The sequence below is a fragment of the Stomoxys calcitrans genome, chromosome 3 (assembly GCF_963082655.1).
Source record: "Stomoxys calcitrans chromosome 3, idStoCalc2.1, whole genome shotgun sequence".
In the NCBI taxonomy this organism is placed as follows: domain Eukaryota; kingdom Metazoa; phylum Arthropoda; class Insecta; order Diptera; family Muscidae; genus Stomoxys; species Stomoxys calcitrans.
In genome coordinates this window covers 122,996,642-123,053,553 of record NC_081554.1, presented here as the reverse complement: position 1 = coordinate 123,053,553, position 56,912 = coordinate 122,996,642, and the positions used below count along the sequence as shown (strand labels likewise).

Genomic DNA, 56,912 nt, shown 5'->3' with positions numbered 1-56,912 from the left:
TGCTTTATGTCTGAGAAAAAAGGGGTTGAAATTTGAAGCACTAACACTCATTGAGAGTTAAAGCTACTGCGAAGCTACAAACTTTATTTGCTTTGTTTACAAAATGTGAAAGAGCCCTGCAAACATTTTCTATCGTGCGAGTCACTAAATCTGCACTCAGGGAAGTTGAAAACAATCTCAGGCGATATCATTTTTTACTCTAATTAGTGTCTCGGTACGGGAGAAAACGTTCTACTTGGCGATATATACCCATGAGTGACTAAATAGGGACTAAAAAAGTGTAAAAGTCGATTATCAACGTCATTAACAAAAATACATTTTTATTTGCCTAATATTTTTTTTACCTTTTCGAGTGAGGCTTTTTTATTTCTCTTCCTTATTTATTTCTTTTCCAAATTAAGACTAATAATCGAAGATTTTGTTTGCAATGATTTTCCCTGACTGGGATTTGAACAGCCAACCTTACGATTGTGAGGCGTACGCTATCCCTCTGTGCTACCGGCCTTTCTTAATTTCAGAAGCCTAAGTAAACATACATTCTCTTGTGTGGGGTTTTTTAAGTTAGTATCCAAAACAACAACAAAGAATCTATTTTTAAATTTGTAGCAAAAACAGTTGATTATGAGAAACTAATTAGCGAAACATGAATGATAGAATTCCGACAGTAATGTATTTTGTTGTTGTAAATTTTGAAATCTCTACAAACTATCATACAAAAGGACCTAAAAAGTGACTATTCTGGGAGGGAGTGAGAAAGTCCCTTCCAAATGTTTGGAGGGAGATAGTTTCAGATAGATAGTGGTGTGTGTGTGTATAAGTTTTTGCTTAACACATGCGGTCTCACAACATTTTTCGGCGACAGTCCATGGCACACTAAACAGGTAGAAAAAATTAACTTATTTGCAATATCTTGTTGGCGTACTTAAAAATGATTGTAGACGTTGCGCATTTTATTTGCCGGTAGATAGCGCTAGTTAGTTAAATTATTTTAAATTTTTGTTTCAATTCGCTAAAATAACAAGTTCATAAAACAAAACAATGTTTATGTTTCAGTTTTTTATTTTGTCGGAGCGGAGCGTATTTTGCGATTGGAAACCGCTCCGCTCCGTGTTCTAAAAATGTCGCTCCCGCTCCGGCAAAAATAGGCTTGCTCCGCTCCGCTCCGCTCCGAATCCCTGGTTAAGACAACATTAAACAGACACGGTAGCAGATGCGGTAAATAGCAACCGTGTGAATAAAGTCCTCGGAGAACGGCCGCCTCCCACTGCACCTGAAAAAATTGACCTTCCCCGGCAAAGTAGAGTAGTTCGTTCTGGCTCAATTACGATCCGGCAGATGCAGCCACTCCTACAGAGCAAGGATTAATGCCGACACCTGTTTAACTGCCACGCCAGACTCACTCGACTCAGACCCAGATCCGTCTGGAAGCACCCCATTTTAGTCGCAGAGTTCATAGATTTGGATACGTAACATAATTAAGCAGACGAAAGATAGAACACAACAAACTGCTACAACAACAACAATTCGATTGGGTGGGTCGTTCCCCGTGTTGAATGACCACTCAGTTTTGTAACAAATTGTTGTGTTTTTGTTAATTTCAAAGTGCAAACTAAATTTCATTTAAATCGATGGACCAAACTGCGAAACCAAGGACCAAAAACAACGTCGCACACTAGGATAGAATCGAAAGAAACGTTTAAAATATATGGTATTGGAGAACGGATAGAGATAACTCTTTGAAATTGGAAATGGTTAGAGCCGAGGTGTTGTCGAGATCATGTGCTTGACAGGACCCTTAAGTTGGTCACCTCGGGATTTCGAAAAATCGTTCGGGTTGCCAAATCTTTATTTGAAGTCCGACTTTTTTGCTGGATAGTGCTTAAAAATGCCTACCGCGTGAAGTATATCGTATTTTGTGATTTACAAAGGCTTTTGTGGTTCGATATCCATTTTCATGTATGATTTGGGTTGGTGACAAAATTTACAATGACTTTGCTGTAGTATGAGTAAACATCCGATAATTCAGCTAAAGGTTATACAGTTTGAAAAAAAAAATAAATAAAAAAGTGGATAAACTTCAGGAAGGTTTATGTACGACAGTGAATGGGGGGGGGGGGGGGGGGCGAATGTGGTCTGGGTGTCAATGTGTATAAGACGAAAGATGTTCTTTCAGCAGGAGATACAAGGTACACACGGCGCCAACTGTCTACATTAGATAAGAGACTGCTCCATTTACTAAAAGCGCAAAAGTCAGGCTTTTTGTTGGACAGAAATTTTAACTTCAAATCTGTCATTTTGGAAGGTACTATATTCCTGCAAAAGGGCCAATGGAAAAGGTTGGCTTAAACATCGTTACATGCTATATGGTGTTGTAGTTGAGTGGATGGCGCAAAGTGGTCCAAGTTCGTCAAAAATCTTTAACTTTTGAACCGATAGATATTTTTTAATCATTTTCTTATTCGACAGATAACACATTAAGCTTTATTTTAGTTTCTAATCATTTTAATCGATTCAGTAGTTATTGAAAAATTTTAGGTTAAAATTTAAGTTTTGATTTTTTTACAAAACGCATGTAAAAGATGTTTTGTTTTGCTTTTTTCATAGTCCACATTTAATAAAAGAGATTATATAGTTTGCGCGAACTCGTAATTTCATTCTGCACAAAAATTCAAATGTAATAATGTTTTTAAAGTATCATAAAAAGTTTTATTTCAACGGCACACCATGCCTACACTAACAAATACTTTTATCTCACGGCATGGGATAGCTTTAAGCACCACACAGAATGGAATATTGGCGTCAGATCTGTGTGGTGGGGGCGCCACAGGTTGCGGATAGTAGAATGTTCCATACTGAGTAGCTGCAACGGTAGTCGCGGACAATCAGCGGTATCTAGCGGAGAGTCTCAGTGAGAACCCGGGCCAAAAGTTTGACATTGCGTATATGGCCAGCCGGGAATGGAACTTTAAAAGTAGCCCAATTTTTTAAACGTTGCAATAATTTCATATTTTTTAACACGTTTTACTGTAAATTCGAAAGCTTAGATTCTTGTTTAATTTGAAAAGCTCATTCAAAAATTTGTGTGTTTTGTTAATCTAAATGTTGCAGAGATTACACGCTTTCAACTTAAACCAGCGTACAAATCTTGACAATAGCTTTAATTTTTCTGAAAGTTATTGTCAACTCAGTTTGGGATCTTCTAATGGTTTGTAATCCATTAGAAGATCGCAAACTGATCCGATTTCTAGTTTGAAAGTTAAAAAGTTTTACCATTACAAATTAAATGCTAAAATAGTCTAAGCCTAAAAATTTGGATCTAAGGACTTTGAGTGTTGCTCTTTGACTTTTTAATATATATTTGTTTTCATATATCCAGTTCGGGGTGGAGTGTCCTCCAGACACTTGGCTCAGAAATAACTATCCAATTCGTAATCTACTTTCAAATGTATTTCCTTTGAGTTCATTTGGGGATGTTTGTAAGTTGGGAGACAACCAAAGATATGGCCCCGAAAGAACCAGAGTTGGTTTGTCGGTCCATGTTCTGATATAGCTCCCATAAAATCCAATTTCCCGATTTAACATCATGATTCTTTAAAAGGCGCAATTATTATCCTAATTGGTTGACATTTCGTAGTGTTTTGTTTTGACTCCAACAATAGTGCCATGTATGGTCCAAATCGCCTAATAAAGCTCCCATATTAAAAAAATCTCCTGATTTGATTTCTTGTGTCTCTAGATAATAATAATAAATATCCGATCTTAATGAAATTTGGAACATGGTGTTTTGTTACGACTTCCAACATCCATGATTAGTATGATCCAAATCCAGTCCAAGTATGGTCCATAACCTTATCCTTCAGTGGGCGCAATTATAATTCGTAATTTTTGGTCTACAACTTTATAAGGCTCCAATATACACCGATCTCCTTATTTTAAAAAATTCATTCAAAGAATTTGTAAAAAGGGTGATCCAATACTAATACAAAAATTGTAGCCAAGACAATAGTTAATAACTTTTTAGTACATCGCAATGTGTATTTTTTTAATGTGTTTTTTTGTTTTGTTCAATTTTTATTTTAAAATTATGAGAAAATCATTTAAATTACAAAGTAATTGTATTGGTTAAGACAAGGTATGAATCAAAAGTAAAGAAACTATTGTTTTAAGCGATTTCACATCAATAGTTCCACTTCAGTGTATCTTTCATTCAAAGATTGCTTCCACATCTTTTCGATATTCCATACGACGCGTTTTTTCCGGCTTTCAGATACAGATGCCATTATACCTTCTAGGCTTTTGTCGATTGAGGGCTTAGCAACAGTAGCTACTAGCTGGATATTACGCTCCGTACCATGAATATGATAAGGCATAACTAGGTTTGGAAATGGCGAATCTTAATCATCTACACATTCGAAGTATTGTTGTAAATGCTCATTCGGAATTTTCCTGGTAAATTGATATTTGGTTTGATATATTCGCGAAGCTCTGTTAAATCGCATACATTGTCACGAATATATAATATTACGGTATCAATACAATATCACGATAATTTTCAATAATCTGCCCAATTTCTTAATAAAATGTATATATTTTTTGATAACCTTGATATTTAATTTGTGGGGTGAATGTGTCTTATGAAAACATTGCGTTATTGCAACCAGCAGCCAAGAAAAACTTATATTTCAAAATGTCACTCGTAGTTCGAAGCGAAATATGGTAAAATTCAGCCTCTACACCGAATGCCAATACATTTTGCGAAGGTATATGTTCAAGATTTTATGATGACGCTGATGATTCTGACTGCGTCTCTATCGTCTCTCTGTATTATCAGAATCCACTGGATTATCCATATTTTGTATATCATAAAAAACATTTATTTCTAAACGAAACAATTATTTCTAAAACTTACATTTGAGCCAGATATTTTAAAATGCGTTTATAATAAACTAACAAAAATGCGTCAAATGATCTTTCTTACCGTTTTTAATTAATTGTTATCCAAAAGCGAAATGAAATATTTTTTCAATTTATTTCTTAAAACAACGACATAAATACACATAGTTTATGTATGACAAGGCCTTAGAAAGAAGTGGTGAATGAGTTTGTTTTTCGAATGTTAATACATAAATGCGATTTTTAATACCTAAAAGTCGTAGGAATTTCCTTCATCGTCCCCTTTACGTACTTTGAAAAATATTTTATATACAAACGCAGCCATTAAGCTTCCAATGATGGGTCCCACCCAGTATACCCAATGGTCCGTCCATGTGCTATGAACCACTGCAGGACCAAATGACCGTGCTGGGTTCATACTGGCTCCTGTTAATTTAATCTAAAAATACATAAAATTTAATGGTTAATTTAACAAATGAAAGCTTTAAATAAGATTGAATGGTTAATTTAAACTCGAATATAATCCATACCAAAAAAGAGGGATTTTATTTATAAATGAATGTTTCTCGGTGTTCATAGTTGCGAATTTGTTTAAATGCCTATTCCTTTTCGTATATCAAGAACTGTTAATTATAACATTATAACTTAATGCATTTGTTTGTAACACCCAGATGGAACAGAGATAAACCATTGATTTAGCTATGTCCGTCTGTCCATGTAAAGTACGGATCACAATTTTCAGCCGATCATCTTAAAAATTGGCACAGCTATTTTTTATGGCCTAAAGACAAAGCTTATTGAAATTGGAAGAAATCGTTTCAGATTTGAATGTAGTTTCCATACATATGTTCGTCCGATTTGGGCCAATATTGTAATAATGTGGTCAGTTGTTAACCATTCCTCACGAAATTTAGGACGAATGATTATATTACCTTTCACAACGTTAATCGGAAATTTCATATAAATCGGTTCGGATTTAGACATAGCTCCTAGATATATCGCCCGATTTCTACTTCTAGAGGCTATGTCCATTAACCAATTATAAGGCTATGCCCATTAAAATAATGTTCAAAAGGACAACAATATTAAGGCTATGTTCAGATTAGTCAAATATTTGACCCAACTTGTTTTATCATTTTTGTCGAAAATATGTCAAATTCGTACATTTTTGATTTTGTATTCATATTAGACACATTTTGTTTGTCCAAAAGTAAATGAAATAGTTTAACCATTAGGCCAAAATAAGCCGTCTTTTTGCAAACAAGGAAACACAAATTTTACATGCAATAGAATACAGGGCAAATAAAAAGTCTTTTTTGATCTAACGGTTAACGCTGTTTGTGAATACAAAATCAAGAATGTACGAATGTATATCTATATTTCATAGGTAAAGTTAGAAATAAAGAAAATCGACCATTTATTCCGAAAGTACCTGTCAAACAGTTGGTATTTATCGTAGGATTAAAATCGACACACAAAAAGTCTAATATATATTCATGATGTTATAATAAAAAAGTATTTTTTATTAACTTACCGCACATAAATGCCCAGCAGCTATTGCCAAACCTACTGCCAGTGGGGCTGATCCTTTAATATCCTGACGCTTGGGATCTGATACACCTTTGACAACTAAAATTAGGATAGCTGTGATTAAGGCTTCGATCAGAACGCATTGCCCTGTTGTAAGCGTCAATGATCGAGATGACACCCCCAGACCGATACCATTTAATTCCTCAGGAATTGCAATCTAAAAATTATACATGCATATGCAAATAGGAATGACAAATGAGCCTTAGTTAGAGTGAATGATTTTGAATTACACTTAATATAGCTGAACCGGCAATTGCTCCAATACATTGCACAGCAATATAGAAAGCCCCCTTCAAGAGGCTCATTTCGCCTACGGCCACAAATGATATGGTTACAGCTGGATTTATATGACATCCGCTTATATGACCAAAAGTCTGTAAGAAAAACGGAACATGATTGAAAAATTCTTGGTTAAATGTACAATTATTTTGAATTTTATTAAGCAAACCTGAGCCAATGTTGCCACAGTTAGACCAAATGTGAGGGCAATTTGTGGCACTGTAGGTGACCAATCTGCAGCGCTTACACAACTCCCAACGCCAATAACGACTAACAGAAATGTGCCAACCATCTCACCAAACAACATTCTCCATATTTTTTTATTTTCAGTTATATCTGAAACTCCCACAATTTTCGACATTTCTGCAAGTAGAATCAAAAGAACATATCTTTATAAGTAAGTAATACATGAACACTCGACAACAGTAACGTCTAAGTGACCTTCATCATTAACGTTGTTTTTACATTACTGAACCATTATGTATTACGTGACAGCGAGGGAACGTTTTATGCATAATTACAGACTAACGGGATAAACATTTTTTATTTCTTATGCTAACGTTTCCTGCTTTTGGAATGAAAATTGCCTTTGCGTCCCTCAATTCCTCAGGTATATACAACAAAATGGTATAAACAGAGTTTACTTTCCTAATGCAGACACCTGGACAATCTCCAAGAAATTCATGTCAGCGGAAACGTTTTACGACACACGAAGTCTGTTGGAGAGTATATACATTTTCTAGACACATATTCTTCCGCTGATACCTTTCAAACAAGTATAAAATCCCACAACGCCCGTTCCCGTAAATAGGAAATGGCTTTTTTGCTTTATTACAAATCACTAAATTCCAGGATATAACATATTCGATAAATATACCATTAGAAAAATTCTGCTGATAATAGCAAGCAATGTCTGCTCACTGTTTGTAGTTGATTTGCTGCTATTTCAGCAATGGTTATGCAATTATAACAAAATGTTTCCAATTTTGCGAAAATGTCTGCTGCTCCATTCATTGGTGGGATTGTAATTTGGATTAGATAAAGATCTTATTGAAAACTGTGCACATTTCTTCCATTTGAGGCATATTTGGGCTTACCAAAAAGTCACGAATTGCACAAAATATTGATATGAACGCCCATTTTTGTGAAAGGCTTAAACAATTTTAACGGGTTGTGCAACTTTCCAGTGTTAAATTTGTTATACACTGAAACAAAATTTTAAGTAAAAACATCTACTATTTTAAGGTCAAAAATTTATTTGTTGAAATAAAAACTATGTATGCTCTAAAAGCAGATTAATATGTTTATTATCGTGGCAAGAGTGATTTTTCGGTGCTGATTTTGTTAGTCCAAATAGCAAAGCGAAGGGATTACTTACTTACTTTTTAGGCTGCAGCGATGGGGTAGCGTTATTTCACCTAAAACAACAAATGTCATATCGTCCAATCGATGCCAATGTTAGTTCTTTTTGAATACTTTTGGGCGATGTGACCGTATTTTAGGCACAATGACATTTTATGATAATGATGAACCTTTAATTCTAACCAACCAAACAAAAAATGCCATAAAACCCAATGCCAGAAAACCCAAATGAATAAATGACATTAGGCCCAATATAATTTGGGCAATATGGCACATTTTTTCAATGTATTTTCTAAAAGAATTCAACAATAATTCGGGCTCAGACGACTATAAAATACCCTACACCAAGGAGTTTACCTACTACGCTCTGAAAAATGGCGCTTATATTTCAAATAAGTTAGCGAATTTTAATCTAATTCGATTACATTTTAATAAATACAAGGAAAAAGTGCAAATTTTTAGTAGGTTTTACTCATCTGTAATTAGTGGCAAATAGTTCATAAACTTGGGTTTGGAAAGGCATTTTACTTTACCAAGTTTCTTCTCAATAAGTTAAATATTCCTTTAGCAAACAATGTTTTTATTAACCCAATATTAAACATGTTGTTATGTTGAGTTCAACGCTTGCTACATAGCTATTTTCTTCAAATTGAATAAATATTCTTTCAAAATAGTTTACGAATTTCCCAAATTTGAGTATTATTGAACAAATTTAATTCAATTACAAGTTTTAACTTAAAATTTTGTTTAAAATTACTTAGGTTGACGTTTGATTTCTAACTTCACTTTGTACAGGACTATGGATCCATGCTAGAAATCCTAACTGACTAAACTAACAAGTTCTTATTTAAAAAGCAAAATGCGCTTTTTACATTTTCCTCTGTTTACCTGGACTGCGCTGGGCTATAAACCAATAAATGTAAAATAACGTGTGCTCTGTTGTTTTTCCTGTGCCTGTGGGCATAGGAATTTAAGTGCGGTTGTGGGTTGTTGCCCATCTATATTATATTTCTCTCTCAGTATTTTTAATTCCCTCAATATGTAAAAAAACATGTTTTTGACTGAATCATGAGTGTTTTCAAAAATAAACATAAAATAAGAATTTTTAAATTCTTTTTTATATCTTCCAAGCGTTTAATCAACAAAAATCATTGTTTTTAAAATAAAAACAGAGAAACTATGTGTATGCCCCTTCGCATGTTCATTCGTTGCTGTCTCAACAACGACTGAAATAAAGAATGCTCTTTGTTTCAGTGTTCAGAATACATATGACTTGCCATCAACGCTACCATAAGGGGCTGGGTATCACTGTTATAAACCATTCAGAGCTATACGCAGTTCTATGTGCCGCCGACACAGGTAACAGCTAAAAACCATTCACGTTTCGCACAAACAGTATTACATCGCTCAGTCTGGACGCTAACAAGAAAAAAATTAAAAAGTGCAAAAATATGAAATAAAATGATCGAGGTAAATTTGGTGAATCACGATAGCCATCTCTCTTTTCTGTTCAAGTAATGATTTGTTGTCTCGTCTCAGTTAGTTCTCATCGCTACTGCTTACAATAGCCCGAACATACAGCGTGACACGGCCTAAAATTTGGATAAGCATTAGAAATTAAAAAACTAAATAATTATTCTGTTGTTTCACTGGTCTTTTGTATTTTATATTTAACTTTGTTTGCAGGAACTTTCAAAATTGAAATGCGATTTATAGTTGACTCAGCGATGAAATATTTTAACGCAAATGATCTCGCAAAGGATTTATACTACTTATTACGGACGGACGTTCATCTTTTATGGTAAGTATTAGATTGAAAATTAAACTATGTATCTATACTGAGCACTTTTATGTGTTTTCTAACAGTCTATAAAATATTGTGGATATGGCGTAACGGAACTTCTTGAAAAATATGGTGCTTACTCCTATGTGACTTATTCACAATTGGACATTTTTCGAAAGCCATTGCAAACTAAAAGTGTGAAAACTTCTTTTAATATTTAACATACATATATGAAATTTATACTAGCAACGTGTAAATTTGAAATATATTATTAAAATAAAACCAAGGATTAATATGAGAATAAATAACACATCTAAAATTAAATGAATTAGTTCATGAGTATTGGTTAAAACTGAACAGATTAGAAGCAGAGATTTTGAAAAAAGTTTGTTCAGATGTATTGCCATACAGTACATATTTCGATTGTTTTATTCCATCAATTGTGTTGATTTCAGTTCAAAATATCTCTCACGATTGTTCATCATATACAGTGAATAAAGAAAAATTTAGTTCCGTTTATTTAACGTTGAATCATAATAAAGTTAATTTGATGTAATTATATTTTAGATCTATTGGGTTGCCCAAAAAGTACTTTCGGATTTTTTAAAAGAAAGTAAATGCATTTTTAATAAAACTTAGAATGAACTTTAATCAAATATACTTTTTTTACACTTTTTTTCTAAAGCAAGCTAAAAGTACCAGCTGATAACTGACAGAAGAAAGAATGCAATTACAGAGTCACAAGCTGTGAAAGAATTTGTCAACGCCGACTATATGAAAAATCCGCAATTACTTTTTGGGCAACATTAACTAAAAACGAATAAAAATGTATTTAACGCTATTTGAAGTTCAAGTCACTTTTTTTAGCGTACTTCTAATAAATAGAATCTATGTCTAAATCTTGTCACACTTTAATTTTGTAAACTTAATTAAATATCGAATAGAACAGCAAGATGTTTTTACAATAGGACCCAAATTCTGGCTACCGTAGTTTTAATGGCGAATGTCGACTAAATATACATATATATGGGAGCTATTTAAAAATCTGGACTGATTTTGATGAAATTTTGCAAGCATATTGGGACGTCAAATATAACAACTTATGCATAAATTTGTAAAGATCGGACCAAAATTGTGGTAAGTTTATAGGAGCTATATTCAAATCTAAACCAATTTAGATCAAACTTGGCATATATGTTAAAATCGGCAACAAAAGAATCCGTGCCAAACTTTGTGCAGATCGTTTGAAAATTGTAGAGCGACACATATAAATCGCAGCTATATCCAAATCTGAACCGATTTGTACCAAAATTAATAGTGTTCGTCCCTGGGCCACACAAATGACATGTGCCAAATATTGTGATGTTTGGACTTCAAAAACGGTCTAACCTTGATCACAAGAATACATGGACAGACAGACAGACATAGCTAAATCGAATCAGGAAGTGATTCTAAGCCAATCGGTATACTCATCAATGGGTCTAGCTCTTCTCCTTCATAGCGTCTCGACGTTATCGTTATAGTCATGTCCTTCCGCCCCACCGTCCTTCCGTCTGTCGAAATAACGATAGCGGTCGAACCCGTGAACCTAGCCGCTTGAAATTTTGTACAAATACTTAATATTGATGCAGGTCGTTAGGAATTGCAAATGGTCCATATCGGTTCAGATTTAGATATAGCACTCATATAAACCAATCTCCAGATTTGATTTCTTGAGCCCCTGGAAGCCTCAATTTTCTTCCGATTTGGCTGAAATTTTGCATGCAGTCCAACAACTGTGCCTTGTATGTTCCAAATCGATCTAAAACCTGATATAGCTTCCATATAAACCGATCTCCCGTTTTGACTTCTTGAGCCCTTACAAGACACAATTTTTGTCGGATTTGGCTGAAATTTTCCAACAACTGTGCCAAGTACGGTCCGAATCGATCTATAACCTGATATAACTCCCATATAAACCGATCTCCCGATTTGACTTCTGGATCCCTTACAAGCCGCAATTATTGTCCGATTTGGCTGAAATTGACCATGTAGTGTTTTGTTATGCATTTCAACAACTGTGCCATGTACGATTTGGCTGAAATTTTGCTTGCGGTGTTCTGTTACGACTTCAAACAACTGTGCCAAATACGGCCCAAATCATTCTATAACCTGATATAGCTCCCATGTAAACCGGTCTCTCGATCATCCTTGTTCAGTTCCTAGAAACTTTAATTTTTGCTGGTTTGACAGAAGTTTGGTATGTAGAATAAAATTATGTCCTTCAACTAAACTTATTTTGTATAAATTTTTGGCAGAAACCATGTTGGTGGGTTCCCAAGATACGGCCCGGCCGAACGCTTTTACTTGTTAAAGTTATTTTTTCGACCATAGATTACAACACACACACACTGCGTTGTTGATAAAGGAAAGCGTAGTAAGTGATGATGAAACTTTAACGGATATATTAGAACTACTTCTGTCATACAAAGGACATTGATTGACAAGATATTTTATTAAAACTCGTGAGCTTTCCCAAGAAAAATACTTAAGTGGTGTATTTGTGTGTATTTGAGTTTTTTGTTTATGGAAAAATTGCTTTTTTGTATCAAGTAATAATTCAAGCGTTAACTAAGCTTCCAATTTGATTTTTTAACTCCTTGTGGACACAATATTTGCTCACTTATAGCAATTCGCCAGAATACTTTCAGCAAGTAAATAATGTTTTTACTTTGGAATCGAAATATATTTTTTTATCACTTACCACAGTTACGTCATAAAGCTATTTCATTGTCCATTTAAAAGAGAACTGATTAACAAGATATTTGCTCTAACTTTAGATTTTACGAAAAATTTTATGTACCTTAAGCTGCCTCTTAACTACTTAACACACATATGAGAACAAATTGAAGAATTATTTTTTAAGGATCTGGTAGAAGGTGAATCAAAATGATTTATTTTTATATGATTTTATTTTTATAGAATGGAAATAAGCTCTTACTGCAAAACCTCAACAATTGCTGCATAAAATCGTAGAAGGTAATAAATGAGAATATATTTTCGAAAGACAAATCATCACTATTTTATCGCGAACATTGCAAATCGTTAAATACAAAATGTAGTTCGTATGTGGTCTAATTAATAAAACAGTGAAATTTCCAAGATAACAAAATTTTAAACACACAGCTCTATATAATGTCAAGTGTATTAAAAATATTGAATCTTAAATCAAATTGATCATATTGATAGTAAATTGGACTGAAGTTTGAATAAGGCCTCCAGGTAAAGAAGGTCTTTGCAGCTTTTCACTCTTATCCGAAGCTTATGGACATTAAGAAGGGTGTATGACCTAGGTTGATGCATTGACTGTACTCGGCGTCGGTAAGGCCGACGTATGGCTATGGCTGTCATGTTTGATGGCCGGTGGCAGGTACACATATGCGCGATCTAGAGAGGGTTAAAAGGGTTGCTTTGAGATTCATAACGAGGACTATGAGCGCTATCCCGACAGGGTGCCTGGAGGGAATGATGGGAATTCAGTCGATCGATTTGTTTATAAACGCTATTACAGTTTGACCTGCCAGTTAGGCATACTCGTATACTGGACAGGACATTGAAAGACCTACAGACGGACTTATAAGTTGGAACAGAAATAGCTGACTGCGGATTATAAATTAGTATACCGAATTTGAAGGAATGGGTGGTAGGCTCGGATAAGGTTTACGAATGTTAACACATTTAAAAATGGATCTATGGATCCATGAACAAACGGGATCGATTGTGGCATATATTACGGTTAACTTGATCACAACGCCTCTTTGCGTATGCGTGATGACTGTAGCGTTGTCCGTGTGGTAACTAGGGCAGCACAGATTGTGCTATCTATAGCGATAGTCCAGCAGCACTGAAGGCTTTAATAAGCACGAGTATAAGATCTTAAATTTTGGGTTGTAAATTCTTTTCAGAGCTATCATAATCTGGCTTTATGCTGGGTTCCTGGACATAAGAATTTATAGGAAACGAGAAGGCGGACAAGTTTGCAAGATCGGGTGTAAGCCATGCTCTTGTGTTTATATTAGATGTATATTCACAAGTATCGAAAGTTTCCCATGAAATTAAAGGGCTACGGAGGCCTAAGCTACTTTGCCATGAAAGACTTCTCCCCAAAGAGGTGTCGCACTACGGCAAATCGTTCGGACTCGGCTATAAAAAGGTGGCCCCTTATTATTGAGCTTAAACTTGAATCGGACAGAATTTTGCCTCTGTTCGTTAGTGGAATGTTCATAGGCATGCAGTTGCATTAAGGAGTGTTATGGGGATACATGATTAAATCGTAATCGGCTTGTTGTGTGCTCTAAAAACTAAAAAGTATCTCGGAATAGGTACTACCTACTACGAAAATTTGTAAAGCCTTTTTGGAGTAGGTTAGAAGTGGACTCCGAAGACCCACCAGCTGCTGTGGTGGCGTCAAACTGTAGCATGTTGATCTCCCCTCTTATAGGTGTGGGTGCCTTGTCACCTACAGTCAAGAGTAATGCTTTAAGTCGTCAGACTAATTAATGAGGAAGAGACGGATAAACCAGAGCGATGCACAGTTCGTCCCCAGCTTTAAGTAAAGGTGGTGTTACAATGAAACAGTCATCGTAGCCGAATCGGGGGGATGACGGCAGAAGTGAGCGATGGCTTTGCTAAGCTCACAAGCAGATCGGGAGATCGAACTCTGTATAGGGTCTACCCATAGAAGTGATGAGCTGTGAGTGTAGAGGGGACATTTTTACGCTTAAGCTTACGCGTCGGCGGAATGTATTGATATCGTCAAACAGCTCGTCGGAGGTATCCACGCTCCCTGGGAGGGCGCAAAGCTCGACCCGGTCAGAATGATGGACGTTACCAAGCTCACAAAGGCGACGGTCTTCATCAAGGGACTGGGCAGTAAATTTGCGACGGAACGCATGTTGGGATTCTTCAGCAAGCAAAACCAAGTTTTGGTTGCAGCGAAGTGGAAGGGCTTCCACACGGAGGAGAAGGAGGAAGGAACAGTGTTACATGCGCGTTCGTCGTCTACCCCATAAATCGGACTGCGTCGGCCCGAAAAGCTTCGGAATAACCAAGTTCATTGACGGCAGTTGTCTGGCCTTCACTGCCAAATCGTCTGCCCTTTCATTCCTCCTTACTCCGTAATGGCCCGGCAACCGAACGATGTGGATTTTGCCATCCTCAGAGAATGCGTTAATGTCTTATACTCTTATACTCCAATAACAGTCAGGAAGGTAACTTCCTGGTTGCTATTCCCTTTATGGCCATTTTACTGTCTGTCAAGATGTTCACACTCGACGCCCTCACGTTAGTACCACAGCACCTCACGCATTCCGTGATGGCCCGGATCTCCGCCTGCAGGACCGTATTATGGGCAGGCTGTTTAAAACAGATCACAGTCCCTGGGTTCTCAATGTAGACAACGAGGCCCACTTTGTCCTCTAGCTTCGATCTATACGTGCAACATGATATTCCAGATGGCAATACTAGGGTTCCGTCAATTCAAGACTGTTACGCTGGCAGCAGTACCTCGCACTCAAGTGTCGTCTCAGGTAGCCTGGTTTCCTATCGTCGCCTCGATTATACCGCGATGGTATGAGCTGCTCCCATTGCCTTTAACCTCCGTAGTGATTGCCTCACACTTAATCTGTATGTCAATTGGTCGGATATCTAGAATTGTCTCCAGTGCCCTAGTGGGCGTGGTCCTCATCGCTCCGCCTATGCCAAGACAACATGTTCTTTGAACCTGTTGTATGGTCCTGATGTTGCTCTTTTTCTCCATAGCAGTCCACCAAACCAATGAGGCGTATGTTAGTATTGATCCAATCACGCTCCTGTAGAGCCAGTGGACTATCCTCGGATTTAGGCGCCATTTCGAGTCTACGGCCCGTCTACATAGTGCCCAACATCTGTGAACCTTCTCAGTACGCTCCTGAATGTGACACATCCCAATTTACTTCCGCTTATTTACGACGTGCTCTGTTATAAAGACTGCTGACCTCTTTTCGATTATCGCGAATCTTCCCGGTCATCCAGGGATTTTCTTTGGCTGAATTCTTTCTCGCAGAGGACAACTAATTTCGAAAGACTCCACTAGTGTAGTCGCAATACTGTAGATATTGTCGTCAATGTCTTCTATGCTTGGACAATCTAAATTATCTTGACCACGTCTTCTTCTGAGTAGTCTTGCGAATTTTGTCCAGTTGGTTTTCAACTTATTATGGAATTTTATCGGAATCGACGTTGGCCGTGCTGTTCTAAACCTAATGTAACGATGGTCTGAGAAAGAATGCTCCATGGAGAACCTCCAATGCGTATGTACAAGTATGGTTTTAGCTTTACGAAAATTGGCAGATTATTAATCGAATAAAATAAAAAACTTGTTTGTTATTGGTTAGTTACGGCGCAGGTTTGCGCGTTTTTGGTCTCCAAAGCGTTACAAATGAATTAACTTCGTTTTAGTCTCGAATATATGTTAGGTTAGGTTAGGAAAGGTCACAGTGGCAGTCTGCCATCAGACTCACTTAGACGTTTTCGTCCACACCCAACGTCTGTTATAGCCATTGACAGCAAAGTGTTAACAAGTTAATATTGAACTGTTAAGCCACCCGAAAGCCCACCTGGTCGTCAAAATTGGAACCATCCGTATAGAAGTCTTTGTAACTTTCCAATCGGTTCTATCAGTAATCGTGATACAGTACTTTTTATTAAAAAGCTGGTCAGGCAGGGTGTAATCCACACTGCCTGGAACATCAGACATTTTATCAAGGATAATATAGTGTCCGTAGCCGCCACATGGCCAAAGACAAAGCTCCCTTAACCTCACGGCAGTGGTCGCTGCAATTTGGGTAGCCATAACGTCCAAAGGCACAAGACGTAGCATTAAATTCAATGCATCAGATAGTGTCGTCCTCAGTACGGCTGTGATTCACAAACAAGCCATCTTTTGTATCCCGTTAAGTATTGAGCAGTAGGTGGACTTTTGAAGAGCCTTCCACCAGACTACAACACCATGGTATATTTCTGAATACAAAAACCGCCCTCCACTGTCGCAGATCTTTAAACGAGATGGCTGAACAGTTTAAAACTCACCAGCTTTGGATGCCGGGCCAAAAAGATATCCTAGAGATTGTCGAGCAGACGAGCTTGCGAAACTAGGAACTACCTTATTCACATACACATTCCAGGGGAACTGAAAACTGTGGGTATGCCTCTAGCGATATGTAAGCGAATATCCTGCCCACTAATTTTATTGCTTCCACTCACTCGAACGCTATCAGACAAACAGCTGGTTTGCGTTCTAATAAGAAGTTGAAAAACTACTAATCCGGCGAGTGACAATGCGATCGAAGATCTAAGAGATTTGCTAGTAATCGGGTTCCACTAAGGATTTTTTGGAATCAATTATAAGTAGACAAGTGTCAAGTACGTTCACATGCATTTTGGCTTTCATGAGATAAAGAAATAAGAAAATCTGAATATTTTTTGATGAATTTAAAACACATATTGATGGGAGCTTATCTAAATATCAATACTATTTATCCTTCGGCCAAAAAAAGTAACATATGAAAAATTTATTATTCATTTGTAAAAAGTTTATTTAACGTTTGTTATAAATTTTGTACCTACTTGTTTAAGGGAGGTGTCGCACAAATAAATTCGAGAAATTTCCTCTTCTCTTAAATAAAATCACTGCCACTGAAAAATGCTATATTTTTTAGTTTTCTTAACAACAGCGAGTGTTTTAGCCATTCGTTTTTTTTTTCAACGTGACGATCTGGCCACATTTTCTTGTACTCATGAAACGTAAGGCCATGCGAATAATTATATATTAGATGCTGATATCAATACTCACTCGTGTGAATGACTACCATTCTTTTTTTATAGCTTTTCACTCAGCTTAGTGAAACAGACCCTAAGTCTTCAGAATCAGACATGAAGTGCAACGAATGATAGATGGTCAAATAAGGGGGGTTGTGAATATGCCAAAATGCGGCCTAATCTAAACTTCAAGAAGTCTACAGCTTTGTTGTCGTTGGCTAAAACAGACTACTCAGTCACTGTGTCCGTCATGAGTGATCACTGTCTGATCGGAAAAAATTCTGACAGACTTAAGGTTGCTGAAGCTGCGAGGACGCCGAGGAGGAAGAGACTATAGAACATCTGCAGTGTGTGTATCCCGTACTAGCAGTCAGAAGGAGTTCCACTTTAGGTTCCCATTACCTTAAGAACTTGTTTGACGTAGCGGATGTGAACATTCGCTAGTTGCTGCGCTTTTTAAAGCGATCTGGGTGACTCAATGGTAGGCATCTTCCTTCTGCTGATCCTGTGGTGTTACAATGGACGAAAACGTCTAAGTGAATCAGCATCGTTTGGATATCGGACTTTAGCCAGAAAACTGCTCTCAATAAATTTTGTTAACACACACACACAGTCCGAGTTAAGGACGTGAGGGATACAGTGGAACAGCGAATTGGAGATCCGAATCGTGAGAAGACGTGGTAATTACTGAAGCAGTAAGGAAGTAAAAAGGAGGTCAGTATAGCTTTCGGTAACATAACGGGACACAAATGACTACGAGCACACTTATGCAAAATAGGTTCGGTAAATGTAGGGCATATGGGGAAGATGGTGAGACGTGGCACAGTGGAATAGAACCGAAAAAAAATTAGTAAAAAATATGCCATTTGAGAACGGATAGAGATAACTCTTTGAAATTTAAAATGGTTTGAGTTGAGGTGTTATCGAAATCGAAATAGTAAATTTGATGTGGAGGCTACAAATATTTTTGGTACGCCGGCTTTTGCGGCTAACAGACACAGGCACTTAGGTAAGGACACAATACCAGACATAAACAACTTAGGAGGGTGGTATGGAAAACAATTAGGGATTTTGTAAGTACGGAATTTCCGACTTAGATTTTCTTTTTCAATGGTACTTTTTAGCATATAGCGCGCACAACTAGCCGATTACTAACCATAGTGGCATAGGGCGAATAAATATCCGCACCTTCTTTTTATCCTAACTTAACCTTACCTAAAGAAATTTATTAGTAAAATAGCGTTTGGCTTATGAATAACGACATTGCTGGTTATTCGATATTTTTTTTTATCAAAAAAGGGTACATTTCAGCTAAAAATTAAATGTAACCAATAGTGTAGAAACTAACGATACTGATGCAAAAATTAAACTATCGATAGTATCATCGATAGTTTCCAGCTCTATAAGGCGTACAAAATTTATTACAATTTCATAATTTTTTAACGGCGTATAAGATATTTACTTTAATTATATCTATGAATTTAAATAAAATATGTACGCCATCCAAACATGTTTATTACTATTAAGTAAATGCTTCATTATCGCCACTACTTTCAAAAGTTCTCCTACAAAGGTGAAAAAAATTTTATTTAAAGTCAGTAGACAGTGTGTGCTTGTATAAGCCAACTTATTTTTCTGGGTGTAAAATTGGCTACACCGGGCCAGCTATGCTGCCCCTCCTTTTACAATATATGAAATAAAATTTTTCGCTTTGTGTTTTTTTTTCGTGAAGTTACCTTACTACAAAAGTGTTTGATGTACATATATTTAAAAAAAATATTATTCTTCCAAATATTTTCATTTGAATCCCATGTGACTAATGGGTCTCAAAGTTAACTCAGTCGATTTTGAATGTACTGCCGCCCTAAAATTCTAGATGTTAGATTAGATTTAGGTTGTGCGGACTCCGCCGACTTCCTCCCACAAAAAAAATGTTTTCAGATTCGTATTTTTGTGCTACAAAAATGATTCAAACATTAATTCGCTTAGATCGCTTCATCCACGTCTGAGATTTAAAATTTTTGAAAGTGTGGTAAGGGGGTTGGTTGGTCGGCCCCCTTTAGATTTCGGAAATACATTTTTGGGCAAGCTTGTGCACGCGGAAAAACGAATTATTTTACTAACGAATAGCATTTTGTTTTTGTCAAATTTAAAGCCTTGATGGCAGTTCGCATCTCTTTTCATATCGTGTTTTATGCAAAAATATCCTATTTTTACCAAGATTTCGCATGTTACTTTAGTCATCCATTATAACGAATACCAAAAAAATTATTTTGAAGGTAAGTTCTTTTATTTATTTATGTATTTATTAATTTACATTATTTATTTAAGTATTAATTTATTCATTAACTTTTCTATTTATTTATTTTTTTTTTTACTTATTTACGAATTTTTTAGTCATTCATTTCTTTGTTTATGTGTTTGTTTATCAGCTAATTAATTAAATTATTTATTTTTTATTTATTAAGAAATCAATTTATTAATAACTTTATTATAACTATTTTATTTTATATTATTTTATTTTATTTTACATTATATTATTTAACACCATTTTATTTTAATTAATTTATTTTCTGGTTTCATTTTAGGTATTCTAGGTAGGTAATCTAACTCTGGTTAATATTATTAAAACCACAAGCAAATATGACATTTTACTGCTGATAAATGTCCATTTTAGCTATGTTCTATTTAAATTATTTTATATTTAGTTACTTCAACTAACAGTTATTTTTTCTTTTATTTTCATTTTTGACATTCTATGCTCAAATCATAACTACAACTAACCACGGCTTTTTGCAGCAAATATATATCCAAATTGGCTAGACGATTGGTAAAAACGAGAAAATAACTCATCTTTGAAAAAAAATATATTTTCGATAATTCATTTATAAATGAATGAATCATCAAACTTGTGTTTTAAGCATGACTAAAAACACAAATCATTATTCATAATTCACTTTTTTGATTAAGCGAAAATTGCACATGTTAATATTTTAACATATTTGCAAAAATTAAAAAATTTTTAATTAAAACTTTTAAGCCACAATTAATTATACAATATAGAAGCTTTCGGCAAAGTTTTCATTGGAACTTGTTATTTCTACTACCTAACGCAAATAAAATCTTACTTTTATTTGATCTCCTTATATCTGATGCGTTGAAATAAATTTTCATAAAACAGGAAATGGAGAATAGTTTTTAAGAAAAACATACATGACTATTTCCAAATTTGTATGTAATAAATTAATGGTTATCATACGTTAAATTTGTACAAAATTCGTATTGGAACGCATAAGAATTTTCCTTATAATTATATTCAAAACATGCTGAAATTGAGTTCAGATATCCCAACTTCTTTAAAATTTCAACTAGATTTTAGGTCACTCGCATACACCTAAAATAAGGAATTGTGTATACCAAACGGGACCAAAAAAATATTAAGCGCCAAATTATGGCAAATTTTACAACCGTTTAATTTAATTTTCATTCATTTGGGGTTTACTTTTTTGAGAGTGGGAGCTATATTAAGTTATGAATCGATTCAGACCATATTTGACACGCATGATGAAGGTCATAGTAGTAGTGGTTTGCAAAATGTCTGTCAACTCAGAGAAGAATGCGCCCTCTAGGGGCTCAAGAAATGCAATCGAGAGGGCTAAATCAGGTCTAAGGGCATATATGATGGAGACCATATGAGAAGACATTGTGCAGAATTTCAGACAAATCGGATAAGACGTGCGTCTTATAGGAAGTCAAGAAATAAAGCCGGGTAATCAAGACTCAAGAAGTAATATCGGGTATGGGAGCCAGGGACGTAGCCAAAAATTATTTGATCTAAAGAAAAAAAATTTAACATTATTTGTTCTAAACACAAAATTTCACTAGATCTTTCTTTAATGGCAAACCCTAAAAATAAAAATTTGGTATCCAAATTTCGGATGGGGTACCTAGGGGGGCTGCCCCATCCTAAAACCTACCAAACATATATTTAGACCAATCACGACAATATGGGACTCAAATGAAAGGTATTTAGGATAAGAAAACGTATCTGATATCCCTAAAACACCCATAAATCGGACATATTTACCGACCATGGCAATATGAGACTCAAATGAAAGGTATTTGCGAGTATAATACGAATCTGATATCCAAATGTGGGACCACGTTTCTGGGGGTCCACCCCTTCCCCAAAACACCCCGCAAACTGGACTTATTTACTGACCATGGGTATATGGGGCTTAAATAAGAGGTATTTGAATGTAGAATACGCATCTGATATCCAAATATGGGACCAAGTGTTTGGGGGGCAGCCTCTCACCAAAAACATCCCCCAAAGGGGACAAATTTACGACCATAGCAATATGGGGCTCAAATGAAAGGTCTTTGGGAGTAAAGCACGAATTTGATATCAATATTCGGGAAACGTGTATATGGGGCCACGCACCCCCACAACACCACCCAAATAGTATTTTCTGACTATTGCAATATGAGGCTCAAATAAGGGGGTTTTTAAAGTGGAACACGAATCCGATATATATTTTCAACCAACTCACTGAGTGGCCGCCCATTCCCCAGAACACCCCCAAGCCGGTCATGTTTGCCGACTATGGAAATATGGGGCTCAAATTAAAGGTATGTGGGAGTAGACCACGTATCTGATATCAACATTGGGGGCCAACTGTCCCACCACGATAACAACCCCCAAATAGGACTAAATATTCATACTTTTTAGGACCAATACCCCAAACCGGACATATTTGCAGACTTTTGCAATAAGGAGTTCAAATAAATGATATGTGAGAATGGAGCACGTTGCTGATATATTTTCCGGACTTAGTGTTTGGGGGACCACTCCAATCCCCAAAACACCCCTAAATCGGGCATATTTATCGACCATATCAATGTGGAGCTTAAATGAAATGTATTGGGGGTCTACTCCTTTCCCCAAATACCCCCAAACAGCAATTTTTTACTGACCATTGCAATATGGGGCTCAAATAAAGGTATTTGGGAGTAGAATACGAATTTGATATCCAAATGTAGGACCATGTATTTAGGACATCACCCCTTTTTCAAAACACCCCCAAAGGGAAAAAATTTTTCGACCATGCCAATATGTGGCTCAAATGAAAGGTATTTGAGATTAGAAAACGAACTTGATAACCTATTTTGGGGCCATGTATTTGGGGGACGCCTCATCCTGTAAACTCTTAAGCTAATGGCAATATGGGGTTTTAATAAATGGTATTTGAGAGAAGAGCACGATGCTGATATTTTTTCAGGGCCAAGTATCTGGGGGACCACCTCTCTCCCGAAAACATCACTAAATCAGACATCATGAAAATATCGGGCTGAAATGAAATATTGTATTTCAAGAATGGAGAACACTTAACGTCCAATCATTAGTCAAATTAGCATGGTATTTCACTAAAAGATCTTTAATTGCGAAAATAAATATTCCAAGGAACCTTTTGTTCCATATCAAGTAAAAGAAGGCGCAGCAGAGCGGGCCCGGGTCAGCTAGTATTATATAAAAACAAAAGATGTTTTTCTTAAGGATAAAATTTTAATAAAATTATTACTAAAAACAAAATTTTAGTGAAATTTTTTCTAAATACAAAATTTCAGCGAAACATTCTCTTACGACAAAACGGAAGCCAGGGCCCGAACCCCTTAAAATTATTTTGTTTTTAAAAAAATTTCATTACAATTTTTTCTAAAAACAATATTTGATTTGAATTCTTCTAAAGACAGAATTTTAATTAAATGTTTTCTTCAACATTTAAACACTTTTTTCTAAAAATAAATTTATTTTTCAAAACTAAATTTAAATGTTTTTTTTTCTCTAAAGACCTCGAAATTATTTTTTGAAGCCTAAATTTCAATAAAATTTTTTGAAGACAAAATTTTAATACTTTTTTTCAGAATGTCAACTTTTTACCATGAAAAGATTTTGCGAATAATGATTTCCTTAAGTGTTATACATGTTAGAGTAAGTTTTATATTACACTTACATTTACCTCTAGGATGTTAAATATCAATTAGGGCATCTTGGGCAAGTTGAATGAAAAAACGATCTAGAGAATTTGCTTTTTGAGAATATTTGAAAATTTTTTTCTTTTTGAAGATTATCATTTATGAGGAGGACATAAAATAAATCAAATGAATACAATGCAATGATGTAGAAATTTAAGGACTTATAAGCCCATGATGCAAGTAATAAGCATACTAGCTGAAACGCGCCAGCTCCGCAGCACCTCCTTTTACTTTATATGGAAAAAATTATCCTTTGGATATTTATTTTCGACAATTAAAGAGCTTTTAGTGAAATACCATGCTACGAAAATAATGTATTCATATCGCTTGACTAACAGTAAAACAATATAAGTGCTTTTATCTGAATTCCATATGATCTTTATTGGACCACGAATTTGCTCGGAGGGTTTAATGCCATTCTAAAGACTTTATTTCCGCTCGGTATTCTCATGATGTCCGATTTAGGAATGTTTTCGGGGGAGAGGTGATCCCCAAGACACTTGGCCCTGAAAAAAATATCAGCATCGTGCTCTTCTCTTAAATACCATATATTTAAACCCCATATTGCCATAGGTTTAAGTAGAGTTTATGGGATGAGGCCCCCAAACACTTGGCCCCAAAATTGTTTATCAAATTAGTTTTCTAATCTCAAATACCTTTTACTTGAGGCACATATTGCCATGGTCGGCGAATGTTAACCCTTTGGGAGGTTTCCGGGGAAAGAGCGGTGCCTCAAATACATGGTCCCATATTTGGATATTCGTATTCTACTCCCAAATACATTTATTTGAACCTCATATTGCGATGGTCAGTAAATAATTGCTGTTTGTAGTCTATTTTGGGAAACCCAGAAAATTGGTCCCGAAAGTGGGTATCAATTTCGTGCTCCACTCCCCAATACCTTTCAAATGAACGCCACATTGACATGGTCAGAAAATATGCCTGATTTAGGGGTGTTTTGGGGAGTGGAGTGGTCCCCCAAACGCCAAGCCCTGAAAATATATCAGCATCGTGCTCTATTCTCATGTATCTATATATCATATATTTAAACCCCATATTGGCATTGGCCTCGAAATCAGATATCAAATTTGTTTTCTAATCTCAAATACCTTTGATTTAAACCCCTTTTGCAAAAGTCAGCAAATATGTCCGGTTTGGGGTATGGGTCCCAAAAACTATCAATATCGGGCTCCACTGTCTTGAAGGCCCAAATTGCCTTGGTGAGCAATTACGTACTATTTGGGGTTTGCTTTGGCGATGGGAAGTCCCCTAGACAGTTAGTCCCGAATGTTGATATCAGATTCGTGGTCTACTCTCAAATACCATCCATTTGAGCCCCATATTTCCATAGTCGGCAAACATGACCGGTTTGGTAGTGTTTTGGGGGATGGGGCGGCTATTTATTGACTTGGCCTTTAATTTATATATCATATTCGTGTTCTACTTTAAAATACGTTTTATTTGAGCCCCATATTGCAATGGTGAGCAAATACTTCCTATATGTGTGGTGTTATGGGTCCCATAGACACTTTCCTGGTGGGGGGGGGGGGGGGGGGGGGGGCGCCCCACCCCTAAAACCTACAAAATATATATATAGACCAATCACGACAATTTAGGACTCAAATGAAAGGTATTTAAGATTAGAAAACGTAAGTGTTTGGGGAACCACCCCAACCCCCAAAATAACCCTAAATCGGACATATTTACCCAGCATGGCAATATGAGACTCAAATGAAAGGTATTTGCGAGTATAATACGAATTTGATATCCAAATGTGGTACCAAGTTTCTGAGGGTCCACCCCTTCCCCAAAACACCCCTTCCCCAAAACACCCCCAAACATGACTTATTTACTGACCATGGCAATATGGGGCTTAAATAGAAGCTATTTGAGTGTAGAATACGTATCTGATATCCAAATGTGGGACCAAGTATTTGGGAGGCCATTCCTCCCCAAAAACATCCCCTAAAGAGGACAAATTTACGACCACAGCAATAATGAAATGTCTTTGGGTGTATAGCACTGATTTGATATCAATATTCAGGAAAGGATCTATGGGACCCATAACACCACACATATAGGAAGTATTTGCTCACCATTGCAATATGGGGCTCAAATAAAACGTATTTTAAAGTAGAACACGAATATGATATATAAATTAAAGGCCAAGTCAATAAATAGCCGCCCAGGCGCCCCACCCCTAAAACCTACAAAATATATATATAGACCAATCACGACAATTTAGGACTCAAATGAAAGGTATTTAAGATTAGAAAACGTAAGTGTTTGGGGAACCACCCCAACCCCCAAAATAACCCTAAATCGGACATATTTACCCAGCATGGCAATATGAGACTCAAATGAAAGGTATTTGCGAGTATAATACGAATTTGATATCCAAATGTGGTACCAAGTTTCTGAGGGTCCACCCCTTCCCCAAAACACCCCTTCCCCAAAACACCCCTTCCCCAAAACACCCCCAAACATGACTTATTTACTGACCATGGCAATATGGGGCTTAAATAGAAGCTATTTGAGTGTAGAATACGTATCTGATATCCAAATGTGGGACCAAGTATTTGGGAGGCCATTCCTCCCCAAAAACATCCCCTAAAGAGGACAAATTTACGACCACAGCAATAATGAAATGTCTTTGGGTGTATAGCACTGATTTGATATCAATATTCAGGAAAGGATCTATGGGACCCATAACACCACACATATAGGAAGTATTTGCTCACCATTGCAATATGGGGCTCAAATAAAACGTATTTTAAAGTAGAACACGAATATGATATATAAATTAAAGGCCAAGTCAATAAATAGCCGCCCCATCCCCCAAAACACTACCAAACCGGTCATGTTTGCCGACTATGGAAATATGGGGCTCAAATGGATGGTATTTGAGAGTAGACCACGAATCTGATATCAACATTCGGGTCTAACTGTCTAGGGGACTTCCCATCGCCAAAGCAAACCCCAAATAGTACGTAATTGCTCACCAAGGCAATTTGGGCCTTCAAGACAGTGGAGCCCGATATTGATAGTTTTTGGGACCCATACCCCAAACCGGACATATTTGCTGACTTTTGCAAAAGGGGTTTAAATCAAAGGTATTTGAGATTAGAAAACAAATTTGATATCTGATTTCGAGGCCAATGCCAATATGGGGTTTAAATATATGATATATAGATACATGAGAATAGAGCACGATGCTGATATATTTTCAGGGCTTGGCGTTTGGGGGACCACTCCACTCCCCAAAACACCCCTAAATCAGGCATATTTTCTGACCATGTCAATGTGGCGTTCATTTGAAAGGTATTGGGGAGTGGAGCACGAAATTGATACCCACTTTCGGGACCAATTTTCTGGGTTTCCCAAAATAGACTGCAAACAGCAATTATTTACTGACCATCGCAATATGAGGTTCAAATAAATGTATTTGGGAGTAGAATACGAATATCCAAATATGGGACCATGTATTTGAGGCACCGCTCTTTCCCCGGAAACCTCCCAAAGGGTTAACATTCGCCGACCATGGCAATATGTGCCTCAAGTAAAAGGTATTTGAGATTAGAAAACTAATTTGATAAACAATTTTGGGGCCAAGTGTTTGGGGGCCTCATCCCATAAACTCTACTTAAACCTATGGCAATATGGGGTTTAAATATATGGTATTTAAGAGAAGAGCACGATGCTGATATTTTTTTCAGGGCCAAGTGTCTTGGGGATCACCTCTCCCCCGAAAACATTCCTAAATCGGACATCATGAGAATACCGAGCGGAAATAAAGTCTTTAGAATGGCATTAAACCCTCCGAGCAAATTCGTGGTCCAATAAAGATCATATGGAATTCAGATAAAAGCACTTATATTGTTTTACTGTTAGTCAAGCGATATGAATACATTATTTTCGTAGCATGGTATTTCACTAAAAGCTCTTTAATTGTCGAAAATAAATATCCAAAGGATAATTTTTTCCATATAAAGTAAAAGGAGGTGCTGCGGAGCTGGCGCGTTTCAGCTAGTATGCTTATTACTTGCATCATGGGCTTATAAGTCCTTAAATTTCTACATCATTGCATTGTATTCATTTGATTTATTTTATGTCCTCCTCATAAATGATAATCTTCAAAAAGAAAAAAATTTTCAAATATTCTCAAAAAGCAAATTCTCTAGATCGTTTTTTCATTCAACTTGCCCAAGATGCCCTAATTGATATTTAACATCCTAGAGGTAAATGTAAGTGTAATATAAAACTTACTCTAACATGTATAACACTTAAGGAAATCATTATTCGCAAAATCTTTTCATGGTAGAAAGTTTTTCTTGAAAGAAAATTCCAGAAGTATAGATGGAACATTTTTTAAAAAGTCTCACTTTCAAATCACCGATCAAAGACTACAGATTATTACATTTCGACGAGGACAAACGCTGATTTCTATTGACTGAAAGGTTTCGATCATTGAAATTGACCTATTTCTTTCTTTTAGAAAAAATAATTAAAAGGAACCCTGGCCAAACAACATTTTGTCTTTACAAAATATTTCATCAAGGCTTTGTCGTTAGAAAAAAAATTGTTGACATTCTGAAAAAAGTATTAAAATTTTGTCTTCAGAAAATTTTATTGAAATTTAGGCTTTAAAAAATAATTTCGAGGTCTTTAGAGAAAAAAACATTTAAATTTAGTTTTGAAAAATAAATTTATTTTTAGAAAAAAATGTTTAATGTTTCTAAAGAAAACATTTAATTAAAATTCTGTCTTTAGAAGAATCCAAATCAAATATTGTTTTTAGAAAAAATTGTAATGAAATTTTTTTAAAAAAAAAAAAAATAATTTTAAGGGGTTCGGGCCCTGGCTTCCGTTTTGTCGTAAGAGAATGTTACGCTGAAAATTTGTATTTAGAAAAAATTTCATTAAAATTTTGTTTTTAGTAAGAATTTTATTAAAATTTTGTCCTTAAGAAAAACATGTTTTGTTTTTATATAATACTAGCTGACCCGGGCCCGTTCTGCTGCACCTTCTTTTACTTGATATGGAACAAAAGGTTCCTTGAAATATTTATTTTCGCAATTAAAGATCTTTTAGTGAAATACCATGCTCATTTGACTAATGATTGGATGTTAAGTGTTCTCCATTCTTGAAATACAATATTTCATTTCAGCCCGATATGTTCATGATGTCTGATTTAGTGATGTTTTCGGGAGAGAGGTGGTCCCCCAGATACTTGGCCCTGAAAAAATATCAGCATCGTGCTCTTCTCTCAAATACCATTTATTAAAACCCCATATTGCCATTAGCTTAAGAGTTTACAGGATGAGGCGTCCCCCAAATACATGGCCCCAAAATAGGTTATCAAGTTCGTTTTCTAATCTCAAATACCTTTCATTTGAGCCACATATTGGCATGGTCGAAAAATTTTTTCCCTTTGGGGGTGTTTTGAAAAAGGGGTGATGTCCTAAATACATGGTCCTACATTTGGATATCAAATTCGTATTCTACTCCCAAATACCTTTATTTGAGCCCCATATTGCAATGGTCAGTAAAAAATTGCTGTTTGGGGGTATTTTGGGAGGAGTAGACCCCCAATACATTTCATTTAAGCTCCACATTGATATGGTCGGTAAATATGCCCGATTTAGGGGTGTTTTGGGGATTGGAGTGGTCCCCCAAACACTAAGTCCGGAAAATATATCAGCAACGTGCTCCATTCTCACATATTATTTATTTGAACCCCATATTGCCATTGCCTTAAAAATTGGATATCAAATTCGTTTTCTAATCTCATTTAAACTCCTTATTGCAAAAGTCTGCAAATATGTCCGGTTTGGGGTATTGGTCCTAAAAAGTATGAATATTCAGTCCTATTTGGGGGTTGTTATCGTGGTGGGACAGTTGGCCCCCAATGTTGATATCAGATACGTGGTCTACTCCCACATACCTTTAATTTGAGCCCCATATTTCCATAGTCGGCAAACATGACCGGCTTGGGGGTGTTTTGGGGAATGGGCGGCCACTCAGTGAGTTGGTTGAAAATATATATCGGATTCGTGTTCCACTTTAAAAACCCCCTTATTTGAGCCTCATATTGCAATAGTCAGAAAATACTATTTGGGTGGTGTTGTGGGGGTGCGTGGCCCCATATACACGTTTCCCGAATATTGATATCAAATTCGTGCTTTACTCCCAAAGACCTTTCATTTGAGCCCCATATTGCTATGGTCGTAAATTTGTCCCCTTTGGGGGATGTTTTTGGTGAGAGGCTGCCCCCCAAACACTTGGTCCCATATTTGGATATCAGATTCGTATGGGGGTGGGGTGGGGCGGCCCCCCGGTACCCCATTCGAAATTTGGATACCAAATTGTTGCTTTTAGGTTACTATAAAAGAGCACACAAAATTTCTCTTCAATCGCATCACCCATCTCCGAGATGTGGCGTTTCTGAATATTAGGGTGAGGGGGATAGTCCCCCCCCCTTCAGATATCAAAAAAGTTAGTACCCTATTTTCACCACGGGATCATTATGCACCATTTCAAGAAAATCGGTTCAGCCGAATTTCTTGAAATTTCTTGAAATAAAATCCTGGCTAATGGGAACTATATCAAAACATGGACAAATATGGCCCATTTACTATCCCAACCGACCTACACTAATAGGAAGTATTTGTGCAAAATTTCAAGCGCCTAGCTTTACTCCTTCGAAAGAAAGCGTGCTTTCTACAGACAGACTGATGGGCATGGCAAGATCGACTTAAAATGTCAGGACGATCAAGAATATATATTCATTATTGGGTCTTAGACCAATATTTCGATGTGTTACAAACGGAATAACGATGTTAGTATACTCCCATTTTATGGTTGAGGGTATAAAAATGTGTAGGATAACTGAATTTGCCTGAATTCATTTTCCAATAGAGCGTTTAAACTCCTGTTTGCACTGCTCAATAAAACTGGATTTTAAACAGATGGTTGAGCCATTACAACAGGTTTAAATGAGCATTGTGTAGTTTAATTCAAATTAAAAATTCAAAAAAAAAATCCTTTGAAAGCACCATTACATCTTCTAATTTAACACAAGTGTTAAATGTTACGAAAGATTTCACCATTGATGTTTTTATATAGAAATATATGTAACTTATTTTATATATAAAAATCAATTTGTGTTTGTTTGTAGGTTTGTTTGTGGGTTTGTTTGTTTGTTTGTATGTTTGTGTGTTCCTTATAGACTCAGAAACGGCTGAACCGATTTTCTTGAAATTTTCACAGATGGTGCATAATGATCCCGTGGTGAAAATAGGGTACTACATTTTTTGATATCTGAAGGCGGGGGCGGACCCTTCCCCTTACCCTAATTTTCAGAAACGCCAGATCTCGGAGATGGGTGGTGCGATTTAAGCGAAATTTTGTGTGCTCTCATATAGTACCCTAAAAATAAAAATTTGGTATCCAAATTTCGGATGGGGTACGTAGGGGGCCGCACAACCCTAAAACCTACCAAACATATATTTACACCAATCACGTCAATATTGGACTCAAATGAAAGGTATTTATTATAAGAAAACGTATCTTATAACCAATTGTCGGACCAAGTGTTAGAACGACCACCCCAACCTCCAAAACACCCCTAAATCAGACTTATTTACCGACCATGGCAATATAGGACTCAAATGAAAGTTATTTACGAGTAAAATACGAATCTTATATCCAAATGTGGGACCACGTTTATGGGGGTCCATCCCTTCCCCAAACAGGACTTATTTACTGACCATGGGACTATGGGGCTTTAATAAAAGGTATTTGAGTGTAGAATTTGAATCTGATATCCAAATATGGGACCAAGTGTTTGGGGGCCGCTTTTACGGCCATAGCAATATGGGACTCAAATGAAAGGTCTTTGGGAGTAAAGCACGAATCTGATATCAATATTCGGGAAAAGTGTCTATGGGGCCACCCCACCCCCACAACACTACTCAAATAGGAAGTATTTGCTGACTATTGCAATATGAGGGTTATTAGAGTAGAACACGAATACGATATATATTTTCAAGCCCAACTCACTGAGTGGCCGCCCAGCCCCCAAAACCCCCCCCAAGCCGGTCATGCTTGCCGACTATGGAAATATGGGGCTCAAATTAAAGGTATTTGGGAGTAGACCGCGTATCTGATATCAACTTTAGGGACCAACTGTCTAGGGGACGTTCCACCATCATAACAACCCCCAAAGACAATTTGGATCTTAAAGAGAGTGGGGTATTGTCCTAAATACTTATAGTTTTTAGGGACAATACCCCAAACCGCACATATTCGCTGACTTTTGCAATACGGAGTTTAAATGAGATTTGAAAACGAATTTGATATCCAATTTTGGGGCCAATGGCAATATGGGGTTCAAATGAATCATATATAGAAATATGAGAATAGAAGGAAGGAATAGGAAGTATTTGCTGACTATTGCAATATGAGGCTCAAATAAGAGGAATATTAGAGTCCGATATATATTTTCAAGGCCAACTCACTGAGTTGCCGCCCATCCCCCAAAACACCCCCAAGCCGGTCATGTTGCCGACTATGGAAATATGGGGCTCAAATTAAAGATATTTGGGAGTAGACCACGTATCTGATATCAACATCAACGTCCCATCACCATAACAACCCCCAAATAGGACGTATATGCTCACCAAGACATTTTGGTTCTTAAAGAGAGTTGAACTAACTATTTATAGTTTTTAGGGGCAATACCCAAAACCGGACATATTTGCCGACTTTTGCAATATGAGTTTAAATGAGATTAGAAAACGAACTTGATATCCAATTTTGATATAAATGGCAATATGGGGTTCAAATAAATTATATATAGATATATGAGAATAGAGCACGTTGCTGATATATTTTCCGGGCTTAGTGTTTGGGGGACCACCCCAATCCCCAAAACACCCCTAAATCGGGCATATTTAGCGATCATGTCAATGTAGAGCCTAAATGAAAGGTATTGGGGGGTAGAGCAAGAATTGATACCCACTTTCGGGACAAATTTTCTGGGGTCTACCCCTTTCCCTAAATACCCCACAAACAGCAATTTTTTAGAATACGAATTTGATATCCAAATGTAGACCATGTATTTAGGGCATCACCCATTCCCCAAAACACCCCCCAAAGGGTAAAAATGTTTTGGACCATGCCAATATGTGGCTCAAATTAAAGGTATTTGAGATTAGAGAACGAATTTGGTAACCTATTTTGGGGCCATGTGTTTGTGGAAGCCTCATCGTATAAACTCCCCTAAACCAATGGCAATATTGGTTTAAAAAAATGGTATTTGAAAGAAGAGCACAATGCTTATATTTTTCAGGGCCAAGTGTCTGGGGGACCACCTCACCCCCGAAAACACCCCTAAATCAAATATCATGAGAATATCGGGCTGAAATAAAGTATTTTAAGAATGGAGTACACCTTACATCCAAACTTAAATTCGTAGACCAATAAAGATCAAATAGGATTCAGATAAAAGCACTTATATTGTTAAACTGTTAGTCAAGCAATATACTATTTTCGTAGCATGGTATTTCGCTAAAAGCTCTTTACTTGTCGAAAATAGATATTCCAAGGAAACTTTTGTTCCATATAAAGTCAAAGAAGGCGCAGCGGAGCGGGCCCGGGTCAGCTAGTGTGTCATAAAAATGCTTTCCAATTTGCTATATTGTCCGATGTTATAGATATGTCAAACACAATATATGCTTCCACAACATTGTTGGACTTCTTTGAGGGACCTAATTACTCTGATATTTCATACCAAGAAAAATTACAAGTTGGCGGAATACAAGAGGACCTAGTAACTGATGGGACGAAAATGCACAAGAAGAGACAGATAACACTAATGGCATTACGTTTGCAATTATAAAAAAATTAAATGAATAGCTTTTTGTTGACGGAGAACAAAAATGTGGTAAAACCTACGCATTAAATCCCTGAAGCTTTTATTTCAGGAAAAAACTTTGAAGGGCACAAGGTACTTTGAGGGGGACAAGGTACTTATTAATGAATAAATAATTATTTTTGAAAAAAATTGAATAACGGTTGTTTTGTGATCAGATCTCGTAAATACTACATATAAATATTATTACATAAAAGTGTACAACAATATGCAATTTTTGCTTAAAAATACGTCTAGGACCATTAAAAAATTTTACTCCATTATCCAGAAAAATTGATTTTCCATAATGCCCCGGGCCCCGAGTTTCCCGGATAAAAACTGTAGAAAATTCTTAAATAAACATATCTGTAAATTAACAAATTATGAAAAGGTTCCGTCAAAAAGATAATGAATTTTAATTTTATATCAGCAAGCTCAGATCTCAGGCTGGTGAATTTCGTATCACGAAATAAATTTTGTACAATTCGGGTACAGTGATGCATGTTTGTATCAAAAAAAAAAAAGAAAACGGAAAATATTGGTAACATATAAAGGATATGCATCAGATTTATCATTGTATATCTCCAAAACTACCTTTTAAACACCCTCAACTAAAAAGTCGAAAATTTTGCGTGAAACACTTAAGAATCCAACCAACGGTGAGTACGTCAAACATACATCCACTCAAATGTATCACCTTTTCTATGGATGACAATTTATATATTCAGTTTCATACCCAATTCTATATGGAGTCCATTTGCAATTATGTAATAAATGTTAAATTGTTAAAAGTGTCATTATCTACATGACTTGGCACTATACACGGACTCACCTGCTTTTTCCACCATTTTATATTAGATTAGAATTTTAGGAGACAATAAATGCTTAAATTATACCAACAAATTTTATTGGTAAATGTTTTTTTTTTTTAAATATTAACTGTTGTCTTTAAATTGAATCTCAATTTAAAGTAGAGAAGAACATATTCTAGGTCCACTGTTTTGTGTAGTTTAGTTTATTGTACGTATGTTAACAAATTTTTAAAATTAAAGGACTTAATTTTGAATGGCGATCTTAAAACGGTCTTTTCACACAGCCTGTTCAATCACAAATAGCACTTAAAATCAGCATTGAATTGCAAAAGGTGTTCGCACAGTACAAATTGCCCAATGAAGTCAAAACATTAAAATCAAGTCACAAATGAGATTTTAATTTCACTTTGATCAAAAATGATTGATATGATGAACAATTGACAATTTTTAATAACTACAGCAGCAACAGCATAGTACAACAAACAGAGTAACGCACAACGGCAATAATTACGATGTCGGTGGTGGAGGCGGAGGCAAACGGCAAAGTAGTACTAGTGGACGACATTGATGAAACAGAAAACGAAAGTACATTTCATATAAATCTTGACTGTTTTTGTTTATCTGGCGAATTGTTTTTTTAAGATTTTTTTTTTTTTGAATTATTGTACTTGTTTCAATCTCTTGAATGACTCCCAATGCGAATCTATTTATTTATTTTTGAAAAAAGAAACACAAACAAAATTCATACGCTTTCATTTGTGCTGAGCACCACGATGATGATGTTGGCGATGATTATGAATGGTTACACTTGAGTAAAACAAAAAAAATTGAATCGAACTTCAATAGTTTTGCACTTGTATTATCGAAAACCTCTGTCTGCCGGTCGATCCGCCCGTGTATCGTTGTTGTTCGCTTGACTCTGTTAGAAGCAGTGCTTGCGCTCGAATTCGGTCAATTTGCTTGTGGAGTTGTTTACCCGAACACTGTTAAGTGTCTAATAGATGCTCTAAAACTTTTGCCAATAACTAAAATATGTTATTTTTCCCCTTTTGTTTGTTTGCCGGGGTGTTTTTCGAAAACCGTATTCAAGTACCCTTAATGGTACGTACCATAAAAGCTATGAAGCTCTGCATACAATGAATGAATGGTTGTTGATGATATTGCCGTGCTAGGTGATAGCCTGTGGCAGTAGTAAGTGAATATTTCAAGGCGCACACATTCTCTCCTCTCCTCTTCTCTATTTCGAAATGATAAATAATATGCTAAAATACTGAATAGACATGATATGCGCTAGTGGTTGGTAATCAAATGTTTGTGGCAAGTACTATTACCAAATAGCAAAAGCTCAAAACCCTACAACAAAAGGGTGCTTAATACGAATGACAATTATTAAGAGACATCAGATACATTTGCAAATGCATACATTTTGTGGAGCATCGGAAAAACATTTGAAAACACCGAAATTCGTTTCATCGAACCTGGCATCACTTTATCTGCCTTTCGACTCTCCGAAAGGCAGGTAAAGTGATGCCAGGTATGCTCCACCGTCTCCCTGTCTCATCACTGTTGCATCCGACGTTGACAACTCTGGGGAAAATATATTATTAAAATTTTTATGACAAATAACGCTGGTCCTCGGCCGAGTACCAGTGTTAGGATAGAATAATTGGTAGTTCATATGAAACTTTGATCTGTGTCGTCCATGGCTCCTGCATTTAGGCAATACGAATCTTGCCCTTGCTGATTTTTTCCATCAGAGCGTGTGTAGCAGTCTCGCTCCGGTGGAGGTTTATCTGGATTACCTCAATCATTGGTCCTCCAGTAAAAAGGTATCTTCGGAGTAGATGATGATCTCATCGTCTGCTCCCTGTTCTTTAGACTGCATTGACTTTCCTGTCACTGCACTGCCTGATGTCATCGTATTAGGTTCTTTGCCTATCCCAGTCTTCCGACTCTTTATAAAGTCGGTAATGATTCCATCGTCGGGTGTATTGAGTTTTCATTCCCTGTACTGCCTGATGTTTCAATACTAGGATCTTTGCCTATTTTTATCATCCAAATCTTAAATAAATGTGCTTCTTGGGAGTAGGTGATGGTACCATCATCGGCTCCCTGTTCGTAAGGTTTCATTGAAACTCCTGTCGCTGCGCTGCCTAATGTTTCATTATTAGGATCTTTACCTATCCCAGTATTCCGAATCTTGAAGTCGGTAATGGGTCCGTCGTCGGGTTCCTGTTTGGTAGGCTGTGTTGGATCGCTCGCCACTGCACTGCCTGATATTTTAATATTAGGATTTTTGGCTTATCCTAGTCTTTCCAATATTGAGAGAGGCCGTGATTGTCATGTTGTCAGCCCACTGTTCGTTGGGCGGTGTTGGGTCACCTGCCACTGCAAGGCCTGATGTCTCAAAATGAGAATTTCTTCCTATCCTAGTCTTCCCAATCTTGAAAAAGACAGCTTTGCTCCCGTAGTGCGCCATGGCTTTAGTCTTAGCCAAACTTGTCACGAAGACTTGATCAAAGCCAACCACACAGTGTAAAGATGTCCCCTCTATACTCGAGCTCATCATTTGTATGGGTGGACCATCTACAGAGTTCCACACATCTTCGGAAATCGGATCGTTAACCAGATCCTCCACTTGGCACCGATGATCTGGTGAAATCCTACCGGATGCACTGCCGATATTGACGACTGCATAAGTCAGTTCATCTCTGTTGTGCTTCCTTGCCACTCTGGCGTAAGAGGGAAGCTCCTCACCATTCTCAGCGATTATCTTTCCCTTTCGTGATGGCTGTGACCTCAGTTTGGAAGTCACAGTCCTCCATGAAGACTCAGGGGCCGTGCGCTCTTCCTTCGTTCCTGTTCCGTCTTTGTCTACCTCCGCAGGACACTGTCTGGAGTTTCCATTGCGGGATGGCTGGCTTTGTTTTCCCCAGAGTACATTAAAGCGGCGGATCTTTTTCTTCTTCAGAATTTTAGCATTGTTAAGCTCTTCGGGAGATCTGATTCTTTTTCCAGCTTACGTAGAAGTGCTTTCGCCCGATTGCGCTGCCGGTACATACTTCTCTGTCTCCTTCGTCGTGCATCGGATAGCTTCTCGGTCTGCTTGTAAGTTTAGCAAAGCCATCGCTCCCTACTGCTGTCATCCCGATGCCCTCATCTCTCGACTCGGCTGCGATGACTGTTTCATTGACACCGCCACTGTCTCTATCCGAGGCAGAAACACCATCTTAACTTAAAGGCTAGAGACGAAATGGGCATCCCTCTGGATTATCCGTCACTTTCTCATTAATAAGTCTGACGACTTGAGCATTACTTTCGACGCCACCACCGCTACTACTCCAAACAGCTTTAAAATTTTTTCGTAATAGGTAGTACCTATTCCGAGATACGGATATATATTTTTTTTCTTTGAGGAGCGAAATAAAAACACGTCCGCTCCACTCAACGGTTGCAATACACTTCTTGAGCCCTTAGAAGCCTCAATTTTCATCCAATTTGGAACAAAGACTTGAGTTATGACTTCCAACATCCATGCCTAGTATGACAGATATAGCCCCCATATAAACCGATCCCCGGATTTGCTTTGGCAGAAGTTATGCCCAAAAACCTATCTATGATTTACAACATCAGTGCCAAGTTTTACTCGAATCGTCCAATATGGTGATATAGGTCCCCCTAAGTACCGATATGACTTCTTGAGGTCAAAATAATTCAAATACAAACTCTGTTAATAAGGATACCTTTTTAGCGGAATCTATGGTGGTGGGTTCTCAAGATTCGGCCCAGCCGAACTGAGCACGCTTTTACTTGTTTGGATTTAACTGTTCTATCTTACCAAGTTTTCTTTTAATTGTATCTTGTATTTATTACCCGATATCGCTAAAATTTGGCATAATGACTTGTGTTAATATTTTTGATATCCGTGCCGATTATAGGGCACTACGAAATAGTCTTCAATGAAATAACCTCCAATAAAATATTTTTAAATGGAATAACCTCCAAAGCAAAACAAAAAATGAAATAACTCCCAAATGTAATTTGGGAATATTTCATCTTTTCGTTTTTATTTCGTCGACAATGTTTGGACATTATTTCATTATAAAACAATTCCCATGTAAAGAAATTTAACTCAAAAACAAAATTGGGGATTATTTCATTCTTTTTCGGGAATTCATTTGTTTAAAAATTGAATATTTAATTAGTCGTTACAAAATTCATTACTAAAAATACCGGTTTAGTTTATTTTCGAGTTCAACAAAGGTATTGGAGTAACATTTCTGCCTATTTGTATAAATGCAAAGTTAAACCTGACCATTTTGGTCAGCTGTTTTTCTAAATGACTTAAGAATTAAGAATGGGACTTAAGAATGGAAATTGAACACAAATATCAATAAAATAAAAATATTTCAGCAAAATTTAAAGAAGACAGTTAAAATCATTTGAATTTTATATTATTTCTGATAGATAGTTGGCCGGACATAGTTACGCACAAAAAATATATCTCTATATTTGGCCGATTAAACATGGTATTGACTTATAAAAAAACTCTTCAAACAAGGTGTTAATTGCTTTACTAATTTTTGACATAGAAATTAGATTCTCTTTGGTATCACTGTAAGTGCTTGGTAAACAAGGCATAGGTTAGGTTAGGTTGAAAAGAGGGTACAGATATTAATCCGCCCCATGCCACTATGGACATACACCTAAGCCATTAATCGGCTTGTTGTGCGCTCTAAAAACTATCTAAAACTAAACAAGGTATACGTTGAACATATTTTTATTTGAACTATTAAATAGCAATAGTATAAATTGTGTATTAATCTAGACTATATTGTGTTCCCATTCACACATACGTAATGCGTAAAGAAGTGCGAATGAGTCAAATATGTCTAGCTTCTATCACATGCAGACACAAAGTGGCGTGGCTAAACAAAAAAAAAAAAAAAAAGACAAGTAAAAGCGTGCTTAGTTCGGCCAGGCCTAATCTTGGGAACCCACCACCATGGATTCTGCTAAAAATGTATGCAAACTAAATTTAGTTGAAGGGCATAATTTAGTTCTATATACCAAGCTTCTGTTAAGCCAGGGCCATATTAAAGCTTCTGCGGACGGACATGGCTAGATCGACTCAGAATGTCGAGACGATCCATAATATATATATTTTATGGGGTCGCAGATCAATATTTTAAGGTGTTACAAACGGAATGACTAGATTAGTCATCCTATGGAGGTGGGTATAAAAATATCAAGGAAAATGTGTTTTTTATACCCACCACCATTGGATGGGGGTATATTCACTTAGTCATTCTCTTTGTAACACATCGAAAAGTCCATTTCAGACCCTACAAAGTATATATGATTCTGATTAAAAATTGAGGTATTGAGTTGAAATTTTGCACAGACTCGTATTTCTTCCATATACAAGTTAAGTTCTTGAATGAGCCAAATCGAACCATATTTGGATATAGCTTCCATATAGACCGATCTGGCGATTTAAGGTCTTAAGCCTGCAAAAGGCGCATTGTTTGTTCGATTTGGCTGAAATTTGAAAAAAGAAGTTATAGTAGGGTCCCCGATATTCAAAAATTGAATATGACCCATATCATTTCATATAGCTGCCATATAGATGGTCCATATTGGACAATATTTAGATATATCTGCCATATAGACAGATCTACCGTTTGAGGGTTTTAAGCCCATAAAAGCCTCTATTTTTATACGATTTCGCTAAAATTTGAAATAGTGAGTTGATTAAAGCCTTCCTATATCCGACTCAAATATGGTTCAGATCGGTTTCTATTCAGATATAGCTGCCTTATAGACCGATCTGCCGATTAAGCATCTTAAACCAATAAAAGCTGCATTTAATACCCGATTTCGCCAGAATTTGACACATTGATTTTTATTAAGCCTCCCCTCATCCTACCAGCAAATGATCTAGATCAGACTATATTTAAATATAGCTGCCATATAGACCGATCTTCCAATTTAGGGTCTTAATCCCATAAAAAGGCGGATTTGTTGCCCGATTCGATGAAACAGTGACTTGTATAAGAGTTCTCGGGACTTGATATTATAGTGGAGTTCTTATAAAAGAGGATGGTTAATTTATACATTGTGGTTGGTATCCAAAGGTCGGCATGGCCAAACTTAACACGTTTTTATTTGTTAATCTTACCATAAAGTATAATTTATTTAGTTATAACTTTTAAGTAAAACAAATTTATTGTGAAAATGTTACGCTTAAAAAGTGTGAAGCTGAAGAAATCAGGATTTGAACACATAGAATGGAAGAATTCCAAACGCAACAAATTGGAGGATATAGTATCCTAACGGGACACATGGAACTACGAGCTCACTTGTGCAAAATCGGTGCCGTAAGTGATTGCATGTGGGAAGAATGATGAGACGTTCGCGCATTTTCTATGTCATTGCCCAGCTTTCGAGGCTAGCAGACACTGTCAGTTAGGGGACACAATACCAGACATAAACCAACTTTGGGGCGAGATATGGAAGACAATTGGGGATTTAGTAAGTAGTACGGAATTACTGACTTAAATTTTCTTTTTCGAGATCACTTTTAATTATTAAGAGCGCACAACAAGCCGATTACAGGCTTAGGTGTATGTCCATTGTGGCATAAGGCGGATTAATATCCGCACCCTCTTTTCAGCCCAACTTTATATTTTATTGTCCATTGGGACCATTAGCAATGCAATCCAATGAAATAAAAAGTATTCGACCATTAAGGTCGCCTCGAAAGAGAAGCTAAAGCCTAGTACTGACTTCATTCGTTGCGAAAATGCCTATTAAATTATTGCGAAATTCGATGAACTCTATTCTTTGTCAGAACACAAACAAAAGTCAAACAACAACTCACAACATCATTGAAACAGGGTTGATTGGTGCCCATTTCGTGAGCATTTAATTACATTAGCAATTAATTGAAGCGAAATTTGTACTGGTGTAGCGACATGTCGCTTTTTTTTTTTACTGCGTTTTGACAGTCTTAACAGGCGAACAAATTGAAAATAAAAATTCGGCAGAGCCCGGGTGGGATTCGAACTTGGACACACGGAGCAACAGCCAGAGCTGTTGAGGATGTCTAGCGTGTGTACCACGGAGGCCATGTAGTCGTGTTGAAAATAGTGTGATATGTCGATATAAGTACAGCCTACCAATGTATGGTCCCTGAAGCTTCCACACCTAATATGGTTGAAAAGTCTTCTAACCAAAGACGAACCGCGTCGCATAGTGGTTGATGTGTTGTGATCTGCGGCTTTCCATTTCCATTTAAAAAAATCTTCGATCATTAAGTTTGTTTCGAAAGAGAAAAAAACGAAATATTGTGAAATAAATCAATCTTCGTCCAAAACAGTAAAAATATTATTTAAAAGAAATGGTAACTTTCAATTTGTATTTTAATATTTCATGTATACATATATATATGGTCAATATGTATTATTAATTAATACCATCACTCCAAATGGAAACACTGTTTGCTTTATATTTTCCCTTCCCCTATATTATTAAATGTTGTCTTCATATCAACAGTTGCAAATTATTGATTAAACAACAATTATGATTTTATCACAATATCATAATAATAGCAAATTATACAAAAAAACTTATAAACAAGCGTATAAAGACGGCAATATGTTGATAGAATATATTATCTTGTTGATATAAAGAATCGTCTGTTCTATGAATATTCTAACATCTCTTTGACAATTGTTAGACTCAACTCAAAATAATTTTTTTTTATCGTTAACATGGTCGGCCTGTGACGCTGAAAGCTAGGGTCCGAATCCTGGCGAGACCATCAGAAACTATTTTAAGGCGGTGGTTATCCCCTCCTAATGCTGACAACATTTGTGAGGTACTTTTCCACGTAAAAACTTCTCCGGCTTCAAAAAGCAGGACCCTTATAATTGAGCTTAAAACTTGAAGTTTGTCCCTGTTGGAGTGTTCATGGGCAACTTCGCAACTTGCAACATTGTTTTATAGGTAGGTTGGCGTAGGCGTTGAAATTTTTTGTTATATACACACATCCAAGTACACTTAAATATTAGGCCATATAAATATTATAGGCACACGCGTATGAGAAAATTGTATTTATATTTCGGGTCCAGGCAGTACAATATTGTAAGTTATAAACTGAAAATGTCATAGGAGTGTTTGGCATTTTTAGCTACCATTGTGTGTCATTCAGAATCTGCGACAATCGATTATAATGACATTCAACACCATAAAATTGCATTACTTTTTGAAAGAGACGTTGCCAGGAGGCTACCGAGAAAAGAAAACAAAATTTCAATTAAACTTATTCTAAATAAAATTTCAGTAAAATTACCATCAATGACAAAATTTCATATTTATCATCTTTATATATAAAAATGAAGCTGTGTTTGTTTTTACATTTGGTTTGTTTGTTTATTTAGAGGCTCAAAAACGGCTGAACCGGTTTTCTTGAAATTTTCACAGTTTATGGGGAGTGGTCTGAAAGGAACAATAGGCTATATATCTTTTTACCCCAAAAATACTACACAATTAAAATTGGGTTCAAGTAACTAAAATATGCTTATTGGCTATCATGACAACAAGGGACTCAAAAGAAAGGTATTCGGGAGTAGATTTAGAATATGGTCAGGAAGGAGGAATAGGCTTTACAATTTTTTGATATCGGTATCAAGGGTCGACCGATAAAGAAATATGGGTATCAAATGAAAGGTATTGGATAGTAGAATACGAATATGGCATTAAAAATTGGGTTCAAATAGCTAACCCCAAAACTCCTCCAAACAGACATATTGGACGTACATATCAATATAAGACTTAAACGAAAGGGATTCGGAAGTAGACTACGAATATTACATAAAAAATGAGGTCCCAGTAATTGGGGGTCGCCCACCCACAAAAATCCGCACAAAGGGGAATATTACTCGATCATAGCTATATGAGACTCAATTTAAATGTATTTGGGAGCATTGATATTAATAGGTTTACAATGGGGGATAAAATGATAGATATTTTTGAGTGGAGTGCGGGATTCAAATTTGTGCTTAAGTGTTAGATGGGATGTGGCGCACAATTCTCCTATAGACTCGCTCAACCAAACGGCTGTATACACCTATTATGACAGGTTGTGGACTGGGAATCTGATATAGTTATTCTGCTCATTAACCTAGCGGACCACCTCACCCTAAAACAGTCAATCCTAATGACCTATCAGAACATACCTCCACAATCCCATGTCAGCCGGTTGTACGTACTGGATTGACCCGATGGATTCCTTCATCGGAAAGGGCTGCCGCCTCAGTGTACAACACTGCTACAATAGCAACAACAACCATACCTCCAAAATTATGACGATTCCTTCGGCGTGATAGGAGGATATGCAAACCTTAACATCGAGGTGGCCAACATTTTTAGCTCATTTTTAATCATGAATTTTGCAGGAATGTTGATCTTGGGTCCCAGAAGTGAGATAAAAAAGGATTTTGGGCAATCCGTACATTTAAGTATTAAAAAAATACAATTTGTTGTTGCTTTTTACTTAATACAGACCATCTCTGGAATACCACAGATGGTCTGTAGTCGGTTTTTTAGGTTTTTGACTGTCAAAAGTTGTAAACGTTAAAAACGTCATATACTTGTAAGAACCCAGCAAACTGTTGTTGCTTTTTATACCCTCCACCATAAGATGGGCGTATATTAATTTCGTCATTGTTTGTAACTCCTCGAAATATTCGTCTAAGACCCCATAAAGTATATATATTCTTTTCCGTCATGACATTTTAAGTCGAACTAGCCATGTCCGTCCGTGTGTCTGTCGACAGTACGATAACTTTCGAAAGAGTAAAGCTAGCCACTTGAAATTTTGCACAAACACTTCTTAATAGTGTAGGTCGGTTGGAATTGTAAATGGGTTATATCAGTCCACGTTTTGATATAGCTGCCATATAAACCGATCTGGGGTCTTGACTTCTTGAGTGACTAGCCATGTCCGTCCGTGTGTCTGTCGACAGCACGATAACTTTCGAAAGAGTAAAGCTAGCCACTTGAAATTTTGCACAAACACTTCTTAATAGTGTAGGTCGGTTGGAATTGTAAATGGGTTATATCAGTCCACGTTTTGATATAGCTGCCATATAAACCGATCTGGGGTCTTGACTTCTTGAGCCACTAGAGGACGCAATTATTATCCGATCTGGCTAAAATTTTGCACGACTTGTTAAATTATGACTTCCAACAACTGTGCCACATATGGTTCATATCGTTCCATAATCTGATAAAGCTGCCATATACACCAATCGTAAATCAGGACTTCTTGAGCCTTTAGAGGTGTTAAGTTATGACTGTGCTAAAAATAGTTCAAATCGGTCCATAACCTGATATAGCTGCCATATAAACCGATATGGGATCTTGACTTCTTCGATCTCTAAAGGGCGCAAGTATTATCTGATTTGGCTGAAATTTTGTAGATATTAATCCGCCCCATGCCACTATGGACATACACCTAAGCCAATAATCGGCTTGTTGTGGGCTCTAAAAACTATAAAGTAACCTCTAAAAAAAATTTTAAGTTAGGAATTCCGTGCTACTTACAAAATCCTTAATTGTTTTCAATACCACTCCCCTATGTTGGTTCATGTCTGATATTGGGTGTCCACCTAAGGACCAGTATCTTTGTACGCAAAGGTCGGGCAATGACAAAGGAAATGATGCAACGTCTCATCATCTTCCCCGCATGCCCTACACATGATATCACTTGCCGCACCAATTTTACATAAGTGATCTCGTAGTCCTATGTGTCCGATTATGATACCAATAGGTATACTGACCTCCTTCTTGCTTCCTTTCAGTAATAGCCTCGTCTTCTCACGATGTGGATCCCCCCATAGGATTTTCGCCGTCCTACCGACCGTTTCGCTGTTCCACAATGTTGCATGCCCTATCGAATAGAATAGTCTCCAGTGTCCTAGTGGGCGTGGTCCTCATCGTTCCGCCTATGCCAAGACAACATGTTCTCTGAACCTGTCACTTGCCGCACCAATTTTACATAAGTGATCTCGTAGTCCTATGTGTCGGATTATGATACCAATAGGTATACTGACCTTCTTCTTGCTTCCTTTCAGTAATAGCCTCGTCTTCTCACGATGTGGATCCCCCCATAGGATTTTCGCCGTCCTACCGACCGTTTCGCTGTTCCACAATGTTGCATGCCCTTTCGACGCCCCCTCCCTTAACTCGGACTGCGTTGACTCGAAAGGCTTCGGGTTAACCAAGTTTATTGACGGCAGTCCTCTGGCCTTCACCACCAAATTGTCTGCCCTTTCATTTCCCCTTACTCCGTTATGGCCCGGCACCCAAACGATGCGGATTCCCATCCTCAGAGAAGACGTTAATCTCCTTCTTACATGGCAAGACTGTTCGTGGCCTTACCGTCCTGCTTGTTATTGCCCTTATGGTAATTTTACTGTCAGTAAAGATGTTCACAATCGACGTTCTCGCGTTAGCACCACACCACTTCACGCATTCCGTGATCGCTCGGATCTCCGCCTGCAGGACCGTATTATGGTCAGGCAGTCTAAAACAGATCTCAGTCTCTCGGTTCTCAATGTAAACCCCCAGGCCCACTTTGTCCTCTAGATTTGATCCATCCGTGTAACATGACCTTCCAGATGGCAATACTAGGGTTCCGTCAATCCAAGACTGTGTCGATGGCAGCAGTGCCTCCCACTCTACTTCAAGGTTCATCTCAGTTATCCGATCGGAAAACTCTTCCCTTCCTTCCAGGTTTCCTATCGTCGCCTCGGTTATACCGCAATGGTATGAGCTGCTCCCATCTTCAATCCATTCTCCCATCGCCTTAAGTCTCATTGCCGCAGTGGCTGCCTCACACTTAATCTGTATGTCAATGGGTCGGATATCTAGAATAGTCTCCAGTGTCCTAGTGGGCGTGGTCCTCATCGCTCCGCCTATGCCAAGACAACATGTTCTCTGAACCTGTTGTATGGTCCTTATGTTGCACTTTTTCTCCATAGCAGTTCACCAAACTACTGAGGCGCAAATATTCGTCTAATCACTAGAGCCAGTGGACTATCCTCGGATTCAGACCCCATTTCGAGCCTACGGCCCGTCTATATAGTGCCCAATATCTGTGAGCCTTCTCAGTACGCTCCTAAATGTGACAATTCAGTTTCCTGTCCAAGATCTCACCTAAACATTTGACTTTGTCAGATATCGAAATCGTCTTATTGAGGAAACGTGGTGCGTTAAATTGGCCCACCTTTGTCTTCCTCGCGAACAGGCATATTTCAGTCTTCTCTGGATTAACATTGAGACCTATGGGTCTAGCCCAGTCGTATGCCATATGCAAGACCTTTTCGGCCCTTCTGCATAGCTCGTTCGGATCCTTACCCTTGGAAGTATTATAACATTGTCTGCGTAGCATACGGGTTCAAATCCCTCCTCAGTCAGCATCCGTTATAGGTCATTTATGGTGGCGTGCCCTGTGCCCCTTTCTTCCTTATATTTATGCCATGGGGCACATAATTTATCCACCTGTTCCTTAGCATATGGTTTATCCAGTCTTTAAGAACCGGTCTATCCGGTACTATTCTAAGCATTGGATCAGTGTGTCGCTCCGCACATTGTTAAAAGCCCCCTCGATGGCAATGCATACTGCGAGTGTGTACGTTTTGGCATCGAAGGACAGTCTCCACCGACCTTCCCTTGACATAGGCATGCTGTTTGTATTTGAGCAGTTCGCTGGATGTCATACTCTTTATCATGGTTTTGAGTAGAAAGGACGTAAGGCTTATGGGACTGTAGGCCTTTGGTGTCGCATAACTTGTCTTGCCGGGCTTGAGTATAAACACCACCTTTGCCTCCTGCCAGGCTTTCGGAGTATATGAAAGTCCTATGCACGCTGTGAAAATTTTGTCCAGACGAGGCGCCAGATAGTCTGGCTCTTTCTGTAGTAACGCCGGAATATTCCGCGTAACTTAAATGGTTTGTAGCTGCTCAAGGATTCCTTCACCATAAATTCCGTTATTATAAACCTTCGATCAAGGTCGTTATTCCAAGATTCCGGTGTCTCCGTGACTCCCTTCGTATCCTGTGGAAAATGGGTTTTCATCAAAAGCCTCAACATCTCCGTTGTTCTACTAAAGTTTCAGTTTGGACATGGGTTTTTGAGAGAAACTTTTTTATCTTGGCGACGTCATTAACGCTATCGACCTGGTCGCAGAAAAGATTCCAGGAGGCACGTTTTGCCGCTCTGGCAATCCTATTGTATTCCTTGAGCCGTGTGTAATACATACTCCAATGGACTTCCGCTTTTTTACGACGTGCTCTGTTAAAAAGTCTGCGGACCTCTTTCCCAATATTGCGAATCTCCCCGGTCATCCAGGGTTTTTCGTGGGCTGATTTCCTTTCCCGAAGAGGGCAATTATCTTCGAAGGATCCCGAAGTCGTAACCCTGTTGACATTTTCGTCAATCTCTTCTATGCTTGGACAATCTTAATTATCTTGACCAAGCCTTCTTCTGAGTAGCCTTCCGAATTTTGTCCAGTTGGTTTTTAACTTATTCCGGAAGATAATCGGATTCGGCGCTGGCCGTGCTATTCCAAACCTAATGTAGCGATGGTGAGAGAAAGAGTGTTCCATGGAGACCCTCCAATCCTGAATCTCATCGATCAGATTTTCTGAACATATCGTCACATCTAATAACTCTTCCCTAATCCTATTAACAAAGGTAGCGGTGTTACCAATATTAAGTGTTATTAGGTCGTTAGTATTCAAGAACTCTGCCAAGGCTTGGCCCCTCTTATTAGTGTTGGTACTACCCCACGAAATGTGGTGAGAGTGTCGCACCCTATTAGTACCTCGTTTTCTGTCTGTTTTGCTTTCTTCACCAGCCGTTGCAGCTTCGACGTGGATAGCGGTATCGGAGAATCGAAAGGCAGATAAAGTGATGCCAGGTTTGCTCCACCGTCTCCCTGTCTCACCACTGTTGCATCCGACGTTGACAACTCTGGGAAATATATATAATTCAAATTTTTATGACAAACAACGCAGGTCATTAGCCGTGTCCCAGTGATAGCATAGAGTAATTGGTAGTCGTTATGATTGAGTCCAGAGACTTTGTTTCGGCTCGTCCATGGCTCCTGAATTAAGGCAATATGAATCTTGCCCTTGCCGATTTTCTCCATCAGAGCGTGTGTAGCAGTCTCGCTCCGGTGGAGGTTTATCTGGATTACCTCAATCATTGGTCCTCCAGTAAATGGGCATCTTGGGAGTAGGTGATGATCTCATCGTCTGCTCTCGTCTGTCTGTCTGTTCAATCGTCGGGTCCCTGTTCGTAAAGCTTTATAGGTTTCCATTCCCTGCACTACCTTCAATACTAGGATCTTTGCCTATCTTAGCCTTACAAATCCTAAGTAAATGGACTTCATTGCTTCTCCTATTCTTCCCAATTTGAGAGATGCCGCGATTGTTTCGTTGTCGGCCCCCTGTTTGTTGGGCGGTGTTGAGTCACCTGCCACCGCACTGCCTGATGTCGTAGAATGAAAATTTCTGCCTATCCTAGTCTTCCAAATCTTGAAGAAGATAGCTTTGCATGCCTTTAGTCTTAGCCAAACTTGTCACGGAGACTTGATCAATGTCAACCACAAAGTGAGTTCCTTCTTCCTTCTCCTCCCTGTGGAAGACCTTCCACTTCTCTGCGACCAAACCGTCGTTTTGCTTACCCAAGAATCCCAATATGCGTTCCGTAGCAAATTTACTGCCCCATCCCTTGATGAAGACCGTCGCCTTTGTGAGCTGGGGGATATCCATCTTTCTCACCAGGTCGAGCTTTGCGCCCTCCCAGGGAGCGTGGACACCTCTGACGACCTGTTTGACGGTATCAATACATTCCGCCGACGCAAAACGCAGCGTAAAGATGTCCCCTCTTAACTCGCAGCTCATCATTTGTATGGGTGGACCCTCTACAGAGATCCACACATGTTCGGAAATCGGATCGTTAACCAGATCCTCCACTTGGGACCGATGATCTGGTGGAATCCTACCGGATGCACAGCCGATATTGATGACTGCATATATATATATATATATATATATATATATATATATATATATATATATATATATATATATATATATATATATAGTGAATAAAGTTTATAACGTTGAATTCATACATACGCCTATTGTTTTTTCGTCTTATCATTTTGGGCAACTGCTGCAACGACGTTATTTCCCTCTATTGAGAAATATTAACTTCCAACAACAACTACAGTCCACTCTTCTCCACTAGGAGTCTTCAGTCATCCTATTCTGCATTTGGTGGCTCTCATCTCTGCACACTGAAAGATCCCCCCACTTTTCTTCACTAGTGACAATTTCAAAGTTTGGTCTTAGGAACAAAAATGCTGATATGTCCAATGGCAAAAATCATTTGAGCAGCAGACAAATGGCTTCTAAGTACGAGAAAACACGACAAGTATTTCTAAAGCACATACATTGTTTGGTGCTATTTACGCGATAAAAAAATTGTCTTCTTAAAGTAGGTATTTAAATCTGCGAAAAGAACAAATCCTATAAGTAAATTTTGTTTATTTATAGCATAACGAACACAGCAGATCATAATACAAAACCATAATGGACTTGTGGAAAAATGAAAGGCTTTTAATATTATTGTGGATCAAATTGTGTTTGTGAAATAGTCATTAACCCACTGCTGACTGACCCACAATTCTCCAGTGCGATTTTGATTACCGTAGAAATTAAAAAAAAAATCTTTTTATTTCCCAAGCCACTATGTTTTTACAACAAAAAAATAATATTCTTGACATTTGATTACAATTTAGCGAAGTAAAATGGTCTTTACGACTTGCACATAAAATCGTACGCTTATCGCCAACAAATTATTTTTTAAATATAGAAACCCTCAAATGCACAAGACTCTAAAACGGTTTCCAGAAATCTTTCTCCTAAAATGTTAAAAAAAAGGTTTGATTGATTTTTTGAATCATAACAAAAACAGACTTTCGAGAAGCCAATTTTCCCCCTAAACATGACCCTATATGACATTACACATTTTTTTTTAAATATTTCATTCATCCACATCACGCTCATCAAAATTACGTTGGGATACCTCTTTCCTAGGATAGGTTTAGGTGAGGTCTAAGTGGCAGTCTGCCATCAGACTCACTTAGACGTTTTGTGATACCACAGGAGCAGAAGAAGGAAGATGCCTTCTAGTTCCTACCGTTGATCCATCCAGATTGCTTTAAAAAGCCCAATAACTTGCGAATGTTCACATCCGCTAAATCAGACAGGTTCTCAAAGAAATGAGAACCTAAAGTGCAACTCCTTCTGACTGCTAGTGCGGGACACACACACAGAAGGTGTTCTACAGTCTCTTTTTCTTCGATGTCCAGCTTCTGCAAAAGTCGTTGCTGGCAACCTTCAGTCTGTCAACATGTTTTCCGATTAGACAGTGACCTGTCATGACGGACACAATGACTGAGACGCCTGTTCTAGCCAATGACAGCAAAGCGGAAGACCTTCAAGTCTAGATTAGGCCACATAGTTTTGAAATGCTCACAGCCCCTCGTTATGATATATGGTCATTATCATTCGTTGTCCTTCAGGCCTGGTTCTGAAAACTTAGCTTACATGTCGCTAGAGACATATCCACAGTTTCCAGTTTATCCCTGGAATGTGAAGGCTAGTTTCTAGTCTCGCAGCCTCTTTCGTAACTCTTAGATAGCTCTATTCTTAGGTATTTTTGCACTCATTCGTCGTTAATGGGTTAAATTGAACATGGCATTCTTTTTAATATGTACTTCTACTAGCTACTAAATTTCCCATGAACTTTCCATTAAGGTACAGGGGATACTTCTCTCATATCAATGAGTGCAGTCCGATTAAAGTTTTAGCTTAATTATAAGGGGCCTCCTTTTTTATGCCGAGTCCGGACGGCCTGCGGCATAGTGACATCACTTGGTAGAGAAGTTTTAACATGGCAGGATACCTTACAAATGTAGCCAGCATTAGTAAGGGGATTACCACCGCTGAAAATTTTGTTGAAGTTCACGGCGGGATTTGAACCATGGCGTTCGGCGTCATAGGCTGCGCCACGGTGGCATAAGAATGACGTTAAATTATTTCATAAATAAAGAAAAACTAATTGAAATTCCGAATAGCATGTTCGATACCTGAAGAATAAAAGTTAATGCCAAAGAAAAGAACATTATTTGTCACAATGAACTAACTTCGGGAAATATTAAACTTGGCGCTAAAGCATTATGTTCTCGCTACGAGTTTAATAATTTCATAACGGTTACGAAATTGTCTTTACATACTACTTGTTCACTTTTTACTTCCGACTGGTAAAATATGAACTAACGAGCATTGAAATTGATAGGTATTGAAAAAATCACTATTTCCGAAATCTTCGAATCCCCCAATAGGAGTTTGGGGTAACATCTTAATTACATAACCCAGTTCCGACTGGGTCACGCTATCAATTGCTCAGCAGTTTTGATGAAGACAAATTTAATAGGAAATATTGCAATTATAAATGTAATAAAACTTTAAGTTTACTAAGCAGACGCTCTACGCATTCATCCACATGACTATTATTTGAGTCATCGGCTATTTTCTTCTTTCAATATTTGCTAAAAACATAAAAGAAAAACATTATTTAACTTATTTCCATAAACATGACCATGCTTTTTTTGTTTAGGTTTGGCGTATTCTATTTATAGACATAATGTTATCAGCAAAGGAAGTGAGCATAATTGAAAGAAACATTTAGCCAGAAAAAGTGCTGCTTCTCATTACAAATGTCCTGAGTTCGAGTCTCGAGCCAGTAAAATGATTTTTAATTATATGATCATTAGAGTAACAAAGAACACAAACAAAACTTTGTGTGACTAAACAGACAACGGCTAGTGAAGATGGTTGCATAGCTTTAAAGTTTTGTTTGTGTTCTTTGTTACTTTTATGATTATGTTGAAAATGCTCACAAACGGATGGGCGAAATATCGCATAAATAAATAAATAAACAAATCTGAAGACCTCGTGCTTGATTACACAGAATTTAAATATTCATCTTTAAATACAGTCGGACCACGATTATCCGGGAATCGATTATTCCGGAACCTCCATTATCCGCGATATACAAGATATTTTTGAATTTTTGTCATTGCTTTGATTATCCGTATAAGCACACTTTGCCATTGTATTTGAATACCAGAATGAAAATAAATCGAAGATGGGAAGTGACTCTTTGTGGGTATTAAATTTTAAAAGCCTTGGAAAATAATGATGATCTAAAAGTGGATCAAAAATGGTAAAGCATTACACTGAAAGTTGTAGAGTAGTTCGAAATGTGAACGGCTGGTTGCAGAAGTTTAAAAAACGAAATGAAATTCACAAGCTTAAGGCTGAAGGAGAAAAAAGCCTTAGTTGACTTTATAGTTGCCAAAAAACGTTTGTTGAAAATTGAATAAATTTATTTCAAGGGAAAAACTAGGTTGAAAATAGGCATGGACGGATATTAACCCGCCCCATACCACTGTGGACATACACCTAAGGAAAATCTAAGCAATAAGACAAATTTATAATAAATAAAGCAGTTTATTATGCCATGATGAAGGAGTAATGAATGGGCAAAGGAGAGGCTAACTGCTGTACTGTGTGCTTTGCTGGTACTGCCAAGTGCAAGGCGTTAATTATTGAAAAAGGTGCTTGGCCAAGATTTTTAATGAGTTTTAACAAACTTCTCGTTTTATATAAGGCCATTAATAATGCTTAGGTAACTCAACAGATATTTTTGGAATGGGTTTACAAACATTTTGTTCCCAAACTATAAGAAATAACTTTTAAGAAAATTGCTCTGGAATGTGGTAGTAGAATCCGTCTATAACTGTCCGACACATCCAGTCGTAAAATTAAATAAATTCAGCCGATGGACCAGATTTGCAATATAAAGCTTTAAATGTCATTATCGAAAAATGTATTGTCTCGTGTTTCAGATATAGAAATGACATAACATAAATCCGGCAATGCAAAAGAAATATTAAATGTAACGGACGTCACAGGATATGGAAAGATCGCTCAGGTGTAATAATGCTTCCCAATTAGCTGTATTGTGATATGACATGTGCCACAGATAAGACTCAGAAGGAAAATAGTTCAGATATAACTGAAATTCATGGTTCCACAAAAATTTTTTGTACTGTTTGGAGAGTCCTGGCTTCTCAGGCATTTCAGACCAAGGCAAATGTTATTAAAAATACGTATAAAAAATGATTACTTTATTATCTGGGAAATCGATTATCCGTAATGCCTCCGATTCGGAGCATGTCGGATAATCGAGGTCCGACTGTACAAATTGTAAACATTTAAGTTACATATATCGAAATAAAATTCCAAATTTCATTGAGTAGTTCATTCAGTAATAATAAGTAATAAGTTTAAAAAAGGTACAGTCGACGACAATATGATTTACGCCATGCTTGGTCAAGTGTTTGCTTAATTCAAAGAAATAAGTTTAAGTAAAACAAGTAAAATCGCGTTAAGTTCGGCCGGTCGAGCAGCACTCTCCCAAATTCCTTTAATTTGAGCCCCATATGGCCATGGTTGGTAAATATGAACCGTTGGGAGAGTGAACCGTTTGGGTTGGGGCGGCCCTCTGGGTACTTGGTCCAAAATTTTACTACGATATTTGTTTTCTAGTCTCCAATACCTTTGATTTGATAACCATATTGTGCCCATCGGTGCACTTTTGGTTTTAGGTAGCATTTTTGGGGTAAGGGGGAGGAACCGCCCCCATCCGATATCTAAAAGTTATATAGCCTATGTTTCCTTCCAGACGAACTTACACAATCTGTAAAAATTGTAAGTAAATCGGTTCAGCCGTTTTTGATTTTACGGAACAAACAAAAAAACCGACAAACAAACATACAAACAAACACAAATTCAATTTTGTATAAAGGGCGATTTTTTTGAGGTTAGGATTTTCATGCATTAGTATTTGACAGATCACGTGGGATTTCAGACATGGTGTCAAAGAGAAAGATGCTCAGTATGCTTTGACATTTCATCATGAATAGACTTACTAACGAGCAACGCTTGCAAATCATTGAATTTTATTACCAAAATCAGTGTTCGGTTCGAAATGTGTTCATTCACCGTAACGTTGCGTCCAACAGCATCTTTGAAAAAATACGGTCCAATGATTTCACCAGCGTACAAACCACACCAAACAGTGCATTTTTCGGGATGCATGGGCAGTTCTTGAACGGCTTCTGGTTGCTCTTCACTCCAAATGCGGCAATTTTGCTTATTTACGTAGCCATTCAACCAGAAATGAGCCTCATCGCTGAACACATGAATGAACACATTTCGAACCGAACACTGATTTTGGTAATAAAATTCAATGATTTGCAAGCGTTGCTCGTTAGTAAGTCTATTCATGATGAAATGTCAAAGCATACTGAGCATCTTTCTCTTTGACACCATGTCTGAAATCCCACGTGATCTGTCAAATACTAATGCATGAAAATCCTAACCTCAAAAAAATCACCCTTTACATCATTGTTATTGCTTTTCACGTAAGACCAATTTGATTGTGCTTATGCAAAGCCATATTACTACAACAGTAGTTAGGTATAAATACGAGAGAAACCCTTTGGGTGCAAGACACTAAGAAAACTTATAGAAATCATTATAACTGTGAACGCTCTCACAAAGAGAGTGGCAAAATATGAATGACTACGTGAGAGTATAAGAGATAAAAGTTGGATGTGTGAATCACTGTTGCTGAGGGATGGGGTGATGTTCGAGGTTTGTTTATACGGAGTTCAGCCAATTTCAAATGCTTCTTCTGTAGACTCTGTATTTTGCATTTATTGTTTTTTTTTGCTTTTGTATGCAAACTCTAGTGCAGCGACGGGCAGAGAGTTGGGCTATGCGTGAGTGCACACGCGAAAAAAAAATCGAAATGTTTCGGGAAAAAGTAGTTTTTGAAATTTGGTTTAAATTTTTTGGAAATTTGATGTATTTGAATGTTTTTTTCTGTTTTTTATGCCGCTAATGTCTAAATATATGTATATGAATCATCTGCATCTATTTGCCATTGAATAAAAATAGAAAATTTCCCTTCCCTGCCAATAATCTTTTCGTATTTAATGTTGTGTGTCAAAAAATGTCGTTCCATAGTGAAACTAGTTTCACGCGCTACGGTTTTTTTACATATTAAACATTCAAAAATCAAAATAGTTTCAACCTTTTTGAACTGCTGTCTAAGCTCCATGAATAACCATTATTTAACAATGTTTGTGTTTTGTTTTCTTTTTTGCATGTGTAATAAGAGAACGCACTCTCCAAATGAGCATAGGCTGCTGAGCGAAATGCCACGGAGTACCACTTTTGCCCGATGCTGCTATGGTGGGTTTTATTTTATTTTATGGTGTTGACAACAGCTTAGAACAACTATGGCAGCGCGCTTATTGTGTGTAAAGATTGAAGTGAAAATTAAAAAGAGAGTTGTGAACGATCTTGCAGTATTTTTCATTATTTTACATAAAATGTACATCCTCTTTAATCTCATTATGTCAAAGAGTTGCTTTGTTTGATAGTTTGTGTGTTGGTATATTACATTATATTTAGTCTCAAAAATGGTCGAATCAATTTTCATGCAATTGTCATAGAAATCAGGCCAAAATCCAAGGTGTAATAGTGCACCTTGTGCCTGTGCCGCATCATCCTAGAACAAACCCCAACAAGACATGCTTACCGATTGGTGCAAAGGGGAAGTAGAATACAAATTTGATATAAACAATTTGGACTGAAGTGTAAAAATGGGTCTTAAGTAAAAGAGCATGAGAATAAACTACGAATTCAGTATAAATATTTAGGGTAAAGAATGTGGTTGGCTGCCTACTCAATTCAAACGTCCCAAACAGGACATGCTGGTCTGCCGGGGGCCAGCTAGTCTTATTATATATTTATATTTATTTTTATATATAATCAGTAAGGAAAGGCAAAAGTTGGGCGGAGCCGACTATATAGTACCCTACACCACCGAGTCTATGTACTACTTTTCATATATAAAACTTACATCAAAATCTAGTCAGACTTAAATTTTGCAAATATTGGACCAAAATTGTGGCTACTAAAGCCTTAAAAGGCAACAGCAGAAATATGTATATGGGAGCTATATCTAAATCTGAACGGATTTTGATGAAATTTTGTGACGGTTCAATTTTTCACTCAGAAAAAATTTGCTAAAAATAGCAAACACTGTCTGCTTAATATTAGAAGTTAACTTTGCTCCTTTTGTAGTAGTAGTTCTGCTATTACAGCAGTGCTTGCAATTTCA

General features: G+C 37.2%; 1 protein-coding gene across 1 annotated transcript; it reads right to left on the bottom strand.

Annotated features, from left to right (window-relative positions):
* Positions 1–5,052: 5,052 nt before the first annotated feature.
* LOC106090682 (aquaporin-like) lies at positions 5,053–35,154 on the bottom strand. The gene is made up of 5 exons (XM_059364950.1): positions 34,525–35,154; positions 6,932–7,125; positions 6,714–6,857; positions 6,428–6,640; positions 5,053–5,332 (listed from the first exon to the last, which is right to left on the bottom strand). Exons 1-5 carry the CDS (start codon positions 34,538–34,540, stop codon positions 5,144–5,146), a joined length of 756 nt encoding a protein of 251 aa, XP_059220933.1. The 5' UTR covers positions 34,541–35,154; the 3' UTR covers positions 5,053–5,143.
* Positions 35,155–56,912: the final 21,758 nt, after the last annotated feature.

Coding starts and splice junctions, on each gene's coding strand:
- LOC106090682 (XM_059364950.1), bottom strand. Junction 6,858..6,931: donor CTGTGGCAACATTGGCTCAG/GTTTGCTTAATA, acceptor TTTTTCTTACAG/ACTTTTGGTCATATAAGCGG. Junction 6,641..6,713: donor CCGGTTCAGCTATATTAAGT/GTAATTCAAAAT, acceptor TATAATTTTTAG/ATTGCAATTCCTGAGGAATT.